This window comes from Coffea arabica, chromosome 7e, assembly GCF_036785885.1.
Source record: "Coffea arabica cultivar ET-39 chromosome 7e, Coffea Arabica ET-39 HiFi, whole genome shotgun sequence".
Taxonomy (NCBI): Eukaryota; Viridiplantae; Streptophyta; class Magnoliopsida; order Gentianales; family Rubiaceae; genus Coffea; species Coffea arabica.
The window spans coordinates 20,672,617-20,736,969 of NC_092323.1; the positions used below are offsets into that span (position 1 = coordinate 20,672,617).

The following is a 64,353-nucleotide window of genomic DNA, read 5'->3' on the forward strand; positions in this document are numbered from 1 at the left end:
CAATTTCATATTTGGAGCTAGTATTTTGAACCTAACTTCAAACTAATTTTCTTTTTACTTTCAAATTCGACTATACACTTGATGATACATGATACAAGGTCTTTTTCTTTGTCTCTCTTTTTTTTTTTTTCAGTTCCTTTCAATGGTTGAAGAAGACAACGTAAAAAGATTGAATCAAAACATAATTCCAAATACAAATGGATCAATGATGAATATGTTGAACGGTAATTGAGCTAGAATAATGATGTTTATTTAACTAAAAATGTCATATTCTTTAGAAGTTGGGAAATTTGTTTCACAAGGGGGGATAAGAAAGTAATGATTTTTGTATCAAGAGTTTCATGTTCTTATGTATTTAAAAAACCCTTTGAATCTACGACATTGATGACTTAATCTTTGTTACTTCTTTCAATGAAACATAATTCCGAAAACATACGTATTCTATATCAGTTATAAAATGAATATGCTGCCATGTCCTTGTACATTTTTAGAAAACGATATATCTATACTTACATAAAGGGACTAAAAAATGATATATAGGCGGAATGAAAGTGCATTGATACCAGGATCTGCAGAAGGACTGAAACTACATTGATATATCCTTATCCTTATACTATATAAGATTGAGTTTTGGTCAAAGAATAGGTTGAATTGCAACCGCATAGGTGGGGGTTTTCTGGAAATGTGAAATATTGTGTATTAGTTTAAAAGTTTTAGGTACAAGTTAAGGAAGCATGTATTTGGATATGTTTATTGAAATGACCCATTTTAATACATTTAAAGTTGTCATTGATGAATCATCTGTGTATTGATGGAATGTGTAATTAGTGTGCAACCATTTTTACATTTTGTACAAACCATATATGCTTGTGTGTTTGTGTAATTACCGGAATTTCTCTTAACTACCAATAATTCCCTTTTTCAGCCGCAGATAACCATTTGAAATATTGCTTTATCTTAAAAGTTTGAATGGCAATCGGATTTAGGAAATGAGCCAACGATTTTTCTATCAATGGTAGGAACCCATTTCTCTATCGTTTATAATCTGCATTTATGAGCCACAAATGTTGGTCAATTTATTCCCTTTCAGCCTCAGAAGTTAAGTTTTCACTTTTTGTCTTTGTCTACAAAGATTTGCCTCATCGTTTTCTCTTCCATCCAAGCACAACTCTGAAATTACCTATTATTTCATCATTAATTACACCCAATTCAATTGCCGAACCGTTGGTATGTTAATGCCTAAACGGTTGGTGTAATTATCGAAATTTCCCTTAACTACCAATAATTCCCTTTTTCAACCGCAGATAACCGTTTGAAATGTTGTTTTGTCTTAAAAGTTTGAATGGCAATCGGATTTAGGAAATGAACCAACGATTTCTCTATCAATGGTAGGAACCCATTTCTCTATCATTTATAATCTGCATTTATGAGCCACAAATATTGGTCAATTTATCCCCTTTTAGCCTCAGGAGTTAAGTTTTCCCTTTTTGTCTTTGTCTACAACAATTTGCCTCATCGTTTTCTCTTCCATACGAGCACAACTCTGAAATTACCTATTATTTCGTCATTAATTACACCCAATTCAATTGCCGAACCATTGGTATGTTAATGCCTAAACGGTTGATTATCAGTTTCTCCCTGTTCAAGAATTGGAATAATTCTACCTGATTTCATACTAATCAGCTCAGAATGCTCTTCAGTCCCAGCTACTCCTGGTGGTTCAACGTGTGGTTAGATTTCACCCCCCCAATTTTTCAGTTCCGCCTTTAATTTTGTCGGTGTGTTCTTAGTACCTACAATTAGCGACTCTTATCACATTGCCTAATTGCAAGATAGCATTTTTCGCGTTGCATAACCTCAATTAGTCTGGGTTGATTATAATCTTATAGGTTTGGAGCAACAGTAAGAAAGAGCTCTCGGTGGGGATTCTGGAATAAGCTTAACTTTCTGTGTTGCTATGTTTTTCTGCATTATTAACGACCTTCAATTTGACATAATTTTATTGTAATACTATGTGAATTAATTGATTATATCGTTTATCTTTTCATACTAAATTTTATTTCTTCTCACAATGTACTATTATTTGTTCAACAAAAAAATCTCATTCCCCATAGGCACCAAACACCCGCGCAATGCACAGGCACTCCCCTCTAGTATATATATATGTGTGCACGCAGCGTAAAGAGAGATACATAGATGAATTTGAGAAGAATCAATGGCTGTGGTTAATTGAGATTTTGAACATAGGCAACCTTTTTATGCCTACTTTTGAAAAACATGAACACCAATTATATATAAGTTTGTGGATCTTGAACATTTTTGGAATATTTGTAATTTGATAGGTAGGGTTTGATACCTTCTTATGTTGTAAATTAGTGATCTGCTAAGCTTTTATCTAATGTCATTTGATCAACACTATATATATTGTCTCTAATTACATATTTTCTTTTATTTAATTTGATACTCTGGTGCATAACTGTAGTCTGTGACGCCCCCACTTCTCCTTAAGGCGAACCAAAGGGTATCCGCGGGACGCCTGCCCAAGTCTCGCCAGGACTCAAGTAATTTACGTTCAGCTTATAACGGTACTAGACATCACACCCAGATAATATAAATGCAATTAGTGGAGAAGCGTTTAAGCTAAACAATATTTAACAATTACCAAATCCATATAACGGGTTTCCAAATACATCCCAAATATACAATAGCCAAAATGTCTAGTCAATGAAATTGGAACCCTATTACAAAAGTCTACAAAAGTACTCAAAAATAGAAATTTCTTCCAAATCTCATTCCAAGCCCAAACCTGTTAAGGAAAACAAATCTATAGGGTGAGCAAAACGCTCGTGAGGCCAAGAACACACATGCAAGCACATTGTTCAAGTAACAATCCCAAATTGACAAGTCGAGCAATAATATATCTATGATTAATAAGTTACGAGGAAAGTAACCGTAAACAATTCAAGGATACTGGAGATCTCAGGAGCTATGTTCCACTTGCACGATCAATAAACTCCACGAGTTAACACTCTGTCAATCGGGTAGATTTAGTCCGTAGAACTCCACTTAACCTGTTCCCTTTCACCTTACATACCCCTGTTTCGGGCCCGCCTGTCATTTGTTTAAGGCAATACTACTCGAGTATGCCAAGCAAAATCTCTCACTAGATCAAGCTTTTCAATTTTTCCCATGATTTACCAAGGAGCCTGACCAAACCCATACCGGCTCGAGTCCAAGGTTCGCCAATGAAATGTGGGCGTCCCCCAAGCATGCTCGAGTGTCGAGAAAATTCACTGCAACAATATATGCAGCCATAGCATACTATTTCAAGTCAAGCAAGCAAGTAACATGTGCAAGTAATTGAGACATTCGAGTATTTTAAGTGCGAGTCATTTATTTCAAGCGAGAACGGGTGCGATAAAGTAAACCCCCATCTCGAATTTTAAAATCTCAAGTATCAATAACAAGTAAACATGTATCTGGTTCACAGTAGTTCAAGTAACACACACTTGACACTCGCCAAGTAAAACGAGAAGAAAAGGGCACTCGAAATTCAAGCGTCCGCCGTGGGATCCTCTTAAAGTTCCTCTTGGGTGCCTGAACAATTAACAATAGACTATTACTAATAGTCCCCAAACAATGAGGAGAGTTGCACACTAACAAGGTCTAGAAAGTATCTCGAAAATCGAGTTTAAATTCCTTTGAAAATCGAGATCGGGTTCCCCCTTTTTTTTATCGAAACTCGAACGAGTTATAAGACTCGAGTAAAAATGGATTTACTATCCTTAAAATCATTGGATGGGAACGAGTACGTACGAATAATTCTTGAAACGAACGACTGAAGTCGAAAGTGGACTGGCCATGTCACAATCCGGCCGGAATCTGGCCGGATATCCGGCCGGATTGGAGGCAGTAGCCATCCTCAATTTTTTCAAATCCCAACAGCAATCTGACCGATTATCTGGCCAGAAACTGGCCGGATTCCAACCAAATGCTTCCCGCGCGGATTTCATTTCAAATGTTCAGAATTTTTGATTTTTGGTACAATTTTGAAAAATCATAACTCACTCTTCGACTGTCAAAAATTGGTAAATTTGGTACCGTTGGAAACGACTTTTAATGTACTAAAAATTCTTAGAAATAACCATTCCACAAATCTAAGCGGAAGGTATTCAAATTTGAGTTTGAAGATGATAACTTGCGTTATCAAGGTAGGTTCAAGTTGGTTTTTGGCCAACTTTGGAAATTCGGCAAAATTCACTCGATTTGAACTAACCTCTAAATTTTGGATCCCTATTAGAGTTGCATGCCAAGTTTATAATGGAACAAGTGAAATGAAGATTGAAGTTTTGGGCACCAAGATATGGTGACCCAAAATTACCAAAATTTCCTTGTTAAAGAAGGGTTTTTCAAATAGGATTCTTGAACTTTGGGAGTTTATTTGAACATCGAAACGGTTTCGGAATAATACCAAATTTGGTATGATTATACTACTATATAAGAGCTATCCCTCTACCAAATTTCATTAATAGATATGTACGGAAGGTAGGTGAACTAAATCACCAAGATTTCAAAATTTCCAAGGCAAGTTGCCTTGTGAATTCCGTTTCGCCGTTTTTAAGACGTTTGGCCTAAACGGTACCTCGAACATGGTCCATTTACATAAAAATATCTAAGAGGTGTTCAAGACAACATTTGGGGTGATTAACACCAAGAAATTTTGAGTACAAGTCCCAAATCAAGATTAGCTAAGGATTTAGTTCAAAAGGAGAAATCCTCTCTTTGAGTCAGTTTCAAACTTTGGCCACAACTCACTTAATTCAACTTAGAATTGACCGTGGTTGGTGGCGTTGGAAAATAATTTCATCGAACTATAATTTCTTAAAAGAAACCATTTTCAAAATCCATTCACAACTAGCTCATTTTTGAGCATCAAATCACAGTTCATAATCTGCCTTCCAGTTGTGAACGAAACAGGACAGTGATTTCCAAACGAATGGTGTGGCTCACTCAAGTGGAATTAGAACGTGAATTTTATACCAATGGAAATTTGGGAATGTCTAATTTCCAGTGTAATAAACAGCACTCGATTTCGACATCGGAGTAAAGAGTTATGGCTGAAACAAGATGACTGCCTGGGCCAATACGGGAAAATTTTCCAGATTTCTAAACTTTGGTAATCACTTCATATGACCAACCAGATCATGTTATTTTTCCATGAAACTTTTTACACAATCAGTATAATATATAAACAACATATATAAGCCATTAGAACCTCAAAATTTGGCATCAAAGTGCTCGAACAAGATAGGGGCAAAATGGTCACTTTTGGTCATTGCACCATCTTATACCAAGGGTCTGAATTGTCCTTTCAGACTGTCCATCGGCCTGAGAATGATAAGTAGTACTAAAGTTCAATTTAATCCCTAAAGCTTCTTGCATTTTTTGCCAGAATTTCGAAACAAATTTTGGATCTCTATCCGACACGATACTGACAGGGATTCCATGTAACCTAATGATCTCATCCAAATACAACTTAACCAACTTCTCTAATGGGTACTTCATGTTAATCGGCAGAAAATGAGCCAATTTGGTCAATCTATCCACTATCACCCAAATCGCATCATGACTTCTCTGTGTTCTTGGTAATCCCGATACAAAATCTATGATGATATTCTCCCATTTCCACTCAGGTATTTCTAGAGGTTGCAAAAGTCCCGATAGTTTCTGATGTTCGGCTTTAATCTGTTGACAAATTAAGCATGTTTAGACAAATTGAGCAATCTCCTTTTTCATGTTCTCCCACCAATACAGACTCTTTAAGTCTTGGTACATTTTATTCCCTCCTAGATGTACCGTAAACTTTGATCGGTGTGCCTCTTCTAAAATTTCCTTTTTAACCCCTTCATTTTTGTGGCACAACTACCCGATTTTGAAATCTCAATATACCATTCGATTCCAAATTAAAGTCCGACTTGTCCCCCTTTTTAACCTTTTCCGACCACTCTGCACTTCAATGTCCTTTCCTTGAGATTCCTTGATACGTTCCATCAAATTGGAATTCAATACAATATTCCCCAAAATTACTTTCCTCGGTTCCAATCGAGGATTCCAATAACTAACTTCTTCCAACAATTGGAATTCCTTAATCATCAATCCAGCCATCTGTACTTGACGACTCAAAGTATCAGCTACTACATTAACTTTCCCTGGATGGTACTTAATCGTACAGTCATAGTCTTCTAGAAATTTCATCCATCTACGTTGCGTCAAATTCAGTTCTTTCTGTGAAAATAAGTACTTAAGGCTTTTGTGATCAGTAAGGACTTCAAACGTTACTCCATACAAGTAATGTATCCATTTCTTTAAAGCAAATATTACCGCTGCCAATTCCAAGTCATGGATCAGGAAATTTCCCTTATGCGGTTTCAATTTTCTAGAGGCATATGCTATCATCTTGTCATTCTGCATCAAAACACACCCCAAACCTTTCTTAGATGCATCTGTGTAAACCACAAAACTATCATTCCCATTGGGTAGAACTAATACTGGGGTTTTGGTTAAGCGTCTTTTCAATTCCTGGAAACTCTCTTCGCACTTAGAACTCCAAATAAACTTTCCACTTTTCTTAGTTAGCTCGGTCATTGGTCCAGCACTTCTAGAAAAATTCTTGATAAATCTCCGGTAATACCCTGCCAATCCAATAAAACTCCGAATCTCGGTAGGGTTTTTCGGTCGTTTCCATTTCGAAACAGCTTCAATTTAGTTGGACCCACTTTAATCCCATTCTTAGAAATTATGTGTCCTAAGAAAGACACTTCTTTTAACCAGAACTCACACTTGCTAAACTTAGCATATAATTGATGTTCCCTCAAAGTTTGCAAAACAATTCTCAAATGGTTCTCATGGTCCTTCATATTTTTAGAATACACCAATATGTCATCAATAAAGACCACCACAAATTGATCTAGATACGGTTTAAAGATCCTATGCATTAAATCTATGAAAGCAGCAGGTGCATTCGTTAATCCAAATGGCATCACAGCAAATTCAAAATGTCCATATCTCGAGTTAAAAGCAGTCTTGGGTATGTCCTTCTCCAAAATCCTCAACTGATAATAACCCTGTCTCAAATCCAACTTCGAGCCCTTTGCAATTGGTCAAATAATTCATCAATGTGGGGTAAAGGGTACTTATTCTTAATAGTGACCTCATTCAAGCCTCTATAGTCTATACATAGGTTCAAACTCCCGTCCTTTTTCTTAACGAACAAAACTGGGGCTCCCCACGGAGAATCACTCTCTTTTATAAAACCCCTTTCCAGCAAGTCTTACAGTTGCAATTTCAATTCTTTCAATTCTGCTGGAGCCATCCGATATAGCGTCTTAGAGATAGGTGTCACTCCCGAAGTTCCATCAATTTTAAAAGCTATTTCCCGTTTTGGAGGTAGAGACTCTAATTTCTCGGAAAAAACATCTGAAAAGTCTTTCACTACAGGCATGTCCTCCAAATTCACCTTATCATTAGGGTGTTAATAAGAAAAGCCAAATTCCCTTGAGCTCCTTTACTTAATAATTTTCTGGACCGAATTCCTGAAATAAGTGCAGATGAAACCAATTTACCCCTTACATCCAACTTCAGGGTTGCCTCCTCTGGAATACATAATTCTACAATTTTCGTCCTACAATTCAATTGGCCATTAGAGCGAGCTAGCCAATCTATTCCTAAAATCACATCATATCCCTTAATTGCTAAACCTACCAGGTCGGCCAATAGTTTTCGTTCCCCAACACAGACTTCACAATCTCTATATACCAGGTTAGCAATTAAACTTTGATCTTCAGTGGGTGTTTTAACTTCCAAGTCATACAGTAACTTAATTGGTTTCAAGTCTATCCCACTCATAAAGTTAGGATTTACAAAAGAATGTGTTGCACCCGGATCAATTAAAACCCTAATTAAACGATGAAAGATTGGAATGGTACCTTCAACCACTTCAGTCGCCTTAAGAATTTGCTGATAGTCCAAGGCATAAACTCTAGCCGGCACTTTCGGTCGACTTCCTCTAGCATTGGTCTGCTTAGATGTTGACTTTTCTGGCCTCTGAGTGTTACTTCCCATTTTTGGTACTTTCGGACAATTCGCGACTTGATGTTCGGCACTACCACAAAACAAGCACTTCCCCGACTTTCTCCAGCAGTCATTCTCGAATGATTGAGTTTTTCACAATATCCACAAGTAACCTGAGGGGTCACTGCCGAACCAGTAGAAGGCGCACCCCTAACTTGAGTTGGGCCACCACAACCTCCTCTAGACAAAACTCCCCTAAAAGCTCCAACAATCCTTGTTCCTCCCGCTCCTCTTCCCATTTTGGAAGGTTGTGTACTCTTACCAGCCTGCCCTGATGCAGAGCCAGAAAAATATCTCTTTCTATTGTGAAAGTCTCTCACCTGCAATCTTGCACTCTCAACCCTTTGTGTCTTCTCTAAAGCTTCAGTAAATGTAGAAATTTGGGCTGCGGTCAAACCCTCTTGAATTTTCACATTGAGCCCTTGTACAAATCGCCTTATCCTCTTTCGTTTATTAGTTACCAATTCAGGGGCGTACTTTGAAAGTTTAGTAAATTTTCCCTCATACTCCGCTACACTAAGGGTTTCTTGTTTCAATTTGATAAATTCATCCTCCCTCTTCTCCTGGATTAAGGGTGGAAGGAACTTTTCATTAAATTCCCTCGTAAAATTCTCCCAAGTCCAAGAGGTTTGAACTCTTTTCCATTTTCCTTTCACCATGTCCCACCAAACACAAGCTACTCCCTCAAACGGAAAGGCTGCAAAATTCACTCGCATATCCTCAATATAGTCTAAAGCAGTGAATATATTGGTCATCCTTTCTAACCAATTCTCCGCTACCTCAGGATCAGGTTCGCCAAAGAACTTAAGCGAGTTAAATTTCAAGAACCTCTCTACGGCTCTATCCTTACCCCTATCCTGTCCCCCAGTTTGGTTAAGCGGTTCAGGACCTTGTCTATCAGCTAAACGTTCTAGAATATCAGTCATCCTGTTAATAGCAGTAGTCACTTGATTACCTTCAACATTTTCCTGACCCTGGATCGGTCCAGTTGCCAATCCCTGGTCATTCCCCTGAGATTGGGCCTGTCTAGTCCCTCGCCTACGGTCTCGGCCCCTTTTTAGTCCTTCCATAACCTAGGCGTGCCTAGTGCAAGGAATAAGTCAATTATGCGGTGCAAGGTATAAAGCAGGAACAAATCAAGAAAATATTGAAAATAATAATAATTTACATTCAATAACATGTCAAGTTCATACAATTAGCAAGTTATGAGAAAAATCACAAAAATATAGCACACAGGTGCCACAAAGTACTTTTAGTCACAGAAAACTAAAGTGAAACAAGTGCCTCAAAAATAGGCCACACAGTCATGCAAAATACAATGGTCTCAGCACTTAGCGTCACCCCAGCTAATTCTAACTACACTAGTCAAAAGAGTCAAAAGAGAGGTCAAACTGCCTAAACCTAGTCCGCAGTAGGACTATCAGGAGGAACCTCCTCCTTAGGATCCTCCTCCGGATCCTCCTCCTCCTCAGAGTTCTGAACTACACCCATCGCCTCATCCACTAGCCTAGTGGCATCAGCTAAGATTCCAGAAACCCTATCACGAACCTCCTCCCTCAACCTAGTAAGCTGATCCCCAGTGCTCCGAAACTCCTCATTAATAATAGCAGATGTAGCTACTTCGCCCTCTATCACCTCCTCGAACTCGGCGATCCTCTTGCCCTGAGCGCTAACCTTCTGTCTAAATTCGTCCACTTCAACCTGTAAGTCCAAGTTGGCATTCACCAACTGACGACGCTCATCGTCCAAGGCCACTACAACGTGGTTTGGGTAAGCAAAGGTCACCCTACAAGCACATCGGGGGTATCGAGTAGCAGGCGAGTAGCGTACACGAGCTCCCCCACCTAAAGCTCGGTAGTAGATAGGCTTAGGAGGCACTACATGACCATTCCCATGGTCATTCCCATTAGCTGCCGGAACTCTATTTCCGTTTTCCATTCCTGCAAAATAATAGCACTTTTCGGGTTAGAAATTAAATCACTATCTAGTTTGGATGTCTTTTATGCATGCCTAACCCAATCACTTGTATGCTCCAAATACCCCCTAAGGTGCAACTTAATTATCCCGTCTCAAGTCTTAAGGGTAGAGTATCTAATATGTCTCCCATATAGATCTCTAACCTAACGCTCTGATACCAACTGTGACGCCCCCACTTCTCCTTAAGGCAAACCAAAGGGTATCCGCGGGACGCCTGCCCAACTCTCGCCAGGACTCAAGTAATTTACGTTCAACTTATAACGGTACTAGACATCACACCCAGATAATATAAATGCAATTAGTGCGGAAGCGTTTAAACTTAACAATATTTAATAATTACCAAATCCATATAACGAATTTCCAAATACATCCCAAATATACAATAGCCATAATGTCTAGTCAATAAAATTGGAATCCTATTACAAAAGTCCACAAAAGTACTCAAAAATAGAAATTTCTTCCAAATCTCATTCCAAGCCCAAATCTGTTAAGAAAAATAAATCTATAGGGTGAGCAAAACGCTCGTGAGGCCAAGAACACACATGCAAGTACATTGTTCAAATAACAATCCCAAATTGACAAGTCGAGCAATAATATATTCATGATTAATAATTTAGGAGAAAAGTAACCATAAACAATTCAAGGATACTGGAGCTCTCAGGAGCTATGTTCCACTTGCACGATCAACAACTTCCACAAATTGACACTCAATCAATCAGGTAGGTTTAGTCCGTAGAACTCCACTTAACCTGTCCCGTTTCACCTTACATACCCCTGTTTCGGGCCTGCCTGTCATTTGTTTAAGACAATACTACTCGAGTATGCCAAACAAAATCTCTCACTCGATCAAGCTTTTCAATTTTTCTCATGGTTTACCAAGGAACCCGACCAAGCCCATGTCGGCTCGAGTCCAAGGTTCGCCAATGAAATGTGGGCGTCCCCCAAGCATGCTCGAGTGTCGAGAAAATTCACTCCAACAATATATGCAGCCATAGCATACTATTTCAAGTCAAGCAAGCAAGTAACATGTGCAAGTAATTGAGACATTCGAGTATTTTAAGTGCGAGTCATTTATTTCAAGCGAGAACGGGTGCGATAAAGTAAACCCCCATCTCGAATTTTAAAATCTCAAGTATCAATAACAAGTAAACATGTATCTGGTTCACAGTAGTTCAAGTAACACACTTCACATTCACCAAGTAAAACGAGAAGAAAAGGGTACTCGAAGTTCAAGTGTCCGCCGTGGGATCCTCTTGAAGTTCCTCTTGGGTGCCTGAGCAAATTAACAATAGACTATTACTAACAGTCCCCAAACAATAAGGAGAGTTGCACACTAACACGGTCTAGAAAGTATCTCGAAAATCGAGTTTAAGTTCCTTTGAAAATCGAGATCGGGTTCCCCCCTTTTTTTTTATCGAAACTCGAACGAGTTATAAGACTCGAGTAAAAATGGATTTACTATCTTTAAAATCATTGGATGGGAACGAGTACGTGCGAATAATTCTCGAAACGAACGACCGAAGTCGAAAATGGACTGGCCACGTCACAATCCAGCCGGATTCTTGGCCGGATTGGAGGCAGTAGCCATCCTCAAATTTTCAAATCCCAACAGCAATCCGGCCGATTATCCAGCCAGAAACTAGCCGGATTCAAGGCCGGATTCCTGCAAAATGCTTCTCGCGCGGATTTCATTTCAAATGTTCAGAATTTTCGATTTTTGGTACAATCTTTGAAAAATCATAACTCATTCTTCGATTGTAAAAAATTGGTAAATTTGGTACCGTTGGAAACGTCTTTTAATGTACTAAAAATTCTTAGAAAGAACCATTCCACAAATCTAAGCGGAAGGTATTCAAATTTGAGCTTGAAGATGATAACTTGCGTTATCAAGGTAGGTTCAAGTTGGTTTTTCGCCAACTTTGGAAATTCGGCAAAATTCAGTCAATTTGAACTAGCCTCTGAAATTTGGATCTCTATTAGAGTTGTATGCCAAGTTTATAATGGAACAAGTGAAATGAAGATTGAAGTTTTGGGCACCAAGATATGGTGACCCAAAGTTACCAAAATTTTCTTGTTAAAGAAGGGTTTTCCAAATAGGATTCTTGAACTTTGGGAGTTTATTTGAACATCAAAACGGTTTCGGAATAATACCAAATTTGGTATGATTATAATACCATATAAGGGCTATCCCTCTACCAAATTTCACAGATAGATATGCACGGAAGGTTGGTGAACTAAATCACCAAGATTTCAAAATTTCCAAGGCAAGTTGCCTTGTGAATTCCGTTTCGCTGTTTTTAAGACGTTTGGCCTAAACGGTACCTCGAACATGGTCCATTTACATAGAAATATCTAAGAGGTGTTTAAGACAACATTTGGGGTGATCAACACCAAGAATTTTCGAGTATAAGTCTGTTTAAGACAACATTTGGGGTGATCAACACCAAGAATTTTCGAGTATAAGTCCCAAACCAAGATTAGCTAAGGATTTAGTTCAAAAGGAGAAATCCTCTCTTTGAGTCAGTTTCAAACTTTGGCCACAACTCACTCAATTCAACTTAGAATTGAGCGTTGTTGGTGGCGTTAAAAAATAATTTCATCAAGCTATAATTTCTTAGAAGAAACCATTTTTAAAATCCATTCACAACTAGCTCATTTTTGAGCATCCAATCACAGTTCATAATCTGCCTTCCAGTTATGAGCGAAACAGGACAGTGATTTCCAAATGAATGGTGTGGCTCACTCAAGTGGAACCAGAACGTGAATTTTATACCAATGGAAATCTGGGAATTTCTAATTTCCAGTGCAACAAATGGCACTCGATTTTGACATCGGAGTAAAGAGTTATGGCCGAAACAAGATGACTGCCTGGGCCAATACGGGAAAATTTTCCAGATTTCTAAACTTTGGAAATCACTTCATTTGACCAACCAAATCATGTTATTTTTCCATGAAACTTTTTACACAATCATTATAACATATAAACAACATATATAAGCCATTATAACCTCAAAATTTGGCATTAAAGAGCTCGAACAAGACAGGGGCAAAATGGTCACTTTTGGTCATTGCACCATCTTTGAGTTTCTAACATTGACCCAACATTATACCACTAATTTAAGCACTAAACCAACATAATTATCATCATCAACCACCAAATCAGTCCATCAACCAAAGTGGGAGTTCATAGAGCCCACACAACCATTTTTCCATCATAAACAAACCACCCACATGCATACAAGAGCTTAAAGGTGTACTAGAACTTCCATAAATCAAAACTAGAAGGTTTGATCATTACTTACTTTGGTTGATGAGCTAAGCAGAAATTTCGGTCCTCTTGGTCCAAGAAAATCGTGGAAAGCTCCCTTCTTTTGTAGCTAGATGAACTCTTCAAGTGTTAAGCTAAGTATGGTTAAATTTTGGTGGCATTTGGTGGTGTTTTTGTTGAAAAAATGAGGATGAAAAATGAAGAACTTGGGTGTTGTTTTTGCAGCTTGATGGCCGGCTTGTGAGGAAGAGAGAGAGAGAGTTGATAAAAAATGTAGCTTCCTTGAGAAGCTTCAATGTGTGGCCCAAGTTGGTGCAAAAGTCAACTCTCCTCCGCGCGTATACGCGCGCGTTTTGTGCTCGATTCCTCTCGAATTTATTTCACTAGTGCACTAAACCTCCAATACACTTATATTCATATGAATATTATTCGCTCTTAATTGTCCCAAAATAATGGTCTAAAGTCTCTCAATTAAATCGCGCGTGTGAAAACGCGTATCTCCACTTTAAGCGCGATAGAGTGAAACCTTCAAGAGATTCTTATAACGATCGTACCACTAACTATCACTTGAGTATTTAAACTTGAAATTACCTATTTTAGGACCATAGTACATGTCTCCAATTTTTCGAACTTATTGCACTCCCAATTGACTAAAGTTTACAGACACGTTTTTACTATTTACATTAATCGAGCTTTCAAAAATTAATTTTTGAAACGAGTCACTTTAAAAATATAATGAAGTCATAATTCCATGTATTTAAGTCTAATAAGGTTAGAAAATAATAATCGGAGCAAATATTAGGATAAATAATTAAATGAGTAAAAATAGGAGTCGAAAAATAATAATGTTTACGAGTCCTCACATAGTCGGATGTATGTAGATCAAATTTGGTCAAGTTGAAGTTGTTGACTATTGAACTTATGTGACTTAACATTTATGTCGGATCAATAAGTATACAAATTTGTGAATTTATTCTGCAGTCCAAATACATAAATACTTTTTCGGTATTTAGTATGACTATGCAGGTAGAATTTATCAATCATAACGAGATAATTGTGCATAACTTCGAACTATAAACAACCATCTAAATATACACAAGATTACATTAAATTGATAATTTTTTCTCTCTTTTTTTATTAATTGCAATAAAAATTTTATACTAAAAAATTATTACAACAAGAAACATGCAAGGGACATACTACACAATACTAGTTGATAAAAAAAGAAAACCTTTCAAATCAGTGAGCATACTTTTTCATCATATTGCAACATTTGTATCTCATATAAAATAGTCATACTCGATATAGATTGATCGTTTATAGTAAATACAAATTGTAATAATTTGAAAATCCTCAAAGACACATTAATTTAATTTGACAATATGGAGGAAATTTGACAAAGTTGTTTTCTCTGATGAGGTTTTTCTAATTCTGTATTACGTCTGTCTACATAATGTATTTTGCAACAATTTCAAATCCTCAGAGGTAGATTGATTTAATTCGATGATATGAGCGGAAAGTTGACAAAAAAAAATTTCTGATGAGGTGTTTCTAATTATGTATTACATTTGTCTAATGTAATTTGCAACAATTTCAAATCCTAAAAGTGTGACAAGATTTTAAAGCATTATTTTGAGGAGCAATTGAATGAAACAAGACGTGCTGAATTATTTTCACATTTTTCAGTTAGCTCTCTAATCAAAGTTGAAATTAAGAAAGAATTCGTCAAAATGCCAAAAGGTTGTTCCACTGGAGACAAACTGCAAATTGGTCAGATGTATTTGCATGCTGATTAGAAACCATGAAGGTACGCGCCCATGTCTTCTTTCTCATCTAGCAATATTACTGCATAACACATCTTTATACTCATAGTTTTCGTATTTGCTAATTTCTTGGATTTTTCTACGCCTTTTGCCTGCAAACCAAACCCAAATTCCCAAATAAATGCTGAGGTTGTTGAAACTTTTATTTGTGTTATTGTTAAATTTGCTTTTCAAATGGAGTCAATCATTTAGTGGCCTAGAGTTAAGGAATTTGCTGTACGTTGGAGTCTTTCAGTTTTGATTTAGTCAACAGATTTAGTGGCTTATTGGTCTAGTCTTTAGGAGTAGTTGGGTTACGGAGAAGGTGCCAGATATGGGACCTGATCTTTAGGGGTTTCAGTTGTGCATTTTGCCTATTTAAAGGCTCCAAAGGTTCTGAGTAAAATATAACTTTGGCCACAGTACTATTGTTATTTTTTCTGCAAATCTCTTATCAGAGGTACGTAGAATAGGGACAGCAATCAAGACAAATTTCCCTTGTAATTATCTCCCTAATCCAATTATAGCCATTTAATGCGGATCCAAAATTTATGCTTGGAATGATACAAGTGAGTTTACCTAAGGCAAAGGAGGTTTTGATCTAGTGGTTAAAGTTGAGATTTTAGAGTTTTGGTAATCCTGAAACCTAATTTCCCTTCTCTTTCCTTACCTCTTAAATCCCATCCCTTCCCTCCTAGAACTTTGTTTAAAAAAAAAACCATATAGAGCATAATACTGTTTGCAATAGAAACAAGATAAGATTTTAGAAAAATTATATGGTGCATATGACAATATCATTTTTGCTTTAACGCGCATTTAGAAGAGATTCTCAGTCAAAAGTATGTTTAAGCTATTTTTTGCACTTTTCATGCACAAACACGAAACGCAAAACCCACAAAAACTCTCAAATCTGGCAAGACTAGAATTTAATTAAGTTGGATTCAGATGCGAAACAAACAACTATTAAAATCAAGTATATAATAAGTTGATGACAAACAAGCAATAAATATGAAATAAACAACAAGAAGATTTAACATGGTTCAACTACCCACATCTGCAATGAGAAACCTGTTGAATAAATCTATATAAGAATATAACTTGAATCCAAATCTAACTCTTACATAACTTCTCACACCTCCCAAGAACACTCTCTCGCTCCATATGTACAAGGTTACATGTTACCCTTTATATGCCACTTTGTAATATGCCAACCCTATCTATTCATAAGCCATGTTACTTGGCCAACATCCAAATAATAACAGAAAATAATGGTTAATTTCTAAACTTATACAAAATAGGAAATAATTTTCAATTTCTAAACTCATACAAATAGGAAATTTCTTGGTTACTATTTCAAGTAACTAAAATAATAAGGGAACTAGTTATTTCCATACAAAATAAAGAACCTACCCAAAAGAAATTAAACTAATTTCTTAAAAATTTCCTCCTAGGATATTTTTTTTTAGTTACTATTTGCGTTTAACTATCAAATAATATGGTACCGAACTGCACATTCAAATCAATACAGTTTTGACACCAAATTGATTTAATCGACAAATAAATATATGTAGTTACCTCGAGTTCAACTTTTAGTTGAATCACAAGAAGGTTCCTTAATTCATTATCTATTTTTTGCAGAATTTCTTCTCATCACCACTTGTAATTTGGAATCTTCTTCTCTATTTGTAATCATTAAGACAACCAAATGCTAAAATCACCATATTTCTTCCTATTCTCAAGGCTGTCTCATCATGTGTGATTTTCAAAATTCCACCTATAATGTAAAACTCATAGCCATCAAATGCTTCTAGTGCATGGAAGTTAGATTCTTTCATTCCTTTAGGACATGTGCTACATCATCCAAATAACAAATATCACTAAAATTTAAAATCCACTCGAATGAAGTATCAATCATTGGAGTTGTGAAAGTGTCTCCATTGATTCACGTTCAAAATCGACATTGAACTTCACCTTTTTCTTGATCCTTGAATTACCTACCTAAATTCACTTATTTGAGACAAGGATGTCACCAATTATATTATTAAATTGGTAATGGCCACCAACTCATTTGATCTCAGTAGTGAACTAGGAACCAACCACGAACCTCACTTTGATACCAGTTTGTTAGGATTCAAATGCGAAATAAACAACGATTAAGACATCAAATACACAATAATTTAATGACATACAAGCCACAAACATGAAAATAAACAACATAAAAGATTTAATGTGATCTGACTTCATCATTTAACTTACATCTACGAAAAGAGACCCGTTTTTTGTGAGAGAATAAACCTATACAAGACTACAATTTGAATCCAAACCCAACCTTTATATAATTTTTTCCACCTTCCAAGAATCCTCTCTCTCACTCCATGTACAAGGTTACATATCACAAGGTTACATGTCACTTCTGTGGGCCACTTTATGACATGCCAACTCCCACCTATATATTAGCCACATTAATTGGCCAACACCTAAGTAATAACAGGAAATAACTAGTAATTCCTAACTAATTTGGAAATAATTTCTAATTCCTAAACTTATATAAATGAGAAATTTCTTGACTACTATTTCAAGTAACTAAAATAATGAGGAAATTAGTTATTTCTATATAAAATAAGGAACATTTCTAAAAGAAATTAAGCCAATTTCCAAATAGATGATTTAACTATCAAGATCTACACTCCAACGACTAGGTATTTTAACGATGCAATTCCTCATTCTTATTCTTTACAGCCACTAGTGGAACTAAGAACTAAGCCTTTTTTTTTTGTTGGGGAGGGGGGAACTATAAAATTGTATACTTCAAAGGAGTTGTATTGCAATTTTTGCAAAAAGCTTATGGGGAGAAGCTAATTTGGTCCAAGGTATAAGTGAAAATATTAACTATTTTAATTGGATATAAAAGAATTTCTACAATTTTGGAGGGGCAAGATCTAAATTTTACAAGGATATATACGAAAATTTCAAATTTTTTGAAGGTATATAAAAGAATTTATAAAATATTAGGGGCTAGCTGCCCCTCTCCCCCCCCCCCCCCAAACCACCCCAAACTTCCGCCAGCACTATATCAATTGATTACAAATGTTTGAATTCACCTTAACTTTTCTCATGTATGATATGGAGTTTGTTCGTGCATTCTCTTATCTATGTACACCTATTTGAAGTCCAAAGATACATCGAAGAATGTTTAGAGAGAAATTAAGACTTTTCCAATAATGGTATTATTATTTTGGATCATACTTTTGCCCCTTATGCTGAAGTTTAATTTTAAAAGATTGATATTACTAGGTCTTTAATAGACGTTTTGGCACTTTTTTTGGTTCAACTTTTAACTCCTAGATTTCATTAAATTACATAGAAATTGAGCAGTATGATGTCAATGGGAAATATTTCGGGTAGGTTATTTGCACTGTGTTTGGATTTTTTTAATATAGTTTCTAATCGCAATGATACCTGAGTTTCTCATAAGCTCCAATGTATTCTATAATGAGTAAAATTCCATAGATATATTGAATTGTTTTCTGGATTAATAGGATAACTTATCATTTTTCCAACCATCTTTTAGTGCAACGTTCAGATCCTTTGATATGAAAGGCTTGAGGTTTAAATTCATCTACATATTGGTGTGTCATGAATTGGATGCAATGTTGAAGATATCTGAAATGCCCAGGTGTTCGTTAACAAGCGGCTGACTAGATTGGCAATGTTCATTTTCAGCCAATTACATGTCTTTTGGCAGATTCTTGGGTTAATAAATTACATCAAGAAAGATTATTGTTTAACAAAATGAGGTGTTTCCAAATTTTTTCGTGAATAAATGTGCAATATTTACCACATATATAAGTGAGCAGGCTTCATACAATAGTATGGATTTCATTGCTACGTGCATGCAACGTGCCAAAATTTTTATATATAAAAAAAAGAATAAGAATAAAACCCTGAAAATTGAAGTGAGCCCATTTAGATTGCAAATTTTTGAAGTTTTTGTGAAAAAATCTACTGTACCAATGGGATGTATGTGAGTTAAAAGGGCGATTGAAAAATGTATTGAATGAATTTTTCTAAGAAAATCGCAATCCAAAGAAGGCTAAAATTAATTTATTTGGTGGATCAGGTGCCTAAAAAATTAATTTTTTTTCTATTTTGTTTTATTGCTGGTTGTTAATTAAATTGCAGGTGAACAAATAAAGGAGAAGTTGATCTATATATTATCCATGCGTAAATAAGTTTGATTGGGTTAGGGAACATCAACTGTTTGAACTTGAGGATGTTTAAACATATGTGCTAAATTGCTAAGATTTGACTGATGCTGAATCATTTGGCAAGCAGTTTAGTGCAGGTTTTTCAGTTGAGACGCCATAGTCTCGGAATCTATTGCCTGGCATATTTGTCAAATTGGTCGGACAAGTTATTGTTCTCTGTGTTTTCTCATGATATTTGATAAGTGCATATTTTACATGTTTTTGTTGTGTTTTATTAATTAGTTTTGGTGTGTTTTAATTACTTTTATAGGTAATTAACTAAATTTCTAGTGAAAATATATATTTTGTGGCTTAAGTGGTAAAAATTGCATTTCTATGGATTTTAATAGTGAAAATTTTATGTTTTTGTAGGTTTAATGATTCAATCATCAAATAGAGTGAATTAAGAACATAGTTGGATAATTATTGATGATTTGAAATAGTTTAAAGAAGACATGAAGTGCCAAGACGAAATGCAAGTAAGAACAAAAGAAAGGAAGTTTCACAGATTTGACACCTTGTGGTATTTCGACTATATCTTGAGTTACAGTAATCGGATTGAGATGATTCTCCCACCATTTTGAAGCTAGGAGATATATTTACATTTCATATGGGACATCAAACTCCAATTTAATTGTTTTCCTAGTCAAAAAGTCGAAATACAGAAATGCAATTTCATTGTCGAAAGCTGAAACAGAGTTTTGATTAGTTGAGGGTATTTTGATCATTTCTTAGTTCACAGAGCTCCAAATTGGATGTTTCTTGATACATTGGAAAGCTAAATCAAAGGATACAACTTTTATGTTTTACACAAGAGCTATTTCAACCTCTATCATTGAGAAAATATCAGTTGAAATTGGACCAAAAATAGAGTAAGGATGAATTCTATCCAGAAAATGCAAACCTGCGAAGCAATACATGGGGTGCAATACACAACTCAGGGTCGCGTTTTCAAGGTTGCGTATTCATCATTTTCAATTGCAACTTGTTCTTTGTTCACATAACTTTCTAGCTCAATTCTAACAAGCAAATTCGGCTGTATATGACCAAGAAGAGTGTGGAAATTTGGAGAACAACTCTTGATAAGTTCAAAAGCCAACTTTGCCAACCAAAAAACAACTCACCTTGAACTTGAATTCTCTGTAAATAGCAGCAATTGGGAAACATTTTCACAACTTTGGAAGGTTAGAAAAACTCCAAAAAAATGTGTAGTCTTTGCTAGTTTTTCTTAATTTATTAGTATAACATAATTAGAGTAGTTTATCCTTCTTGTAGTTGTAGTTAGATTTGGATGAAAATTGGAAGAACAAAGATAGAGAGTTAGAGCTCATGTAACAAGGGTGACTTCTCTCCTAGTACTTTCTCTTTTGTATTTGATTTCATGTTTAGCTATAATACAAGTTTGGTGTTTGTTTCCATGTTTAGTTAAAGTTTATGCCTAGAGTTATAGATGAACTTTGAACTTTCTATATCTTGTTAGTGATGTTTACTTGGTTATTTGATGATATTATTTTGAGCAAGTTATTTATTACTTGTGTTTATCTAATCACAATTAATCGGTCATTAATTGTGATAATCTTAAAGTGTTAAGTTTGCAATGAGAATTGGAATTTAATACTAGTTCGAGGAAGTAATAAACCTAGAGAGTATACTCACGAGAGGAGAGGTGCACTTATGTAGTTTTAGTGACTTGTTTCATGTAATTTTATAGAAAATATGAACTTGTAGTTAATTTCATAACCACGAGAGTGGATATGATTTAACTACAAGTAAGTTGATTCACTACGAAAGTAGGTTTCATATACATTAGAAAATCATGTCATAACTAATCAAGATAATAGTATTCACTTAACTAATAACTTTACTTGCAAGAGTAGTAAGGAATTTCATATATCTAGGAGTTTTCTATTGTTATTTTTATTACTTTTATCTCATGTTAATAGTGTCGATTCAATTTCTTACATATGTCATAGTCAAAATAATAAAGGAATTCAAAAATCACCGGTAATTGAAAATCTTCCTTCTAAAATCGACACCTAATATCCCCTATGCTCAATAAACAACTCATATACTTGCGCAAAATTGTGCGTGGGATATTTAAGATTTTATAAATGTAAAAATTGATATGAATGAGCTAATTGATATATATATATATATATATATATATATATATATATATGTATATACCCTACGCTCGTCAATATTTTAAATTTATATTTGATTTTACTCCAAAACAGTTTTTTTCTGCCAATCAATTTTTTAGTCTAATGAGAGGTTCTTTTCAATAGATTCATTTGGTTTGTTATAGCTATATTTTAGATGCGTCAAATTTAGTTTTGGTGAGAGGATACGTGAAATTTCGAGGCACATATTTGCTTGCACAATATTGAAGGCTCATGCACTATACTAACTTGCAAGGGATTGGAACTAGGGATGGCAATGGGGCGGGGGATCCTTCCCCCGTCCCCCGCCCCATCCCCCGCCTCGACTTCCCCCACCCCGCATCCCCGCGGGGTTAAAAAAATTTATTATATAATTTATTATAATTAAATTTGAACAAATAATCAAGTACTAAAATATCAATATATCACCAAATTATTATTCATCGTAACTTTACAATTGAAACTCATAAAAATAATTAAACAAAAGTTATTTGAATACAATCTAATATGATAAAAAGTATAACTAAAATAATCAAATTTTCACTTTTGATACAAATACAATTACTAAATTGTTATTGTGTTTTTTTGGAAAAAAATGTTATTGTATTAAGTGTAGTTAGGAATTTAATATAAATATATTAATAAATTTAGTATAAATAATTAATAATTTTTATTAATAAACATGTATAATTAGTAATGAAACACTGTTTGTGGCTAGGCTTAATTATGAGACAACTGAACGCAGAATCAAAAGGGTGTTTGAGGCAAGCGGGTAGGTATTAAAGAGCACCGAGAGTGTGCTCTGGTTATTGGCTTTTGGTTTGGTAAGAAATTCACCATAATGGTGAATTGCAAATCCCTCACCTCTTCGGGTCACCCATCACCGACCCTTAGTCACTTCCCTCACTGCTCCCCAAACAATAGGAAAAATAATAGGGGAACAAAAGAAAAGAAGCAAATACAGGAAAGTTAAATATGTGAAAAGGAAATAAAAGCATAAAGGATAATTGACAACACTTTATACCTGCCTCCTATTATATATATATATATATATATATATATATATATATATATATATATATATATTTATTTATTTATTTATTTATTTTTATTTTTATTTTTTTTATTTTTTTTTTAATTTTAAACGGGGGGCGGGGCAGGGGAATATACCCCCGTCCCCCACCCCGTTTCTAAACAGGGGAAAAAATTTTCCCCCCACCCCCGCCACCCGCCCCATTGCCATCCCTAATTGAAACGTGTGAATAAGTGAATTAGTGGGCATGGTTGTTTTGATACTCCTACTATGACTTAAGTTTGACAACTAATATATTGCCCCATAAAATCCTCATTAATTTTTCATGAATCAAACTGCATGCAACAGATCCTTCAAAAAAAAAAAAAACTGCATGCAACAAAGCAATTCAAACTTGTTTATATTTGGAAATAGTTACGGATCCAAGATTTTAGTTTAACGGGAACAAATCATCAAAGGTATAATAGCAAAAAAAAAAAAATTATATTAAACAAAGCTCACTGAAAGTTCAATAGATGATGATTTGAAGCAAGATGTTTTTAATAATGAAAACGAAGTATAAATCAAAATGTGAAAAATTAGACTTTGTACCATTATATGTACTAACAACTAGGCATTCAATACTAAGCTCTCAATTTATATGATAGTTAAATTTTTGTTCGCTTGTCTTCAATGGCCGATGTACATAGTATAGCGTTATTTTAATTGCTATTTTAAGTTATAGTAATCAAGGAAGCTAAAAATTGGTTTGTTATAATCTCTTATTTTTTCTAACTTCTTTCTATTTCTCCTTCTCTTCTTTGAGAGCATTCCTCTTTGGAAGAGAGGTGGTCTCCCTCCCATAGATTTTCATTTTATTTTTTTAATAAAGTCTCTCCTAAATTTTCTTAGTGAGAGTTTTCTATTTCTCTAGGGGATTTCTAGTGAGAATTTTCTATTTAGTTTTCTTAGTGAGAGTTTTCTATTTCTCTTAAAGGTTCCTAATGAGAATTTTCTATTTTTCCAAAGGATTACTAGTGAAAATTTGCTATTTTTTATGTTATTGTTAGGTTCGAATTTATTTCAGATCGAATTGAGTTTATTTGGATAAGAGTTTATTTGAATGATTTATTTGAGATATTTACTGTAGCACTTTTTGTGATGTGATGTATGTGAAATAAAAAGGTGATTAAGAAAATAAAAAGGAGATTGGGATTTGTGAGGCAAAATTTTTTTTTTTTTTTCCAAATTCTCTCTATCCAAACAAACTCATTGTTAGTTCTAGAATTTTTTTTGCACCTTGAATCTATCTCGATAGATCTCACCACTATTATTGGAGTTTAAAGCTATGCATGGCTGTTGATTAGTATTTAGTAAAGCTGGCGATTGCAACATGCACATGTACATAAGAGAGTTGTAGTGATTTATCTTGTTAGAAGACAATTTAGAAATTTGCTCTAATATTTTTCTGATTTGTTCAAAAATTTTTTAGAGAATTAAATCGTGTGTTGGAGGATTTCCAACAATTTGAAATTTAATAAATGGGTATTATTGGGTAACCCATTTAAAATTCTCTTCCCTCAAATCTCTTCTCTTCCCCACCCATTTTTTTTTTCAAATTTTTCATTTTGTCATATGTTAACTACTTTTGTTTCATTATTATTATTATTTGTTGATTTTATCTTATTATTTTATTTTCTCTTAGTTTGTTAACTTGCTCATTTTTTAGCATTACCAATTTATGATAAATTTTAGCCTCTTTTTTTTATCTTTCTAAAATGAAACTTTAAATTTATATATGAAAAAAATGTTTGGGGTTCCAAATTTTTGGATTAAGTTTTTATATTAACTTTTATGTATTTAGTTCAAATTTTTTTATTCTTATTATTCAATTACTAAATAATATGTAATTTTGCGACATAGAGTATAAATGAAAAAAAAATTGGTAATTAGGCTTATTGAACATTATAAGTAAATATTTAAAACTAATAATGGGTACAAAGAGCGGTATAAATTGATAACTTAGTTTGCAAAAATGAATTTAAATGAGTTTACAAAAAATTAAAATAAATGAGTTATAAATAGGTAATTGGGTTACCCAATTCATTTTTTGACTTATCCATTTATACCCATCTAATTAAATAGGTATAAACGAATTGACTCACTTATACCCATTACCCATTTTACCCAACCCAAACCCGCCAAGTCACCCATTTTGACACCTCTTAAATATAACATTATTAAAAGTTTGGTAAAGTTAAGTTAAAATCTTGAATTGGCCCACCATGGACACATTGTGCCTGCACGTGCGTTATATGTTGTTATACTCTATGGGTTTCTTGATTTTAATTATATGATAAATAAGAAAAGTTCCAAATTGTACATGGTTTGTTTGGATTGAATCTCACTATTCTTAAGATTTTTAGTTGGAGGTGTACAATAAAAAAAGAATTGTATAAAATAATAAAAAGAAAAATGAATAAATTGAAATAATAATTCTTAGCTCCACGTGTAGTTATTAAACCAAACCTAGCAAGGAACCCAGCAAAAAGATTGAGTCAATGGATCATTGGTTCAATCAGTTGAACCGTAGGTCGCTAAAATAATATTTAGAAATATAAAATAGTAACTTTAGTATACATAAAATATATAATAAAGTGTTTTTGGATTTCAAATGTGTTTTCATATAGATATATTATATATTATATAACATTTATATTATAATAATAATTTTTATATTCATGAATTCGGTGAAATCAGAATTTTTTGAATTCCAAATTGAATTCGGAATGAATTCAAATTTGAAATTGGTGAATTCGAATTCGGTCAAAATTCTGATACCAAAATTTCGATTTCAAAGTTCCGAATTACCTATTTCGATTTCGATTCATACCCGTAGTGACACAAATGTAAATAGGGTGGGATGGGTCAACCCATGGGTTGGCATGCTACCCCAATAAAGTATTGATGTTGTAATAATTAAACTTCGTAGAGGTCATTTTGAGTAATTCATAAAAACTAACAATGATCAAATTTGGCTTAGAAATTTTAAAAGAGTAATAAGTTTTTGATATCTTATTACATATGGAGTTATTAGACTTTGTTTCTATTAAATACTCATGTTTTGTAACTTATTTTATAATTGGAAAACTTCACTATAGACATATGTTTTTGAATATTTTTGAAAACTCTAAATTTTGTGTGTACTATGTATTTCAGTATTAAACTTTATTTTTTTTGAACATTTGGACTTTGTTTCATGATTTGAAAAATTTATTGTGTATTTAAAAAAATAATATTAAATAGATTACATGACTAAATGGGTAAAAATATATGATTAAGACATTAGAGTTTTTCCAAGATAGGTTAATGGGTTAATCTTGTAAAACAGCAAGTCATGTCACAAGAGTTTTAACCGTATAAAATATTTAATAGGCTATGTGGATTGGGTTAGATCAACTTGTTAACAACCAAACGATACAAATGCTTGACGGGCTAAGTTAGGATTGAAATTTTCCAACACAAATACAATAATGACATGACACGATTGCCTCCTAGTTCTACATTTAGGGAAAATCGTTCAAAATGCCCTTCATAGTTTGTAAAATAACTTTGTCCATCCCTTATTTTTAAAAGTATAATTATACGTCCCTTACAAATTTACATTTGTCAAATTTAGTTTTTACCTAAGTTTTTGACTAGTTTTTTGCCAAAATCCACCATGTCTCTTGCACGTGATCATTTTTTAAGGGTAAAATTGTCAAATCAAAATTTACATAACCCGATCCATAGTCTCTCATATTTTACAAAATGAATTGTTTCATCCTTCACATTTCACAAATTGAATTTATTTGTCCCTCACAATTTACAAAATAAATTTTTTCATCCATAATTGATCATGTACACAAATAGTTTTTTTTAAATCCATGTATATATTTATTTAATTTCACCTTAATAGTACAAATAGTATATAATATATCTCTATTTGATTTTGTCTGGTGTTTATATTGAATTAAATTTGGACAGAAAAAATAAACAAAGGAAAAGTACGATAAAAAAAATTAAGTGATTTGCACTTTCAAATTTTAAAACAATCACAAGACAAGTAACTCAACTGTTGGTCTTAAAGGTGGTGAGTAGAAATTTTAAATTTAAATTGCAATTTGTTAGCATGACTATAAAATTCGAATTAGGATTCATTAATTAGATGACCTTATCATACAATTCAATAAATGAATTATTACTAAATAAGAAAAGACTACAAATATTGGATAGGTTCACACGGTGAAATTAAATAAATATATGTGTGTTTAAAACAAAATTGTTAGTTTAAACCCATGTATATATTTATTAAATAGCATATGTATAACTATAATTACCTTGTTTAGGTGAAATCAAATAGAGACATATTACATGTTATTCATATTATTCAGGAGAAATCAAACAGATATATACATGGGTTTTAAAAAAAATATTTGTACACATAGTCAATGAGGGATAAAAAAATTCATTTTGTGAAATGTGAGGGATGAAAAAAAATTAATTTATAAAATGTGAGAAACGAAACAATTCATTTTGTGACATATGAAGGACTATGGATTGGAATATATAAAATTTGATTTGATAATTTTGCCCCTAAAAATGATTACATGCTAGGCATGTGATGAATTTTGACAAAAATCTAGTCGAAAATTTATGTAGGGACCAAATTTGACAATATAAATTTATAAGGGACATAAAATTACACTTTTAAAAGTGAGGGACGAAAAAATCATTTTACAAAATATGAGAATGTTTTAAATGATTTTCCCCCACATTTATGTTTTAACACCAAAATATTTGTTGACTAAAATAAGAAAGGATTCTTCGTTCTTCCATTAGACAACTTGTAATTGAAGTCCTAAACCTTTACGTATTACTGATTATACAAGGAAAATGGAACTTGTTACAAAATAATGGCATGAAAGAAGGAAAAAATAAAAGAACAAATGGCAGAAAAGTAAAAAGGGAATGAGTCAATGATAGGGTGTTAATTGTTGAGTATTTTATTATTAATTTTCCATTTGTCCTTGCCAAATATTGTTTTAATTATTAATATTTACTTATATTTGGTATCTGGACTTAATTTCAGGGAATGGAGCAGAAAACTACAAAAAAGGAGGTAATTTCTGGAGAAAATAGAGACTTCTAAATACTCCACGGACTTGGCCCACATTGCTGAGAAGAACCGGACTTTCATTCCCCTTTTTTGCTGACTAAGAGTCCTCCTACCAAGAGAAAACGTAATACAAGGAATTTGGCAGAGCTTTCTTTTGAGTAGTTGGACTCGCAATTTCGGCGGGGATCACGGATAAGAACCATGAGTCATTTTGGACTCTTTAACATATCTAGTCTATGCGGGAATGGGGGAACTTTTCAATTGGTTGTGATTGCTGATGTGGCATCCTTCCATTGGTCAAATTGGTGGTCGTCCGCTTCGTGTGAATTTGCTCGCGTGAATTGGTTGTCCGTCGATTGGTTCTTTTCTCTTGTTGCTTGCTTGGACGTCTGGCTTGGAAGTGTGCAGCTCAATTCTGGTCCCACGTGCGCAGCTCAATTCTGGTCCCACGTGCCTTTGGTTGGCTTTGCTTTGTTTCTTTTCTTTTCTTTTGTTTGTTTTTTTTATTTTGCTCGGACGCTTGGCAATCCCTTTGCCTTTTGTTTACCCGTGCGAATTTGCAATTCATGACCGTCCATTCCCATGCGTGAATTCTTTTGTTTTTGGTCTGCCCAGCCGTTTAGCAATCCTTTAGGATTTTGTTTCTTTTTTTTTTCCCTCAGACGTTTAGCACTTTTTTTTTTTTTTATTAATTGTTCGTTGTCTGATCAATAATTCCATTCTTAATTACCGAATAACACATAACATTTAACTTGCAAACTCTTACAATTATTAACATTAACATTTTTTGTTCCGCTATTAATTGTTATAACTATTTATTCATCTATTTCATTTAGATCCCTTTTTTTTACCCAATCAATCACATTTAATTACCAATTCTTTGTGATTCATTGTTAATAACTAATTAAATGATGTCATTTTAAATTGTTATTTTTTTGCCCAAAAAACCACATTTAGTTCATAATTTTTTCGCAGTTATAGCTTTATTTGGTATTGATTCTACATAAATAATTATCGATTCTCTGCTTCTAATTGTTATAACTATTTATTCATCTATTTTATTTGGATTCCTTTTTTTACCCAATCAATCATGTTTAATTGCCAATTCTTTGTGATTCATTGTTAATAACTAATTAAATGATGTCGTTTTAAGTTGTTACTTTTTTTACCCAACAGATCGCATTTAGTTCATAGTTTTTTTCGCAATTATTAACAAAAAACATTCTTCTTGGCTGTTCCCCAAATCGGATTTAGTTACCTCTGTTTTTCCAGATTTTATTAAGATAATGTTCTCCTTTATCTTGGGTTGCCCAACAAATCAAGTCTAATTATCAATTTTTAAAATTTTTTTTTTAAAATTGGGTCCGAAAATTTTTACCCAACAAGTCGCATTTAATTACCAGCCCTGGGTAGTTGTTAGCCACAATTTAGCCTCTTTTTTGGGGGTTGCCGATCGAGTCATATTGGCTGCCCTTTTTTACAATTGATTGCTAGCTAATTAATTAATATTGTTACTCAATTAGTTACTTTGTTATTCATTGTTAGTTAATTAATATGTCTACGTTGCTCTGTCTTGAGAAGAGCGCTTCTCATTACTCTTGTCTTCTTTGCTTTTGGCGGGCTTAATAGTTAATTGTTTTATAATTACCTAATTTTACAAACTAACACCCTTAATTACCAGGTCTTTGCAACGGACAAATTTTGTTTGTTTAGTTTAGCTACATCGTTTCTTGATTTCTTCATCCGCCGCTCACATTTCCCGTCATTAGCCTCCAGCCTCCTTTTGTTGACAGCTGATTGTACCTGAGCTGAACAATACCTGACTGGTTTTTATTATATTGTCCATCCTTTCTGCCTCCATTTACGCTTCCTCATAAGAACCTTGTAGTTTTTTTTGTCCTTTGCCTGGGGTCATGTCTGTAAATCTACAAGCTGCCGTCGCCTCTTCTCGTTGTCGCCCATCAGCTCTGTTGTTCCCGTCGATTGACATTGTTTTCAGTTTTGCATTTGTACAATGGTTATAGAGTTTTTCCGCTTTTCCCCAGCAGATTTTCTGCTGCCTACCATCATGAACAGTGGTAATTGTGCATCTACTCCTTTCTTTTGCCTTTTCTATTACTCTTGTTTCTTTGCTAGAGAGAAATAGCTATCTCATAAACACTGTTCTTCGTTTTCTTTGGGTATTTTGAACCTTCCTTTTCCTCATTTATTTATTGTCTTGGTTCCGATTTGCGCTGTGTTGTTGTTACTGTTTCTTGGTGAGCATGTTGATTTTTTACCGCTTGCTTTCTTTTGTTTTCCCCCTAATTGTTCAAACACTTTGCCGTTGTTGTCATACTGCTTTGTTTTAAATTTCTTCCTTGCTTCTCTACTTTGCTGTGCGCTGGTTCGTCCATTTTTTCTTTTTCCCTGCCCCTACTAAATTTTCATCACCGAATCAGCTCCTCTTTTTTTACTGCTCGTTTTTTCCCACCTTGCCTTACTGCCTTTTACTTGCTTGTGGTTTCTTTGATAGCTTCTGCTGTTATCCGTTTCTGTGGGATTGGACCTCTTTGTACAAGCAGGTTAGTTACTCTCATTTTGTTCTCTTCTTGTTTTCCTCTTTTATCTGTATTTTATCCTTTAATTTGTACCTTTTCGATGTGCATTTTCTAATGCATCGTTAGCTAGCTTATACGTTCTATGTACATGTTATTTTATTTAGTAATGCTGTTACGTTGCCAGTGACAAAATACTTTTTTCCTGCACTATAATTACCTGCCTGGCTTTTTTGCTCTTATTAAATATGTGTTGTTTGCTCAGTTGTTGGACTATCGACTCATGAACAGTGGTAATTGTGCATGTACTGTTTTCTTTTCCCTATTCTATTGCTCTTGCTTCTTTGCTTGGAAGAAAGAGCTACCTCATAAGCAGTATTTTTCATTTTCTTTAGCTCTTTTAAACTTTATTTTCCCTATATATTGCCTTGGTTTTAATTTACACTGGTGTTGTTGTCACTGCTTCCTGGTGAGCATGCTGATTTTTACAATTTGCTTTCTTTTGTTCTTTCCTCTACTTGTTCAAATATTTAAGCATTGCTGTCATGCTGCTTTGTTTTAAATTTCTTCCTTGCTTCTCTACTTTGTTGTGTGCTGGATCGACCATTTTTACTTTTCCCCTGTCCCTGCTAAATTTTTATTGCCAAATCAGCTCTTTTTTTGGCCGCTCTTTTTCCCCCCACCTTTTCTTATTGCCTCTTACTTGCTCGTGGTTTCTTTGATAGCTTCTACTGTTATTCGCTTCTGCGGTGTTGGATCTCTTTATACAAGCAGGTTAGTTATTCTCATTTTGTTCTCGTTTTTTTAACTCTTTCCTCTGCATTTTATCCTTTAATTTGTACCTTTTTTCCATGCATTTTTTGATGCATCATTAGCTGCATGCTGCTCTAATTTTACATTTTTTTATCCTTTATGTGACTTTTTTTAACCTTTTGTGATCTCTATCCATTCTATGTCCATGCTATTCTATTTTCCTGGTGCTGTTCCATTGATGGTAACAAAATGCCTATTTCCTGCACTATAGTTACCTGCCTGACTTTTTTGTTCTTGTTACATTTTTGTTGTTTACTCAGTTGTTGACTATTTACTCCTTTACCTCTGCTTTTTTTTTTGCTCGCTCTGTTTTCTGTCATTTTTGGTTTACGTTTTTTTTTTTGCTGAGTTAGATCTTCCTTTCTTTATATAGCCCTTTGGCATTTTTAGAACTCTTAGTGAAACTCAAATGGATAGAAATGCCGCTCGCCGCAAAAAGTATGCAGAAATGCCACCATTGAAAAAAAAACAACTTCTGCAACGACGAAGAGAAAATAGATCTGCCAAGAAAAAAGATGCACATTTACTGCCACGTATTCGCAAGGTTCCTCTGGGTTATATAGAATCAGGTGTTTGTTTCCCTGATTCGCATCCTGAAAAATTCGATGGTGCGAATGACCCTTCTATGCATAGTGAAATCTTAGGAAGCAAAGCATTGAAGAGCGATCATGACAATGCTGTTACTGAGGCATTGCAATATATGTCCTCTCGCGAGTCTGCTTCTTTTGTTCCTCGTGTTCATTTTGTTTCTACTACTCAAATAGCAAACGACATGCCGAATGCAAGTGTTCTTGCAGGTATAGTTGGTGATGTCCTTCTTCCTTCTTATTCAGTGGGTGTTTTTTTAAATCACCTTCACTCCCCTACCTACTGGTTCCTGTGTTAGCATTTCAATTCTTTGTAAATGGGTGCATCTTCGTTTGCAATCTGCAGAGTCTCCGCTTGCTGCTAAGGCTGATCTTACGAACTGCAAAGGAAAATTCCTTCCAGAAAAAAAAAATTTTGACCCTTTCTTCTCCTTTTGTTGAATCTGATTTCTGCCTGCCTAGGAGAAAAATTAGTAACTCTGTGCCTGTGGCGTTACATGAACGATCAAGCAATTGCTTTGCTCGTTCTCGTAGCGTTATCCAAGATGTTAACTCTGCCAAAGAGGATTTGCTTATGAACAGTCTTTTTGAAAATTCAATAGAATACTGCTCTTCTGACCATGTTTCTGTGAACTCTGAAAAAAATTATCCCCTCAGAACTACTGTTCATGCGGATCCATTTCTACAACAAAAAAATTCATCTGTTGAGAAGCAAACTTTTATGCTTAGATCTGCTTGCTCTGTTCCTGTGATGTCCATTGACAGGACCATCGGTTCTTCTCATCTTTTTGAAAACGTTATTAACTATTCTCCTTTGGCCAAAGTTTATATACAATCTGGTCAACCGCAGTTTCCTTCTGCATATGAGCAACAAAAACTTCATTTTGAAAAAAATGTATCATCCTCTGAGAACCCAGCTTTCGAACTAGCTTCTGCATCTGGAGGTATATTTTTTAGCCAACAGCTGTTTCCAATGCAATCTTACTGACTATTCTTTTCTTCCTACCACATCTTAATTATGTTCATTGAAACGACACTATCCTATTTTGGTTAGCTTATTTCTTTATACGATTGCAGAAACCACCTCTGTTCAGGTCAGCTGCCCTACCGATTCTATTGAAAAAAATGATTCTGCCGTGACTGCAACAGAAAATGCACAATTTTCTACCTTCTCATCTAAAACACAGCCTTTTACTCGGGAACGTTCTTCTCGTCGTCGTGTGAGGAAGCAGACTCCGGGTTAACATTTTATTTCTCAATAACTATTTAGATGCCATTGCTATATAGCCTAATAGAGGCACAACTTAGTCCGCTTCTCACCCGTAGTTTTAAAATAAATGCAGCTGCACCTAAAAGGGGAAGGCAGCAACGCATTTTTCCAATCACTGAAATCCCGCAAGAAGCTTTGATTCTTCCAGACGCTCCTGATTGTGAGCACTGTGGAGCCAAGAGGTTCCATTTAGAACCTCCTAACTTTTGCTGCTCTGGAGGAGAGATTTCTATTGTGGCTCCATCTATGCCTTATGATCTTAAACGCCTATTCATCGAAAATGATGAGGAAAGCGCTCATTTTAGAAATAATGTTAGGACCTATAATAACAACTTGGGCTTCACATCCTTCGCTGCAAGATATGATCCAGAGCTGACCAAGAACACAAAAGGTGTTTACACTTTCCGGGTTCAAGGTCAGGTCTACCATTTTCTTAATAGTTTACTACAGTCAAGCGAAAAACCTTCTGGAATTCAGTTTTACTTTTTTGATTCTGATGAAGAATTAGCAAAAAGGGTTGGAAGTTCTGATAAGTTGCATGGAAGCATTTTAAAATTACTTATGCGTATCCTGTCGAACAATCCTTATGCCAAATTCTTTAAGAATCTCAGAAATGTCCCAAACATTGACAACTATAGGATTGTTTTGAACTGCTATCCTAGTTTGGACCAGCGCGTCTATAACCTACCTACAGCCTCTCAAGTTGCTGCCATCTGGACTGAGGATGATGATGAATCAGCGGATAGGAATGTCCATATTCAAGTTTATACTCACTCTAATACCAGCCATAGAATTAAGCATTACTATGGCTGTTATGATCCTTTACAATACCCTATTCTCTTTCCTCAAGGTGAATGTGGATGGCACCATGGTGTTAAGAAACTTCACAAGAGGAAGAGAAATGCAGATTCTTGTGAGGCTGATTTCAGCATTGATCCTTCCACTGTTGATGATCCTTCACTTTTACTAGATTTGGAACGTAGAGGCAAGTGTTTTTCTTGCTGTCTTTGACTATTAGAAGCAAGCATCATAAACTGTATCGACATTAGTTTGACCTTTTTAATTTGTTCTTTATAGCTGTTGACCATGGAAAGAGTGAAGAGGACACTGTATCGGCAAGAGAGTATTATTGTTATAGGTTTCAAATAAGGGAGAACGATGAGTCGATGTTGCTCCACTGTCTCAGACTTCTACAACAATTTTCAGTTGATTCCTATGTGAAGATAGAAACTTCTAGGCTGGACTTTCATAGACACCGACAAAATGTGGTTAGATCGGAAATTCTTCAAGAGGTATTGGACAGTGTCTCTCTAGGCCAGGCTGAAGGTTCTAAAGTTGGACGTAGGATAGTGCTACCTGCTTCTTTTATTGGTGGTCCTAGGAACATGAGGCGCCGCTATCTTGATGCAATGGCACTCGTACAAAAGTACGAAAAATCAGACATTTTCCTTACCATGACCTGCAATCCGGCATGGAAAGAAATTCAGTGCAACCTGAAGTATCATGAAAAGCCTCAGGATAGGCCTGATCTTTTAGCTAGAATTTTTAGAGCTAAATTCGAAATGTTTAAGCATGAACTCTTGAATAGATAGATTTTTGGTGAAATAGCAGCCTGCGTGTATGTCATTGAATTTCAAAAGCGGGGATTTTCACATGCTCATTTGTTACTCATTTTAAAGCCTCAATTTAAGTTGCTCAATCCGGAATCTTATGACAAGGTAGTCTGCGCTGAATTACCTGATCAGCTTCAATATCCTCACCTCTATTCTCTTGTTGTAAAACATATGCTCTACGGTCCCTGTGGCAATATGGATAAAAGTTGCCCTTGTATGAAAGATGGTTCTTGCAAGAGTCACTATCCAAAAATTTCTGCCCCCATACAACCCATGGTGAAGATAGCTATCCATATTATAGAAGAATGGGTGATGGCAAGAAAGTGAAAGTTCGCAGATTCACTCTTGATAACAGGTGGGTTGTGCCTTACAATCCCTATCTCCTTGCTTTGTTCGATTGTCACATGAACGTGGAGATTTGTTCTACCATTAAATTGGTCAAGTACTTGTATAAATATGTGTTCAAGGGGCATGATCTGGTTTGCTTTAGAATTATGACAGATGATAGTCCTACTGATACTGATGAGATTAAAGAATTCCAAAAGGGTCGATACATCTCGCCTCCGGAAGCATTTTGGCGCATCTATGAGTTCCGTTTAAACGAGATGACCCCATCTGTTTATACTCTCCAGGTTCATCTTCCAAATCAGCAGCTTGTTTCTTTCTCGAAGAACTCGGACTTGCTACAATTGTTAGCTAAAGTAGATTTTTCTAAAACCATGCTGACTGAGTTCTTCAAAATGAATGCGACCAACGCAGCTGCTGAGAGTCTCAAATGTTTTTATAAAGATTTTCCTCAGCATTTCGTTTGGTCTTCTAAGTATAGACACTGGACAGAAAGAAAGCGTCGAAAGGTGATAGGTAGACTCGTCAGTGTTAATCCACGAGAGGAAGAAAGGTACTATCTGAGGCTGCTCTTAAATCATATTCCAGCACCGATATCATTCGATGATCTCTTGACTGTTAATGCTAAAAAAATGAACTCGTTTAGAGAGGCTGCTTTGGCACTTGGGTTGCTGCAATCTGATACGTACATAGAAGAAACGCTTGAGGAAGCTGCTGCATTTCAAATGCCATCTTCACTCAGATTATTATTTGCAACTCTTCTTGTCTATTGTTCTCCAACTGATCCAACGATGTTATGGAGAAAATTTGAATTGGACTTTACTAGAGATTATGAACGGCATAAACAATATCATGCCTACTCTCCCGCTCAAATTAGGGGATTGGTTCTAGCTGATATTAACAAATCCCTTCATCAGATGGGTACATCCATTGCTGCCTATCAGTTGCCATTAGATGACCTTGTTAGTGTGGATCATGTTCATTTGACAAAGGAGATAGAAGCTGAAAAAAACATAGACATACCGCCGGAAGATCTATTGATGTCTTTGAGACTAAATGCCCAGCAAAAGTATGCTTATGACACCATCTTACAGGCATGCTTTGCTTCCCAAGGGCATTCATTTTTTATTGATGGTCCTGGTGGTATCGGCAAAACCTTTTTATACCGGTCGCTGCTTGCTACTTTGAGGTCACAAGGTTATATAGCCATTGCAGTAGCAACCTCTGGAATTGCAGCGTCTATCCTGCCTGGAGGAAGAACTGAACACTCAAGGTTCAAGATACCTCTTGACTTCTCAAAGAACAGAACCTGCCAGCTTAGCAAACAAGGCAGTGTTGCAAGGTTGCTCTCGGAGTCAAAACTGATCTTGTGGGATGAGGCTTCCATGGCAAAACGAGAAACTATTGAGGCATTTGATGATTTGCTTAGAGATGTCATGGAATCTGAACTGCCTTTTGGGGGTAAGGTTGTTGTGTTTGGTGGGGATTTTCGTCAGACGCTGCCTGTTATTAAGCAAGCAACAAAGGAAATCCTTTTGCAGTCGTGTTTTCTCAATTCTCCATTGTGGTATAAACTTCATAAACTGAAGTTGATAGAAAACATGCGAGCTATATTAGATCCTCAGTTCTCCGAATTCTTGTTAAGAGTTGGCGAAGGGCGTGAACTTGTGGACTTCAACGGTGAAATAACTTTGCCTAGAGATTTAGTCATTCCTTATTACGATAAAGAAGAGTCCTTAAACAGGTTACATTACTTAAAAAATTCTGGTCTATCTATCTACTCTTTAGTATATACAGCTTCTAATTAAACTTCTTTATTAACAGGTTACTACAATCCATATTCCCAGATTTAACTCTCTATTCCCTGGATCCATATAGGATGATTAACAGGTGTATTCTTACCCCTAAAAATAGCTCGGTTGATGAGCTAAATGATATACTAATTAAAAGGTTCCCTGGAGAGCTTCACACTTTCATTAGCTCTGACAAAACTGTTGACCAGCGGCACCAGGGGGATTATGAAGATTTTCTTAATTCTCAGAATCCAAAAGGCCTTCCTCCTCACAGGTTAATGTTAAAAGAACATTGACCGATCATACTAATAAGGAATCTAAATCCTGTTGAAGGCCTGTGGAATGGCACAAGGCTTATATGTAGAGAGCTTGGCCGGCATACTATCTCCGCTGAAATTGTCTTCGGTCAGCATAAAGGAAAGAGGGTTCTCATTCCAAAGATACCCTTACAAACTCCCGACAACCAAAAGAATTCTATTGCATTTATAAGAACTCAGTTTCCTATTCGACTCTGTTTTGCACTGACCATTAATAAATCTCAGGGAAAAACTCTCGATTACGTTGGCATTTACTTGAGAGAACCTGTCTTTTCTCATGGACAGTTATATGTAGCCTTGTCCAGAGTTAGAACTTCAACTGAGCTGAAAATACTTATTGTACCAGGAACTTTTGATAGTATAAAAATGGACTGCAAAACTAGAAATGTTGTGTTCGGTGAAATTTTTGAATTGAGCCAGCAGTAGAGTTTTCTTATAGCCAGGTATACTTGTACCAGTCCATGCTGTGTTTACTTATTGCTAAAGTCTTGTGTATACCCAAGCTTGTACATTATAATCATTTTTCCTTTTTTTACAGGAATGTCTAACCTCTTGCCAATTGGAGAAATCGTGCCTGATATGAAAAACTGGTCCTGTGTGATCACGGTCCAAGAAAAGCAACAGGTCACAGATTCGTTGGGAACACCAACCAAAAAGCAAAAGTTTGTCTTCTATGATTCAGAGGTTACATTTTTAAACCTGAAATGGCCATTAATAATTTGAACTCTTTCTTTGTTTGTCCATCATAATTCTTATGTGTACTTTTTTTTTGCTTTCTGATAGGGCTCTAAAGTTGAAGGGATAATCTTCAATGCTGATATTCCAAGGATGAGTCCTATGTTGCAGGTTTATAAAAGATATAAGATTTCAAATGCTGATGTGAGGACTATTCCGCCAAAGTTTCAAAGTGCTGGATTAATCAAACAGTGGGTGATCACTTCAAAAACTGTCATTGAAGAGGTTGATGGCAATGAAGACATTATGCCTGTTAAATTTGCGTTCACTGACTTTGCTGATTTAGCTGAATACATGGATGATAGAAACAAGTCCGTTGGTGAGTATGTAAACAGTCTATCATTCATATTTTTGTCACACAATCGTTCTTATCTCAGCCTGTCTTCTTTCCCCTTGCAGATGTGCTCGGAGTGGTGATTAGTTCATTGGCCATGAAGACAATCACTAGAAACTCCGGACAGTCAAATGTTCAGAAATTTGTCCTCCTAAATGAAGAGTACGCAATCTTTTTATCATTGTTCACGCTCTTTTACTGGCCTTATCGCATTTTTCCTATAACTTTGAAACATTTTTGTCCTGTCTTTTATGCCAACGTTAGGTCTCAAACTGTCCTGCTATCCTTATGGGATGATTTTCTGAACAATGAAGGCCGGATTCTGTTGAATAACATGCACAGCTATCCTGTTATCATTGGTTGAAGACTGAAAGTTAACAACTACAATGGTCTGTTAACATGCTTTTTTTTTTGTATTACAGCCTTTATTTGTATATCAAGGTTCTCAGACATAGCTCAGCGTTCATTCTGTTGTTTATTCGGCAGGTGTTTCTCTCTCAACCTGGTTCGATTCTGCATTGCTTGTTGATCCACCAATACAGGATGCGAGACAGCTCAAGAATTGGTGCAATGGCATTAACTAACATTTTTTTTGTGCACCTCGGTGTCACTTATATCGTTCTTCCCCATATTTCACTTACATCATCTTTTTCCTTGTAGGGCAATGAGAAATGCTAAGTCAATTGCAGGAATCATTGATGCAAAAAGTTACATTAAATACAATCCTGCACTTTCTTTAAAGAGAGACCAGAAAACTACTCTAATTTGCAATGTTACCGCATCACAGAAGGTGATCAGATGATATTCTGTTATGTTATTTTACAGCTTCGTACCTATTCAGATTTCCATCTAATAAATGTCTTTCTTTTTAGACTGCCTGGGTCAAGGCAAAACTCTCTTTTGAACAGATCTTCCAGAAATATTGGTATATGAGCTGTGCAAAGTGTTATCGAGCTACTGCAGCGGACTATGGAATGGAGTTTACTTGTAATTCGTGCAAAGAGAAGGGCCCTGCTATGCCTAGGTCCTATATTACTACATCATTAACTTTAATTTAGCTGCTTAATTCCTCTTAATATTAATGTTATACAGTGTATCGCCTAAGCACTTGTATACTTATATTTTAGGTGCCGCTTTGACGTTGATTTGATCGATGACAGTGGAGTTATACCTGCTTCTATCTTTGGAGATCTAGCAGAAAAAATTCTCACCTTCACTGCCCTTGAAGCAATGGACCACTTTAATCAGGTTATTTTAATCGGTCAGATTTAATAATAAGTGCAGTATTTCCTTCTCACTCTTATATCTTTTGTGCTTCATCCAGAATCTTGAGCTGCCACTTCAGTTTGTCCACGAACAGCTTAAAACAAAGACATTTCTGGTTCACATTAAACCAGTCCAAACACAGCTCGCTGATGCCAGACAGCGGTATACGATTTTATATTGCTCTGAACTTGAACCAAAAAATGAGTCATGCTCAACTAACACATGAACCAGAATCTGTCTCTCTTTCATGTGACCAGCAGGCTGAAAATGAGCAGCTATTGACAGCAGGTTCGTGAATATACCTGGAGTAGTGATACATCCCTATGTTTTCTTTCAATGAACTATTAACTTAATTGAATGTTGCACTCACAGGACATGGTGGTTCTAGCTCGAAAGTGCGTCTTTGCCTCAGTCAAAAGTTTGATGAAACAGAAACTGTCAGCACCAATGACTTTGATAGTCCACATGCTGACTCCAAGAAGAAAGCAAAATTAGGCTAAATTGTTGTCACTGCCTTTTGCATTGCTTGAGCATTAATATTTTTTGGGGTTCTGTAATCTGCACTCCTATGCTTAGACCGATTGTTAACGTTTTTTTGCAAATACTGCTCGTCCATTCACAATTCCCTGGATTTTGTGCATGGTTACCTACTAAACTTCTTTTTGTCATGCCCATTGAACTTTGATTAAGGCACCTGTATCAGAGTTCTTGCCAGGCTTTCAAAGATTAGCTGAAATCCTACAACGTTGGTGAGCATAAGGATTTTCACAGATATCTTTGGATTCCTGACGATGAACTCCCTTTGTGTAAAACTGATAGCTTTATAAGCTATACAATATAGGCTTCCTTTCCATCTGTTTATAGTTTTTTAAAATTACAATTGCTGCTATCAATTTCTAACATGTTGGACTATCTGCTCCTGCTACATATTTAGTTCCTGCTACTTATATGTTGGACTATCTGCTCTACTTAGCATGTTGAGTACACGTTGAATTATAATTTTTCCTTCAAACCATTAAAGCATTGCAGATGCATTACTTTCCATGCTATCAATTGACAACTCCCACTTCATATTTTGCAGAACTAGCAGCTTTATAATCTATATAATTTGGGATTCATTTCCGTTTCTTTATATTTTGTCCAGTGGAGTTATTATTATGCATTTGCAGCCTCCAGCTTTGTACGAATGCATTTATTGCGAATGGCAACATTTTTTACAAATAAAACTTATATATTCAGGTCCATTAAAGCATTACAGGCCATTAAAGCATTGCAGGGTGAATTATGATCTTGCCTTCAGGCCATTAGAGCATTACAAATGCATCCTTATCACATGCAGTCGGTTGACAACTCACACTTAAATGTTTCACATTGAATTGTCTTTTCTATTCATTGGTCCTTACCTTCCTCTGCAACTAATTCAATTGTGATAGGAAAAGACTTGCACTTAGCATTAACAGTAATGAACAGTATACTCTTTTTACATTGATCCTTTCTTTATATATATGCTCTTTGCCGTTTACAAAATCATCCATAACAACTCTTAACCATACATTTGCACTACTGCTTTTTCTGCCTAAGAACTTGTCAGCAGGTGAGTTGCTCTACAATGTATTTGTAATCCTTATCATATGATATAGCCTTGTACTCGCATGTTCTATTAGTAGACCACTTGTCTGATTTTCCAGCATCAAATTTCCTCCTGATAGTTCAATGGCAGAAAGAATCTTAACATCTCCAACAAATTTTCAGCCGACAAATAGCTGCTTATCAGCTTGCTGTTTTCTAATAAAATGCATCCACAGAGGACAGGTTAACTTTTACCTTCTTCACTTACATTGTAGCATTTAGTGTTAAATAGCATGGTATTCTTTGACAATATTTTCCTACTGCATTTCTTGAAGGTATTACCTGCTCAGTTTGAATCATTATTTCATCAACACCACAGCAATAGAATTATTCTGAGGTTTGGACTGCGGCAATGGCCTATCACAGTCACGGCTGGGATGCTTTTTGTGAACACAATATTGTCAAAAGGCATGACACGCTATTACTTCGACATAGCGGGAATCTGATATTCGATGTCATTCACTTTTGTGAACTACAGAAACAAGTTCTTTTGCCTTGGACCGTTCCCCTGCCAGACCTGTTGCACATGAATGCTGTTGCATCAAGAGATAAACATACCATTGTATCTATCTCGCATCCTCATCTATATCATATATTATTTTTAATGTAATACATAGTCACTAATTACAGATGATATCCAAATAGCCGCTGGACAACAAGAAGTTGCTTCCTCACTAAGGCCAAATTTCTGTCAAGATCTATCTGATTCGGTTTGCTTTTATCAAGTCTTTAACTCGGCGACTCCAAACAGTTTGGTAAGCTATTCTATGCTTACCTGCATTTTCTTTTTCATCTCAACTTTCTCACAAGCAATTGTCTTTTCTTTCTGTATATCTTCTAATCTACACCTCTTGATGATAGAAAATTCCACACTTTATTGATCACTTCATCAATGGTATCAAGACTCCCACGTTACTTATCAACACTGGACACAGAAGTACTCAAGTTGGTGTAAAGCATAAACGCCTTCACCGAAACTGGAGAGATTTCGTTCTTCAACATGAATTGCAGCACAATGAAACTCTTGTCTTTATTCCGGAATCTGAAAATATATTCACAGTTTTGATCTTTGATGATACTGGAGTTGAGAAACTTTTTCCTTGGTTTCACACATTCAATGTTTATTCGGATGCTTAATAAATTTACCTGAACCATGCAGTGTAATTTACCCATCAATTGAATACATTACTGGTAGTTTTCACTCCTTCCTAACTAAATAATCTACATTACTTCTTCTTTGAATTAACTAATTTTACAAAATTTATTATTCAGCTGGGCATTACTGGGCATCATTACATTCACCCCCCGCGCATCGCGCGGTGATCCCCTCCTAGTTAACATATATAGTAAATGTGTGAATGCCAATCCCTCCAATTGAACCCAATTGCTGACGTGGCACGTTGTGATTGGCCGATTGATGGTCGCCCCCCAAGCAATTGAGATGAGGACAAAATTGAGATTTCGCCTCCTCATTGGATTGATAGGGTTGTTGAGAATTCATTTACGCCGCTCACTGTATCTCTTCTTCTCCGAGCCATTTTCTCTCTTGCCTCTCTGGTTCCTTTCTCTCCTCCATTCTTTCCATGGATTTCCTGAGAAAATAAATAGAATAACGGCACACAGTTTCTATTCTCTCTTTCTTCTTCATTTTTCCCCTCTTCCCCTCTTTTAAAGATTATTCAAAAAAATGACATTTAAAACCCACATTTTTATTCTCTCTGTTTTTTTCCGTTTTGTCTCCTTCTTATCCTGAAATAGGAGAACCTTGAAGATTTGGTCGATCTTGTTTGCTCAACTGCTCACGTTTGATTTTTCTTTTTCCGTTTCTGATTTTTATCCATCCCTTTTCCTCATAAACTTATGATTTTTCCCTCTTTCTGCGCAGAAAAGTTTATATTTTCTCTCAGTTATTTTTCTCTTTATTTGTATATAATTACCTTGGAGATCTTTCTTATCTGATTTATTTTCTCTCCGCTGATCTCGCCATTTTTTAGTTTTAAAATTTTCCTTTATTTTGACTGATTTTTTTCATGTTTGTTTCAGGGTGCAAGTTTAAGGCTTGCATGTTATTATCTGGTATCCTCAATCTCTACAAAACCCGCCAAGTAAAAAATCTCACATGATGTTTATTTTTCTCGTGACTTTTTTGACTATGATTATTTTGTTCTTATGGAATTTTTGTGTGATTATCTCAGGTAAAAACACACAAGGAAGGCCACTGAAGGAGGAATTACAGTTAGTTTCTTGCCCTTTCATTTTTTTTGGTTATTTGGTTGTGATAATATGGTGTTTTTTTTTTACTTGTTTCTTTCTTCAACTATAATATGAGAAAATCCAATATTGTTCATGCTGGTCTCGACTATGTTAATCTGTTTAGTGTAAATCCAAGGTTTTGTCTTCTTCGTTTTTTTCCCCCTAATAAATTTGCTCTTGCCAGCATTGCTTATTCTAAGTCTTTCTTAGATGAACGAAGAAAAGATAATGGATGCTACTTTTCTTCAATAAGCCTTGACGATATGTTTTAATTTCCCTTTTTTTTGTGAACAGATTTTTTTTCATTGTAACTTATTGTAACTTTCTGCTCTCTTTATCCTGTTATTGGTCTTTACAAAAGTGAAGGGTGAAAATTTGTGACAGCATCCTATTTCCTCTAGATCCAAAGTTATTTTCTTTTACTTGTTTTACTTGCTCCGTTTTTATTGTTTTGAGTTTTCTGTTTGAGAATCATACATTGCCAGAACCTAAAGCTCAATTTCTTTTTTTGCAGAATTCAACTCAGACATGTTATTGCTTGTACATTTGTTGTTTGGCTTGTAGCTTTACTTGTTCCCTTTTTCTAGAGATATGTCTTGTTTTTGTTTTTTTAGTTTTTGTTTATTTGTCAACCTTATTGATAATTTACTTTTCTTTTTGTTTATCAACTCAGTAGTGGCAAAGAGAGTAAATTAAGTTGTTTTCCTAGGTAATTTGTAGTTTGCCTTTTGTTGGAACTTTATTTTGGTTGGCAATGTCAACCTAGCCAGTTAAAAAATAGCTTAAAAATTTGGGAATAATGTATGAAAAATTTGTATAGCAGATTCAAGGCTGTATGAATGTCTTGCTGATAAGAGCTAGTAGCTTGTGGCTTTCGGTAAAGCCAGGACTTCTGAAATTGCATGTCATATTTCCTTTGAAAGTCTCTCAATAAAATTTTAAAATATGGGGATTAAAAGGAATAGGAGGGGCAGGGATGAGGGGTAATGAACAAGGTTGTCTTCTAGAATGCCTATGCTCTGATTTTCTACATTTTCTGCTTGCCCCTACACTATGTGACAAGGTTGAAGTCTTGATGTCACTGCCTACAGAGTGTTGTAGGACATCAATAACTAGGTTGTTTCGACGATGGCGGGTAATGATCAAGGTTGTTTTCATGAATGCCTGTGCTGCTATACTTCATTGTGAAACTCTGTTTCTTTTTGTTTTCCCCCTTTGTGCTTGTGTGTGTGTGTTGTAGGTAGGGGTGAGGAGTAGGTTTTGTTGTTCCATTTTTTAAGTAAATACACCTTCACCTACTAGCTTGAACAACCACAAATCCTGCCATCAATTGCCAATTATGAGGAGAAAACAGAAAAGCTACAATGTGGATTCTCTCTGTATAAAATACAATTCACTATTTTATGAATGCCATATGCTGGTAATGTGTTCCTACCCAGATTACATTGATTCAAACTCATTAAGTTTAACAAGTTTAGGGATTTATGCATCATGAGGAACGACTTTTGTCATATGTAGGAAGACAAACTTATTTTGTATTGATGCTTAGTTGATTTGTGTTAAATGAATTGCTTATTGTAATGAATATGCTTGCAATATTATAAAGCCACATCTTGAAGTCTATTGATGTCCTACACTGTGTAGGGAGTGACCAATTGTTATTGCTTAACAGGTCCCATAAGTTCGTATTTGCATAATTCTTGACATGTTTCTCTTTTTTGGGTGGCAAAGGAGGCTTCGTTCTTTATTCTGCAATGCATGATACTGATTCCGTTGAATGGAAGATTACCTATTATGTTCTTCTTGATTAGTTCTCAGTCTTTTCCATGGATTTCATATTTTAGGATTTCCATCAGCTTCTTGATGAAAAACTTGAACTATCATTAAAGTTGAGAGACTTAACTATTCACTAGGTACAAGAAGGATTTCAAGAATTCTTCAGAAAGCTCAATGAGTGATTCCTTTTTCTTTCAGGCAAGAGTAAGTCAGGTAGCCAAGATCTAAGTTTGACGCAGGGAGTGCGAGGAGAAAAGGTCCTTCCTGGGATTGTTCTTCTGTTAGCTCAACTATCTCTTTTCATTGGGCGAAGTGCTATCCCAAGAATTACCAAGGTCACTTTCTGTTCTGTGTTTTTATTGTGTTTGTTTCTGCATTCTACTAGAGAATATGTAATATCCATTAGATTTTGAAAACTTTCTAAAAAATCCTATCTTTAACGGTGTCAGGAAATAGCTTCTTCCTTTTCTTCTGGTGGTGCTCGGGGTTATGAGTATGGCCCTGCTTTCATCCCTGTAGTGATTTGTCGCACCTTCCGGGTAGTTGGGAAGAAGTGCTTGGACCATGTATGGATTTTTGGATCATCTTTGCACTACTTATTCTTGCTCAAAAACTTTCACTTTCTATGTGCAAAATTGTTACATTTGTGTAGTGAAATTTGGAGGGCTATTAGCCTAGCTCACTAGATTCGAGACTCAAAATCTATCTCATATTATTATTTCAAAGAAGCCAAATTTCTTGTTCTCATTCAAAACTTCAATTTCTACATGCAAAAACTCTACTTTTCACATTTGTCTAGTGAATTTTGGAGGGCTATTACCCTAGCTCACTAGATTATGGACACAATCAAATCCTTTGAAGCCATATCTTGCCTAAGAGAATGGAAGATGGAAGTGGAATCCTTGCTTGAAGTAAATATAAATTTCTGAATCTGATGTAAAAAGTAGCCATTGAGTACTTTATTTTTTTCTTTCAGTATGTAAGGTTAAGAACTCAAAAGATATCAGTTCTGTTGCGGACAAGGTTTACAACACCAAACTGGGTTAAGGTTAGTTAATTCCGTAAAATTTTTGCAGTGAATAGTTCAAAATATATACCCTTCATAAGTTTAGCTAATGTTTTGAGCTTCTCCTTTTATGATAGCACAAGGAGCCAAGAGAGGTTCATATGTTTGTTGATCTGCTGCTTCAAGAGGTAATTTCTTTCATTTTCTAACATGATCTTTCTGTTGTAAACTCTGATTCTTAACATATAAATGTTTTCTTAAGCTGTGATCAATTTCTGACCTCTTGCAATGTGCATATTTTTTATGAGGGAGAAATGAGAATATAAGATGTTGGAGCTGTCAGAGTGCGTGTGCGTGAGTGTGTGTTTAGCACAAAAGTTCAAGTCTGAGAAAGTTATTAACTTTCTTCATCTCATTCTTTCGTTGTCATTTTGATAATCAAGGAACTTACTTTCTTCATTAATCTTGCTATTAGTTCGAAGCCATAAGAGGCGAAGTAAAGCAGATTTTACCTCCAGAACTTAGCCGTAAACATCGTCGTACAGACAGTAACGGGAGCACCACCACTTCTCGCAGCACTCCTTTGAGAAACGACAGAATGAACCGGTCAAATACCCAAAGGGCCACGAGCCAGCTACTGGAATCCCATCTAGCAAAATTGTTTAAACAAAAAATGGAGATATTTACGAAAATTGAATTCACACAGGTTTGGTAGGAGTGCTTGTTGCTAGGTAATTTACATTATTCCCCCTGGTAATATAGCTATTTTTTAGTTCTTTGTAATGATGATGATCCTTGAAGGACATCAAGGACATCAATAAATCAAATTTTCTGACTTTTTGATGGTTTATTAGAGGATGTAGTTTTATATTGCCAACTTCAATGGCATTTTTTCGTGAAATTTTCTTGTTTGATTGGATGAATATTCTGTCACTGTCTTGAACTTTACTTTTTTATTTCATTCGATAAAACAATAGTTTGAACTCTAAAGCCATCTTTTTATTACAAAATAAGATGGGTTAATTGATATCCTTTTAGTAAATGTTGCAAAGATCTTACTTTTTATAATTAATATTTTAATTTGAATAACAGGATGTTTCCGGGCAAGCCTGAAAATTACGCCGCGCATCGTCGCGGTGTTCTCCTCCTAGTGGAAAAGAAACGTACAAAGGCTTGTGAAATGGAATTGGACTTTGAATTGGTGCGGGGACCACTAGAGATAGCATTAGACTTTCTTTTGACTTTAAAAAGGGAGAAACGTACAGAGGGTTAGTAGTTTTTTAGTTTTTAGAGACAATTTAGTTTTCTTTCTTTCCTTATTGCGTTTTCTTTGGTTCGTATGTACGCCAGAAGTATTGTGACAATCTTGCGTGGGTTCTCCTCAATAGGGATGAATTAAATCCCTTTGTCTAGTCGAGGAACAACGGAGGACTTGATTCTACTAAATTTATGAGATCGAATTAGTTTTTATTTATTTCCATTATTCACTGGTATTCGTCTATCTTCTGCTTTATGTTCATATGGTTGTTTTATTGTTCGATTATCCAGGGCCCGGATTCTAGATTAATTCAATAACCTGAAACTATAGCTGGCAATTTGTCCCAAGTCCCAATGGGCTACCCATGCCCAAAGGAACTTTGGGCGGGATGGGTATTATAATTTGGTATTGGGTTTAAGTTGGGACACATCCCAACTATACCCATTAATGAATGGGAAAGGATGGGAAATACTTGGGTACCCATTGGGCTCAAATGGCAAGGGCTCCGTTTGGATTAGCTGTTTTTGGTAGGTGTTTTTGAAATATTTTATTGTAGCAGTGTATATGAAAAATTTTTATTATAAATTTTTTTTGAAATATTTGATATATTAATATGGATGGGATGTTTCTTGAGTTATTGTATATTACTGTAACATTGTATTTGAAAAACTTATTTTTTGAAAAAAAAGTCAATCCAAACGGAATCTTAGATTCAAAAATTATCTTTAACAATTTTTATAGTCATACCAGCGAATATAATCTAGTAGTCTTCCTAGTCATTATCCACAAGAATTTCCAGCATTTCAATTAGTTTAGACCTGTCATCCTTGGACAATGATAAGGATAAATATTCAACATCCTAAGGACCTTGGCCATCTTGATATATGTTGAAATATGGCTGTATATCTATCTTTTCCTTTATTTGTTAATCCAATTTTTGGTGGAAATCTTGAGTATAAAGCACTTGCATGTTTATTTAATAAAACTAAAAGAAATTTAATAAATCAAAAATATTAAAATTATATAAAAATAAAAAATGAATTAAAGGAAAAAAAATATGTAGAAAATGGATTTGGGTATTGGGCGGGATCAATCTAAACCCATCCCAAAATGATCCCGCCCAAGTTAGTCCCAAAACACATATGGGTAAGGTTGGGCCCAAACCCATATGACTCGGTTCCATCTCAAACCCAAGCAAATCCCGCCCATCCCGCCCATTTTGCCACCTCTACCTGAAACCAATTAGGGTAGTTAAATCCGTAATTGTTTAATTATTCTAAACTGGTGGCAACTGGCATGATTGGATTTGTGTCAGGGAGATAGATAGGCTAACTTAAAGAGACCCTCGTAGCGTGTTGATTGGTTAGAATTAGGCTCTTCTAATTATTCATGCAATTAGGGAATTGAACTTCTATGGTCGTACCTAGGGTTGTTTCATGATTAGAGAAATAGTCAACGGTCGTACCTTGGCTATCGACAAATTGAGGAAGAGTTGGTTGTTTATCGCGTGTATGACAACTATAACTAATTTATCAGATAGTAACTGGAATAATCCTTGCATCTGTGATCGAATTAAGTGAACCATCTCCGAAGTTGTTTCTTGGCTAGAGTTCGTCCATTATTATTTTTATTGTGATAATTAGTTATTTGAGTTGTAGTTATTTTATTTTATTTCAATTTATTCCAAGTAATTTATTTACTCTCATTTTCAAAAACCTCCCATACTTCGGGCTCTAGAAGAAATAAATTATCCCCAGTCCCTGTGGATTCGATCCTGCTTATCACTATCTACAGAAATTATATTTTATTTAAACAGGTATTTATTATTGCACAGGTTTGACACCCTGCCAATTTTTGGCGCCGTTGCCGGGGACTGGTGCTAGATTAATTTGTTTCTTTTTGAGCTCATCTTGTTTTTATTTATTTATTTATTTTTCTCTTATTTTTTGTATATAGTTTATGGCTTCTAACACTCCGTATTTTGGTGATAGACTGGATTTTGTTTCCAGGGAAGACAATGAGGCTTGTTTTTTTTGCTAAGTTTGCATATTCAGAGGCACTAAACTCTATTAGAGAAAGAATGGCTGCTGCAACCTGTAACATTTGTTATGCCAGGGATCATTCAACCGGTATGTGCCCCGAATATTAAGATAATCTGAGTGTCCCACTCAATAATTATGGAGATTTTTCACCCTGGTCTCAAACGTGGTATAACCCTAATCCAAACGGGTATGATCAAGGATGGTGGGATAACTCCAGTTATAATTATACAACAGGGCCAATGAATTTTCAGCAGTATGAGTCTCAAGAATCATCATCTATGTCAGGTATGTCTCTTGAAAAAATAGTTGAATCAATAGCTACTAATACATATCAATTCCAACAGGAGACACAAATGAGAAATGGGATGATGAAGGATGCAATGAGTAATCTGGCAGATCAAATATGTCTATTGACATCCAGAATAAATCGATTGGCTTCTCAAATTGAAGAATTGCCCTCGAAAATCATTGTTGATTTTGAAGAAAATGAGAGTGCAATTTGCTTGAATAGTGATGAGGAGATGCAAGAGTGTCAAAATGAGAGATCTACAGATGCAGTTGAAAAAGAAGCCGAAAAGGAAGAAATGGAACCCCAACCGCAACCCATTCGAGTGAAAGAATCTAGTGAAGAATCATCAAATGTGGTGACACCACCTCCATTCCCTAACCCGCATTTTCTTAACTCTTACTCTATGATTTCTGTTAATGAGATTGATTTTATTATACCGAAAGTTTTTGAGTCTCATAGCAGAAATAAGTTAAGAGTAGCTATGGTCAAATATCTTGAACCGTTGAGTGCTCTTGATGGAGGAGTGGATGAAGAATTGAGATCACTGCTTAATTATTTGGCGCCATCTACTAGTCCAAGGAAAACCGTAGCTCGTGTGCCCAAGAACTACTCTATTTACGAGGGCTATCAGGACTATATAGAGGATGAAATACTGAAACGAGCCACAAGATTTTATCCTCCCTGAGCAAACATGATAATGTCTAGCCAAAGACGTTAAAAAAAAGCACTTTTTGGGAGGCAACCCAAATATTGATTTTATTGTTTTCCATTGTTAAATTCTTTAATTATGTTGTTTCTTATTTAGGTTGTGGTCGGTCTTAATGTTTTCCTCCACTGTGGTCAGGACAGCAATCTTGGCGTGCCCATGCGGTGTTTGTGACTCCTGAGGTCAGTGGACGTTTGCCAATTTTGGCATGCCCACGCGGTGTTTATAACTCCTGAGATCAGTGGACGTTTGTCAATCTTGGCGTGCCCACGCGGTGTTTATAACTCCTGAGATCAGTGGACGTTTACCAATATTGGCGTGCCCACGCGGTGTTTGACGACCCAAAAACTAAAAAAAAAAAATCAAAAATTCAAAATAAAACATTTTCCGTTTTACACCTATAGTTTTGGTTCTCACAATTCGAATTTTGAAATTTGAGTGTGCAAAAAAAAATTTCCCAAAAAAAAAACTATTTTTTTTCCTTCTTCTTTCTTTCTTTCTTTCTTTTCTTTCTGTTTTCTTCCGCACTTCCCTTTCCCTTCTCACGCCGCACCCAGAGCACGCCGCCCCACCTCCCTTGGCTTTCCCATCGCTCGTCCACCTCCACCACTCGCGACGCACAGCTCAGCGCCGCCGTTGGTAGCCCAACCTCCCTGGTGCCAGGTTTTTCTTATTAATTTTGTGGTCCCTGATTCTGATTTCTTGATGTTGATGGGATTTTGATGCTTGCGATTTCATTGAGTAAATTTGATTGAATTGCATCTGTGTTACTGGAGCCAGTGCATTGGGTGATGTCCTGCAACTGATTTGCCTAGTCTAATATAACTGTCATTTGTTTAGGCTCTTGGAGTACTGTCTGGTGTTGTTTGTATCTCTTAGTGGATTCGATTGGCTTTTTTATTTAATTTGCCCCTGTGCATTTACCAGTGGTACTAGCGATGGTAGTTGTTTAACATTTGTTTATCCTGTGTTATTAGTTGCCCAATTGATCGAGTTGTGACTACTGGGTATTCGTGATTGAGTCGTTTCTGTCCAACCTATGATTGAGTTGTTTTGGATAAAGCAGGAGGTGATTTGAGCATTTCTTGGGTTAATTGCTGATTTTGGCAGGTTGAATTGGGTAATTGACTGTCCAAGTGGAGGCGGTTGTTACGATTGTGGGTCCCATTATGTCTAATTTGCTGTGATTTGTGTCCAATTGTGGGTAATTTGCTTGTTCAATTGGGAGGTGCCTATAACGCTTAAATTTGCTTATTGAAGTTAGTTGCCTCTGGTTGCCTTGTTTAGGAGCATTTTATCCTTTTGGTTTCCTTTACTAAGCTCTTGGAAGCACGTGTTGCACTTTGGACTGCATTGATTTTGAAATTGACTATTTTGGGACCACAAGTGCTTATTGATTGCCATTGCTATAAGTGTTGGCGTATTTGTATGTCCTCTGGGTGGTTGAATTGTGCATTTTATTCGTTGAGTTGACTTTAAAATTGTTATTGCTTTGAATTTTCGGCTTCCATTATTTGTTGGCAATTGTAGTCTCTTGTTGCTTAGAGTGATATCTAGAGTCCATGGTGAAGCCACGAATGGCACTAGCTCCAGATGCGAGTTCATCCACAATTTCCACTTGAACCGCCCCTATTTTGATGACTCCAGGGAAGTATCGTCGCCTCTCTCCTTCCTTCTGCTTTTACATTATCACATTGAGGGCAATGTGTCATTTAGGTGTGGGAGGGAGATCAGTTTGGGTGCTAGTATTTTTAGTTTTTAGGTTCTAGAGGTTTTTCCTTTGTTTTAGTTTGATATTTATCTCCTTTTCGTTTATTTTCTTTTCTCTTTTTTATTTTCTAGTGGTCAGTTCTTATTTGAATACCAAGTTTGATGTTGGATTTTTGTCTCTAATTTTGATATTGCCGAGTTTTAGTAATAAAAAAGTATCAAGTTAATGGGGTTGAGTTCAGGAACATCTCTTTGGTGAATATCAATAATTGCTTAACTTTTCTAATTTTTGGTTAACTTTTCTAGGCACAGGAAATGATTATTGGCATTTTTCATGTGAATTGGTCCAATTATTAATTTTAGTTCTCCATGTTTGGAAATTTGAGGCTGGCTACTGTTATTTTTATGTTATTTTTAGTTATTGTGCTATATGATTGTAAATAAGAGGTGACTGTACTCCGCTAGTTATTACTACTGAGTAACCGGGCTCCTCCATCTATCAAATGTTGGAGTTCGCGTCGAAAGGCTCTAATGGCTAGAAACTAAGTCTTTTGTTATTATTGAAAAAGAAAAAAATAGCAAAAAAAAAAGAGAGAGAAATAGAAAAGGGTGATAAAAAAATAAAGATTGTGTTAATATGTGCATAAATCAGCTTGCCGGTTTGTGATCTTAATGTCGAGATTTTGGTTAATAGTTGGACCATTTGCTGATAAATGTGAGCAACCATTCCTTTTTCTTAGATTAGTTTGCTTTAAATTGGAGGAGTTGGTGGTTAGGAGGCCAACCGAGGTGGTTTTTCTTTGACCTTAACCTGTAATGCTTGATATATGTTTTTCGGGGTATCTTGGCAATACGGTAGTTGGAACGATAGTCATTGTCAAAATTTTGGTATTCAAATGTTGTTCTCATGCTTGAGCACAAGCATGATTCAGGTGTGGGGGGAATTGATAGGGTGTTAATTGTTGAGTATTTTATTATTAATTTCCCATTTGTCCTTGCCAAATATTGTTTTAATTATTAATATTTACTTATATTTGGTATCTGGACTTAATTTCAGGGAATGGAGCAGAAAACTACAAAAAAGGAGGTATTTTCTGGAGAAAATAGAGACTTCTAAATACTCCACGGACCTGGCCCACATTGCTGAGAAGAACCGGACTTTCATTCCCCTTTTTTGCTGACTAAGAGTCCTCCTACGAAGAGAAAACGTAATACAAGGAATTTGGCAGAGCTTTCTTTTGAGTACTTGGACTTACACCATTTCTAGGTAGTTTTTTATTAAGAAAAGAAACTATTTACATCCACAAATTCTCAGATACTAAAAGTAGTTTTAATATCTTGTTTTCTTCATGCAGGCCCATTTGCCATAACGTGTTGACTTGCAAATTTTACTCTGCCCTGCTTTTTATTTTTTTAAACCTTTGTTAAATTTTACATAACCACTTACTTTCAAGAATCTCCTTTGCCAAAACCATTGCCATTACCCTTTAGTTTTTCTTTTAACTCGAAAAGCCCTTTTGTGACGACCCCACTTCTCCCAAGGGCGAACCCGAGAGTATCAGCAGGTCGCCTGCCTAACTCGCGCCAGGACTCGAAAACTTAAAACAATAAAACTAGATAAATCGAAAGAGCACTATATACAATATATACAATCCCAAAAGAGTTCTAATTACATTCTCCAAAATAGATATTCAATTTACTACATCCCCACGAGTTAGTTACCGAATATATAAGTAGACCCGATAGAGGGTTCTTATACAGGCCATCAAAATAAGAAAAATGACTTAAACGTCTATCTAAAACAAGCACACCCAACTATACTAGTGTATGTGCCAAACTTTCCCCGCGTCGGCCCCTGCTAAAGAAAATAAAAGAAAATGGGCAAGTTATATGCTTAGTAAGTAAACAGGGGCAAAAGCATAAATTTCACGTAAACACATTTACACAGTAGGAGTAAAGCAAAAGCAGAAAAATAACATCACATGATAAGGATACAGGTGGCTCCAAAGCCAAATCATTTGCCATGCGTGACCTCCTGCCGACACTCCGTCGACCACAAATAATGGTCCGTAGAACTCCACTTGTACTCCCACCGTACACCTTATCACCCTCTTTGGCCGGACACCTTACAAACTTGCTCGAGCGAACGAAATTGAGCTTGGTTCACAAGCTCGAGTCACAAACTTGGTCCACATACTCGGTGAACCGGATTCACAAACTTGGTGACCTCAAACCAGATTGGACTGACTTCGACCAACCCTAACCGGCTCGAATAGTCCATCTAAATCTTGAGATCGGGCCCCAAACTCACAAACTTCACAAGCTTCACAAAATTTCTCAAAAGTCACCCCGAGCCACAAGCTCAAGGGGTTTAGTTCCAAAATGATTCATATACATATGTCATGTACAAATATGTGTGCAAACTAGGGTTTAGGTCGAGTGCGATAAAGTACACCATCGCCTAGGTATCCTTTTCATACATATCGAAATACATAAGCAACTAACACATAAGAGCGGCCTGAATACTTACTCAACGAACAAAAGGGCAAAAGTACGAAATTTGTGCCGCGAAGAATAACTAGTAGGCCCCACCGGCTCCACCTAACTCACCACCGTTTGAAATAGAAGATTGTGTCACATAATATCACAAACGGCTACCAACATACCTAAAACAAGCAAAACGGCAAAATTGGCACATGCGAGTGCGGAAACGGCATACGGAAATGGGAATGGTGGCCTAATCGCTTTGCCGTCAAAAACTGTTTTGAACCTAAGCGAAGCTACGAGTGTCGGATCAAGGTACATGAGGTACCGTCGCGAAGCTAAGAGGAAGGGCTACAATTTTGATGAAGACACCTGAAATCGGATCTGAACAGAAATAGGTCGAAAGTATGGAGAACAGTGCCAGAAATTCGCACTTTAGAGTGACGGACAGGGTATGTTTGCTGGACCATAACTCCCAGCTCACAAATCCAAATCAAGAAATTCCAAAGGCATTAGAAAGTAAGACATAAGGCTAAAACTTTGATATTTTGACCAAGATCTGAATCCACTCAGAACAGAACGCAAATTGAGTGTCAAAGTATCCGTCAGAACTGTCCAGATTCAAAGGCAGTTCTGACGATCGATCTTGTTTTGATCATAACGGGAGCTACGGAACTCGGATTTTGACCCACTTTATACCGTTTCGAAGCTACAACCAAGATCTACATTTCTTATGAAAGAGTCAACACCCAAATCATACGTTATCAAAGCAGAAAAAGCACGGTCAGAGGCTAATTTCAAAACACAACATAAACCAGAGTAGGGTTTTCTTCTTAACCCTAAAACCCTAATCTTACCGCATCGAATAATGAATAACCCTATTATCAAACTTAAGAACTGACTGGGGCCTCACAACCTCCCTCGCTTAGAGCAATTTCATTCTCGAAATTAATTCTTTTGTTCAAAGCGTATCTTCGAAGCCCGTCGATGGGTCAGTCACCTCATGTTGACCCATTGCATATACTCTTGCTGGCCCTGTTGGTCAAGTTCCCCCTACATTTGTCGGTTTTGTTGTGGTCCCTTCAGTCGGTGGCTTAAGTCCTTCCTTCTTCATCTTAGGGCACCGGACAATCAAATGTTCGGTGCTACCACATTTGAAACATTTCCGTACCGAACTATTCTTCCAACAATTTTCATCGGTGTGATTGCCCCCGCAAAAACCACAAGTCGGCTTCATGCCAGCATTTGACCCTTCACGCTGGGCACTCTTCTGGGGCTCTTGCCCTACCTAATCTCGCCCAAAGTTATTCAGGGTTCTTGCGGGTCGTGGACCGTCTGTGCCTTTACTCGTCTTAGCAGGTGGCTAGTTCCGCGAGTTCTGTCCAACCACGGAATCATTCGAGTTGGGTTGCCTTCTTTTCCGATCATGAAAGGCTTTTACTTGTCCTCTGGCAGTCTCAATCCGCTGTGCTTTTTCTAGGGTCTGACTAAACGTGTCCAGCTGTGCAGCCGCCAGTGCTTCCTAAATCTCCACATTCAAGCCTTGGGTAAAGCGGCGAATTCGCTTTTGCTCCGTTAGCACCAGCTCTGGGACAAAACGAGAGAGTTTTGTAAACTGAGTTTCGTACTCCGCCACACTAGATGCCCCTTGACGCAGGCGGATAAAATCATCTTCATGTTTCTCTTGCACAATGGGCGGCAAGTATTTCTCATTAAATTCTCGAGTAAAATTGACCCATGTCCAGGGGGTCTGTTCACGCTCCCACTTGGCTTTAATCACGTTCCACCAGGCTCGGGCGGCCCCTTCAAACTGAAAAATAGCAAAAGATATCTGTCGCTCCTTCGAATACCTAAGCGCGGCAAATATATCTAGCATACGGTCCATCCAGCCCTCTGCTAGATCAGAATTAGGTCCACCTATAAATTTAGGAGGTGCAAACTTTTGGAACCGTTCTAAAACACGGTCCTCTCCCTCATGATTACCCGGATTATGTCCAGGATTCCCAGTACTGCTCCCCTGGCCCGGTTGATTTGCCATTCGCTTTAGTAGATCGGCCATCTGCTGGATGGCTGTAGCTATTTGATCCGACCCATTTTCATTATTTCCTTCAGAGTCTCGACCTTGCTCTCTATCTCTACTTTGACCACCGGAGTCCATTAGAGTACAAGTCTATAAATCAGAACATTACGTATACTTATCATCCAGACTATGAGCAAAAGTAGGGACACAAAATTTATGCACAAAAGGCACACAAAAGATAAGTTCAAAATGATACCCAAATATATACATATATTTACAAAGTCACACCAAAAGATTTACAAATTACTCGACCTCCAGTCGGTACAAAATCTAGTATACACATGAGCACCGGCTCCAAAAATCTAGTCAGTCAACCGAATGACAAAAGAAAGTAGTCATGCCAATTCTAACAAAAGTAATCCATCAGCTAGACAAAAAGTACAAAAACGACCCTAAACGCCTCCCCTAGGGCCCAGGTTCCCAACTGAACCTAACGTGTCCACCTCGTCCATCCTCTCTGGACCGGTGACTCGTGGCGGTGCCTCCGCAGCCATATCTAGTAGGACCTCGCAGTCGAATGTCATGCTCCGGGCCTTCTCCTTCAGCTGCCTCTTCATAGCGAAGAGGTGCTGGTGTGTGTCATGAAACTGACGGCGTAAAGCGTCCGTCCTCTCCATCTCATCTCGAAGACCCTGCTCCAAATCCCTAATGCGCAACGCCTGCCCATGGCCAACCTCTCTAGCCTCCTCTAGTTGTCTAATCAGGCTGCGTCGCTCGTCGTCCACTGCCAGGACGACCTCGTCAGGGTAACCGTACGTGTATCAACACCCACAAGGTCGGTGCGACACCTGATCAAAAGGGGAGTATAAAGTGTATGGCTCTCCCGATCTCTGCCGATAACTGATCGCCCGCTCACGCAGCACTCGATCCTCTGGGCCCCTCGCACTAGGAGGTCTCGGTCTTGGTCCCACGCCACTGGGTCCCGCACCACTAGAACTGGCTGGATACATTCCTACAAAATATTAATTCATCAGTTCACCGGCATTTCAGTTTAAAATATATCATTCAACTTAAAAAAATCAAATATGCCTAGTGCCTATCGCGTATATCCCACTTGCCCAAGTTCTCTAACCTAAGCGTTCTGATACCACCTGTGACGACCCCACTTCTCCCAAGAGCGAACCCGAGGGTATCAGCGGGCCGCCTGCCTAACTCGCGCCAGGACTCGAAAACTTAAAGCAATAAAACTAGATAAATCGAAAGAGCACTAGACACAATATATACAATTTCAAAAGAGTTCTAATTACATTCTCCAAAATAGATATTCAGTTTACTACATCCCCACGAGTTAGTCACCGAATATATAAGTAGACCCGATAGAGGGTTCTTATACAGGCCATCAAAATAAGAAAAACGACTTAAACGTCTATCTAAGATAAGCACACCCAACTATACTAGTGTATGTGCCAAACTTTCCCCGCGTCGGCCCCTGCTAAAGAAAATAAAAGAAAATGGGCAAGCTATATGCTTAGTAAGTAAACAGGGGCAAAAGCATAAATTTCACGTAACCACATTTACACAGTAGGAGTAAAGCAAAAACAGAAAAATAACATCACATGATAAGGATACAGGTGGCTCCAAAGCCAAATCATTTGCCATGCGTGACCTCCTGCCGACACTCCGTCGACCACAAATAATGGTCCGTAGAACTCCACTTGTACTCCCACCGTACACCTTATCACCCTCTTTGGCCGAACACCTTACAAACTTGCTCGAGCGAACGAAATTGAGCTTGGTTCACAAGCTCGAGTCACAAACTTGGTCCACATACTCGGTGAACCGGATTCACAAACTTGGTGACCTCAAACCAGATTGGACTGACTTCGACCAACCCTAACCGGCTCGAATAGTCCATCTAGATCTTGAGATCGGGCCCCAAACTCACAAACTTCACAAGCTTCACAAAATTTCTCAAAAGTCACCCCGAGCCACAAGCTCAAGGGGTTTAGTTCCAAAATGATTCATATACATATGTCATGTACAAATATGTGTGCAAACTAGGGTTTAGGTCGAGTGCGATAAAGTACACCATCGCCTAGGTATCCTTTTCATACATATCGAAATACATAAGCAACTAACACATAAGAGCGGCCTGAATACTTACTCAACGAACAAAAGGGCAAAAGTACGAAATTTGTGCCGCGAAGAATAACTAGTAGGCCCCACCGGCTCCACCTAACTCACCACCGTTTGAAATAGAAGATTGTGTCACATAATATCACAAACGGCTACCAACATACCTAAAACAAGCAAAACGGCAAAATTGGCACATGCGAGTGCGGAAACGGCATACGGAAATGGGAATGGTGGCCTAATCGCTTTGCCGTCAAAAACTGTTTTGAACCTAAGCGAAGCTACGAGTGTCGGATCAAGGTACATGAGGTACCGTCGCGAAGCTAAGAGGAAGGGCTACAATTTTGATGAAGACACCTGAAATCGGATCTGAACAGAAATAGGTCGAAAGTATGGAGAACAGTGCCAGAAATTCGCACTTTAGAGTGACGGACAGGGTATGTTTGCTGGACCATAACTCCCAGCTCACAAATCCAAATCAAGAAATTCCAAAGGCATTAGAAAGTAAGACATAAGGCTAAAACTTTGATATTTTGACCAAGATCTGAATCCACTCAGAACAGAACGCAAATTGAGTGTCAAAGTATCCGTCAGAACTGTCCAGATTCAAAGGCAGTTCTGACGATCGATCTTGTTTTGATCATAACGGGAGCTACGGAACTCGGATTTTGACCCACTTTATACCGTTTCGAAGCTACAACCAAGATCTACATTTCTTATGAAAGAGTCAACACCCAAATCATACGTTATCAAAGCAGAAAAAGCACGGTCAGAGGCTAATTTCAAAACACAACATAAACCAGAGTAGGGTTTTCTTCTTAACCCTAAAACCCTAATCTTACCGCATCGAATAATGAATAACCCTATTATCAAACTTAAGAACTGACTGGGGCCTCACAACCTCCCTCGCTTAGAGCAATTTCATTCTCGAAATTAATTCTTTTGTTCAAAGCGTATCTTCGAAGCCCGTCGATGGGTCAGTCACCTCATGTTGACCCATTGCATATACTCTTGCTGGCCCTGTTGGTCAAGTTCCCCCTACATTTGTCGGTTTTGTTGTGGTCCCTTCAGTCGGTGGCTTAAGTCCTTCCTTCTTCATCTTAGGGCACCGGACAATCAAATGTTCGGTGCTACCACATTTGAAACATTTCCGTACCGAACTATTCTTCCAACAATTTTCATCGGTGTGATTGCCCCCGCAAAAACCACAAGTCGGCTTCATGCCAGCATTTGACCCTTCACGCTGGGCACTCTTCTGGGGCTCTTGCCCTACCTAATCTCGCCCAAAGTTATTCAGGGTTCTTGCGGGTCGTGGACCGTCTGTGCCTTTACTCGTCTTAGCAGGTGGCTAGTTCCGCGAGTTCTGTCCAACCACGGAATCATTCGAGTTGGGTTGCCTTCTTTTCCGATCATGAAAGGCTTTTACTTGTCCTCTGGCAGTCTCAATCCGCTGTGCTTTTTCTAGGGTCTGACTAAACGTGTCCAGCTGTGCAGCCGCCAGTGCTTCCTAAATCTCCACATTCAAGCCTTGGGTAAAGCGGCGAATTCGCTTTTGCTCCGTTAGCACCAGCTCTGGGACAAAACGAGAGAGTTTTGTAAACTGAGTTTCGTACTCCGCCACACTAGATGCCCCTTGACGCAGGCGGATAAAATCATCTTCATGTTTCTCTTGCACAATGGGCGGCAAGTATTTCTCATTAAATTCTCGAGTAAAATTGACCCATGTCCAGGGGGTCTGTTCACGCTCCCACTTGGCTTTAATCACGTTCCACCAGGCTCGGGCGGCCCCTTCAAACTGAAAAATAGCAAAAGATATCTGTCGCTCCTTCGAATACCTAAGCGCGGCAAATATATCTAGCATACGGTCCATCCAGCCCTCTGCTAGATCAGAATTAGGTCCACCTATAAATTTAGGAGGTGCAAACTTTTGGAACCGTTCTAAAACACGGTCCTCTCCCTCATGATTACCCGGATTATGTCCAGGATTCCCAGTACTGCTCCCCTGGCCCGGTTGATTTGCCATTCGCTTTAGTAGATCGGCCATCTGCTGGATGGCTGTAGCTATTTGATCCGACCCATTTTCATTATTTCCTTCAGAGTCTCGACCTTGCTCTCTATCTCTACTTTGACCACCGGAGTCCATTAGAGTACAAGTCTATAAATCAGAACATTACGTATACTTATCATCCAGACTATGAGCAAAAGTAGGGACACAAAATTTATGCACAAAAGGCACACAAAAGATAAGTTCAAAATGATACCCAAATATATACATATATTTACAAAGTCACACCAAAAGATTTACAAATTACTCGACCTCCAGTCGGTACAAAATCTAGTATACACATGAGCACCGGCTCCAAAAATCTAGTCAGTCAACCGAATGACAAAAGAAAGTAGTCATGCCAATTCTAACAAAAGTAATCCATCAGCTAGACAAAAAGTACAAAAACGACCCTAAACGCCTCCCCTAGGGCCCAGGTTCCCAACTGAACCTAACGTGTCCACCTCGTCCATCCTCTCTGGACCGGTGACTCGTGGCGGTGCCTCCGCAGCCATATCTAGTAGGACCTCGCAGTCGAATGTCATGCTCCGGGCCTTCTCCTTCAGCTGCCTCTTCATAGCGAAGAGGTGCTGGTGTGTGTCATGAAACTGACGGCGTAAAGCGTCCGTCCTCTCCATCTCATCTCGAAGACCCTGCTCCAAATCCCTAATGCGCAACGCCTGCCCATGGCCAACCTCTCTAGCCTCCTCTAGTTGTCTAATCAGGCTGCGTCGCTCGTCGTCCACTGCCAGGACGACCTCGTCAGGGTAACCGTACGTGTATCAACACCCACAAGGTCGGTGCGACACCTGATCAAAAGGGGAGTATAAAGTGTATGGCTCTCCCGATCTCTGCCGATAACTGATCGCCCGCTCACGCAGCACTCGATCCTCTGGGCCCCTCGCACTAGGAGGTCTCGGTCTTGGTCCCACGCCACTGGGTCCCGCACCACTAGAACTGGCTGGATACATTCCTACAAAATATTAATTCATCAGTTCACCGGCATTTCAGTTTAAAATATATCATTCAACTTAAAAAAATCAAATATGCCTAGTGCCTATCGCGTATATCCCACTTGCCCAAGTTCTCTAACCTAAGCGTTCTGATACCACCTGTGACGACCCCACTTCTCCCAAGAGCGAACCCGAGGGTATCAGCGGGCCGCCTGCCTAACTCGCGCCAGGACTCGAAAACTTAAAGCAATAAAACTAGATAAATCGAAAGAGCACTAGACACAATATATACAATTTCAAAAGAGTTCTAATTACATTCTCCAAAATAGATATTCAGTTTACTACATCCCCACGAGTTAGTCACCGAATATATAAGTAGACCCGATAGAGGGTTCTTATACAGGCCATCAAAATAAGAAAAACGACTTAAACGTCTATCTAAGATAAGCACACCCAACTATACTAGTGTATGTGCCAAACTTTCCCCGCGTCGGCCCCTGCTAAAGAAAATAAAAGAAAATGGGCAAGCTATATGCTTAGTAAGTAAACAGGGGCAAAAGCATAAATTTCACGTAACCACATTTACACAGTAGGAGTAAAGCAAAAACAGAAAAATAACATCACATGATAAGGATACAGGTGGCTCCAAAGCCAAATCATTTGCCATGCGTGACCTCCTGCCGACACTCCGTCGACCACAAATAATGGTCCGTAGAACTCCACTTGTACTCCCACCGTACACCTTATCACCCTCTTTGGCCGAACACCTTACAAACTTGCTCGAGCGAACGAAATTGAGCTTGGTTCACAAGCTCGAGTCACAAACTTGGTCCACATACTCGGTGAACCGGATTCACAAACTTGGTGACCTCAAACCAGATTGGACTGACTTCGACCAACCCTAACCGGCTCGAATAGTCCATCTAGATCTTGAGATCGGGCCCCAAACTCACAAACTTCACAAGCTTCACAAAATTTCTCAAAAGTCACCCCGAGCCACAAGCTCAAGGGGTTTAGTTCCAAAATGATTCATATACATATGTCATGTACAAATATGTGTGCAAACTAGGGTTTAGGTCGAGTGCGATAAAGTACACCATCGCCTAGGTATCCTTTTCATACATATCGAAATACATAAGCAACTAACACATAAGAGCGGCCTGAATACTTACTCAACGAACAAAAGGGCAAAAGTACGAAATTTGTGCCGCGAAGAATAACTAGTAGGCCCCACCGGCTCCACCTAACTCACCACCGTTTGAAATAGAAGATTGTGTCACATAATATCACAAACGGCTACCAACATACCTAAAACAAGCAAAACGGCAAAATTGGCACATGCGAGTGCGGAAACGGCATACGGAAATGGGAATGGTGGCCTAATCGCTTTGCCGTCAAAAACTGTTTTGAACCTAAGCGAAGCTACGAGTGTCGGATCAAGGTACATGAGGTACCGTCGCGAAGCTAAGAGGAAGGGCTACAATTTTGATGAAGACACCTGAAATCGGATCTGAACAGAAATAGGTCGAAAGTATGGAGAACAGTGCCAGAAATTCGCACTTTAGAGTGACGGACAGGGTATGTTTGCTGGACCATAACTCCCAGCTCACAAATCCAAATCAAGAAATTCCAAAGGCATTAGAAAGTAAGACATAAGGCTAAAACTTTGATATTTTGACCAAGATCTGAATCCACTCAGAACAGAACGCAAATTGAGTGTCAAAGTATCCGTCAGAACTGTCCAGATTCAAAGGCAGTTCTGACGATCGATCTTGTTTTGATCATAACGGGAGCTACGGAACTCGGATTTTGACCCACTTTATACCGTTTCGAAGCTACAACCAAGATCTACATTTCTTATGAAAGAGTCAACACCCAAATCATACGTTATCAAAGCAGAAAAAGCACGGTCAGAGGCTAATTTCAAAACACAACATAAACCAGAGTAGGGTTTTCTTCTTAACCCTAAAACCCTAATCTTACCGCATCGAATAATGAATAACCCTATTATCAAACTTAAGAACTGACTGGGGCCTCACAACCTCCCTCGCTTAGAGCAATTTCATTCTCGAAATTAATTCTTTTGTTCAAAGCGTATCTTCGAAGCCCGTCGATGGGTCAGTCACCTCATGTTGACCCATTGCATATACTCTTGCTGGCCCTGTTGGTCGAGTTCCCCCTACATTTGTCGGTTTTGTTGTGGTCCCTTCAGTCGGTGGCTTAAGTCCTTCCTTCTTCATCTTAGGGCACCGGACAATCAAATGTTCGGTGCTACCACATTTGAAACATTTCCGTACCGAACTATTCTTCCAACAATTTTCATCGGTGTGATTGCCCCCGCAAAAACCACAAGTCGGCTTCATGCCAGCATTTGACCCTTCACGCTGGGCACTCTTCTGGGGCTCTTGCCCTACCTAATCTCGCCCAAAGTTATTCAGGGTTCTTGCGGGTCGTGGACCGTCTGTGCCTTTACTCGTCTTAGCAGGTGGCTAGTTCCGCGAGTTCTGTCCAACCACGGAATCATTCGAGTTGGGTTGCCTTCTTTTCCGATCATGAAAGGCTTTTACTTGTCCTCTGGCAGTCTCAATCCGCTGTGCTTTTTCTAGGGTCTGACTAAACGTGTCCAGCTGTGCAGCCGCCAGTGCTTCCTAGATCTCCACATTCAAGCCTTGGGTAAAGCGGCG

General features: G+C 37.1%; 1 protein-coding gene and 3 long non-coding RNA genes across 6 annotated transcripts; all 4 read left to right on the forward strand.

Moving 5' to 3' along the window:
* The first annotated feature begins 34,881 nt into the window (after positions 1-34,881).
* On the forward strand, positions 34,882-37,010 carry LOC113699687 (uncharacterized). Its single transcript, XM_027220046.2, has 2 exons — positions 34,882-36,665; positions 36,746-37,010. The coding sequence occupies exons 1-2, from the start codon at positions 34,882-34,884 to the stop codon at positions 37,008-37,010; spliced, it is 2,049 nt and encodes a 682-aa protein (XP_027075847.2).
* Positions 37,011-38,990: 1,980 nt separating this feature from the next.
* Positions 38,991-40,217, forward strand: LOC140010943 (uncharacterized). Its single transcript, XR_011818145.1, has 4 exons — positions 38,991-39,124; positions 39,228-39,348; positions 39,425-39,654; positions 39,739-40,217. It is a non-coding gene; the product is annotated as an uncharacterized lncRNA (long non-coding RNA).
* Positions 40,218-40,653: 436 nt separating this feature from the next.
* LOC140010925 (uncharacterized) lies at positions 40,654-42,196 on the forward strand. Its single transcript, XR_011818120.1, has 2 exons — positions 40,654-41,750; positions 41,857-42,196. It is a non-coding gene; the product is annotated as an uncharacterized lncRNA (long non-coding RNA).
* A 329-nt stretch (positions 42,197-42,525) lies between these two features.
* Positions 42,526-46,907, forward strand: LOC113697995 (uncharacterized). Of its 3 annotated transcripts, none has more exons than XR_011818453.1 (7): positions 42,526-43,100; positions 43,191-43,230; positions 45,223-45,359; positions 45,474-45,590; positions 46,001-46,072; positions 46,168-46,218; positions 46,506-46,907. It is a non-coding gene; the product is annotated as an uncharacterized lncRNA (long non-coding RNA). The 3 variants fall into 3 exon arrangements; XR_011818454.1 differs by lacking the exon at positions 45,474-45,590 and adding an exon at positions 45,093-45,136 and having other exon boundaries at positions 42,530-43,100; XR_011818452.1 differs by lacking the exon at positions 45,474-45,590 and having other exon boundaries at positions 42,532-43,100.
* Positions 46,908-64,353: the final 17,446 nt, after the last annotated feature.

Excerpts from the sequence above, each read along its gene's own strand:
- LOC113699687 (XM_027220046.2), top strand. The coding sequence starts at position 34,882 with ATGGGTGATGGCAAGAAAGTGAAAGTTCGCAGATTCACTCTTGATAAC. Across the intron at positions 36,666-36,745 it reads AAAGAAGAGTCCTTAAACAG|GTTACTACAATCCATATTCC; the intron begins GTTACATTACTT and ends CTTTATTAACAG.